Source organism: Gopherus evgoodei, chromosome 3 (assembly GCF_007399415.2).
Source record: "Gopherus evgoodei ecotype Sinaloan lineage chromosome 3, rGopEvg1_v1.p, whole genome shotgun sequence".
Classification (NCBI taxonomy): Eukaryota; Metazoa; Chordata; order Testudines; family Testudinidae; genus Gopherus; species Gopherus evgoodei.
The window spans coordinates 48396850-48458229 of record NC_044324.1 but is presented as its reverse complement, the minus strand read 5'-3'; the positions used below and the strand labels follow the sequence as shown (position 1 = coordinate 48458229).

Here is a 61380-nt window from a genome sequence, read left to right as displayed (position 1 = left end):
TGGGGCTGTGGTTCCTGGGTCTAATGTAAGCTATTCCCAGCAGGCTGCTAGATGGAAGACTGGAGTGTGGCTTTGCCCATGAAGCATGCCAACATGGGTTTGAAACCTGCCGACCATAACAGGTAAGTATATACCAGCTTACAAATTACTCCAAGACACAACGAGAAATACTAGAACAGAAACAAGATCTGGATGGTTGATCAATATCTTTAAGAATAAAAAGGACAAACGGAAATTTGGAGCCCAAAAAGTGCTTTTTGTAGGTGTTCTCTTTTCCTGGGCAACATATTAGATCCTGCCTCCCCCACACTACATAATTTTTACCTTTCTTCTCCCCCTTAAAGGCCCAATCTCAGAACATCCTGTCTTTCCACACAATGAGGGTTGGACATGGTTTCTTCCGCCGTTCCTGGTTTGACAGGAAGGGGTTGCTTGAAATGATATGAGGTACTCCTATGATCTGAACTTGCTGCTTTTGCCATGGTTCCAGCCTAAATTGACCTGGATAGTGGAGAATGAGCTAGAACCAGGTCTCTTTTGTGGCAGCCCAGAGGCATTTCTCACAACCTTAATATCATTTAAGTTTGTTTTATATGTTAATTATAGAATCATGGGACTGGAAGGAACCTCAAGAGGTCATCTAGTCCAGTCCCCTGCAGTCATGGCAGGACTAAGCATTATCTAGACCAGTGGTTTTCAAACCTTTTCTTTCATGGATCACTTGAAAATTGCTGAGGGTCTTGGCAGACCACTTAATGATCCTTCCAAATGTTGTTTGTACCATTAGCCAACTATTGTAAAGCATTTTGGATAAAAGCGCTATATAAAAAACTTAAACATTTTTGTTCTACAAATAAAAGCACACAACTCATATTTTAATATCAGTAGTCTTACCTTTCTAAGGTGATAGATGTGCCCTCTCTCACACTGCAGCAGCCCCTGAGCTGGAGCACAGAAGGAGAGGGGTGTCTCCCCTGCCACAGCAGACACAAAGCTGAGGATGGGAAGGAGGGCTGTCTCTCCCTGGCAGCCGCAGCCCTGGAGCTGGGGAAAGTCATCTCTTTCTCTGGCCACAGCAGCTCTGCACGCCTCAAATTCCCTTGACCCCCTCTTCTCACCCCACTGCACCCTCCCACCTACCCCCTATTTCCCCCAAGGCTACTACCTCACCTTACATGTAAATCTTCTCTAGGGTCCAGGCACCTAATTAGTGGAGCCATGCCTGCATGGCTCCACTAATTAGAGGGTGGCCTTCATTCTCTTGTGTGTGGCCACCTAGGTGTGTAACTTAGAGGGAACTATCCATGGACCACCTGAATGGAGCTCATGGACCACAGTTTGAGAAACTCTGATCTAGATCATTCCTGACTGATGTTTGTCCAACCTGTCTTTAAAATGTCCAATAATGGAGATTCCACAACCCTCCTAGGCAATTTATTCCAGTGCTTAACCTCCCTGACAGTTATGAAGTTATTCCTATTGTCCAACCTAAATGCCCTAGCTGCAATTTAAGCCCATTGCTTCTTGTCCTATCCATAAAGGTTAAGGAGAACAATTTTTCTTCCTCCTCCTTGTAACAACCTTTTATGTACTTGAAAACTGTTATGTCCCCTCTCAGTCTTCTCTTTTCCAGACTAAACAAACCAAATTTTTTTCAATTTTCCCTCATAGGTCATACATATGATTATGTGTTAATATAGCAATTGTGTTAAGTTATGCTAAACTGATGAACTGATATCTTTTCAGCAATTGAAGTTCCATCAGAAAAGCACTAGTCTCCAAAGGAGTTTTCATTCGAGCTTATGAGGCTCAAAACTTAATTTGCAAGCCTCCCTTAAATACTTTAAAATGTTATATTACAGATACGTGGTAACATTCCAGTGACTGTTTAAAATTGGCAATGCTAAGTATTAACTGCTTTAGAATTATGTACACTATTTTAAAATAAAGTAGCTGGTGTAATTCTCAAGAGAAATAACATTTATTTTATTACAGGGTCATCTTTTATAATATAATTTTCACCAAGCAAAAATTGACTAGTTGAAAAGCAACTGAAAAAGGATTTTTTTCTGCTTAGGTTTTTAGTTTTAATTACACTGTATGCATGCTGTAACTTCAGCTTCTTAGTTGGGAAATAAAGGAAAAGATACCTTGAAATGGTCCCTTGCACTATTATAAATTTCAACAAAGTAGCATTGTTGGTAAATTGTAACTTGAAAAATATCACCAAGAAAGCAGTTTCTTTCATAAATGCTCACCACTGTCTTACATTTGTATTATTAGATGGATGTTATTTGCAGGCTGTGAGTGACTGCAGTCTTGTTAGGTATTTTAGAATTCTAACTAGTTTTCTTTGCAAAAGTAAGGAACAGTCCTTCCCTTTTGCTGGGAAGTACATAATCTTGTCAAAACATACAACATGATATATACTTTGTATGATAAGGTTATGTGGCAAAGTACCTGCTTCTCCTCTGCTGGCTCAGTCCCTTGTTGCCTTGGAACCAGAGGCTTGGGCAAAGCAAAAGCCCTTCCCAGGCACAGGGTTCTGGCCAATCCCTTCTCAGTCAGTCCCTTGCTCTGTTTTTCTCCTTGTGGGGAGAGTGCAATCTGCCTTGCCGGAAGAGTTTCAGAATCCTACTACACCTATTCACTAGCAGCTGCTCCCCTCCCCTCCCTGCCAGGGAGGGTTTAAAAAGGTCCCCAGCAATTGGGGCCAGCTGAAGCTAATTAGTTCCCTGGTAACCCCTGTTCCAGCTGAACCTTGTTTCTCCATGGCTATCTCCCCTCCATGCTAGGGAGAGGCCTTTTAACCCCTCTGGGAGTAATTACTACCCCTCTCCTGGTAGCTAATTGTCCTGAGTTTGCCACAGTTACATAAATATTTATAAAGTATTAATAATTATTAATAGATATTTTAAGCATTTATAGCTGCCAATAATATGTTATAGATGATCTGTAACATTGGCAAGCACCCCTCGTGACCGAAGGTCATTCTATGGCTAGGGCCCTACCAAATTCACAATCCATTTTGGTCAATTTCACAGTCATAGGATTTTAAAAATTGTGCATTTCATGATTTCAGCTATTTAAATCTGAAATTTCATGGTGTTGTAATTGTATGAGTCCTGACCCAAAAAGGAGTTGTGTGGGAGTCTCAAGGTTATTGTAAAGGGGGTGTCCGGTACGGCTACTCTGACTTCTGCACAGCTGCTGGTGTTGGCGCTGCCTTCAGAGCTGGGCAGCTGTAGAGCGGCAGCTGCTGGCTGGGATCCCAGCTCTGAACGCTGAGCAGCCAGAAGCAGCACCTGAAGTAAGGGTGGCATGGTATGGTATTATCACTCTTACTTCTGCGCTGCTGGTGGGGCACTACCTTCACAGCAGGGCTCCTGGCTAACAGCCACCGCTCTCCAGCTGCCCAGCTCTGAAGGCAGCACAGAAGTAAGGGTGGCAATACCGCCTAAAATAACCACCTGATCCCCCTGAAACGTCAGGACTCCAAATTTGAGAAACACTGGTCTCCACCATGAAATCCATATAGTATAGGGTAAAAGCACACAAAAGACCATATTTCATGGGGGGAAACCAGATTTCATGATCCGTGACACATTTTTTCATGGCCATGAATTTGGTAGGGCCCTATCTATGGCACCTTGCCTCTGTAGTTCCTGTCTTCTTGGCCCTTTAAGAACTCACAGTCCACAGGTAATTCTAGCAATTCCCAGAAGTGGTTGCATTTATTTAGTCCTCTCAAACAAACTGGCCTACCAGGTCCTAACACTAGGTCAGTATATTGGTATAACTATAGCTGTATAATTACACAGCTATATACAATTATAGTTATGGAAGTAAATTTCCCCATGTAAACAATCCCTTATGTTAGAATATAGATATGCAGTGTATTTTTATCACTTATCTAGTTATAGAGGTATAAAACAAAGAATCAAAATCACAAATCTGCCTGTGTATGGACTTTTCTCACTAGGATCGCCTGAGGCTGGTCTTAGGCTAAGACTATATGGCTGCCTCTGCTGCTTAACCAAAACTAGGAAGCATATGGTCACATCCTGTTCCAAACCAGTCACGTTGAAATAAGATGGCATTGGGCTGTTAGGAATACAGTCCTGTCCTGATAGTGCCCATCACCACCAGATAAAGAAACTGATCTTAAGATGGTTAAAGAAAACTTAGTTTGATAGCATCCTGTCTGGCAAGAAATCATTGTCAATGGTTGTGGTTGTGAAACCCTCATTTCTGTATCATTGTATCTTTATGGCCCCCACTTTTCTATTGTTAATCTTTCTGGTTCTCTAACTGTTTTTGTCTGCAGTATAATTAATTTTGCTACGTGTAAGTTAATTAGGGTAGCGGGATATAATTGGTTAGAGAATTATGTTACAATATGTTAGGTTTGGTTAGTTACATTTCAGTAAAATGATTGGTTCAGTAAAATATAGCTGAGAATATTACTACACCTCTACCCCGCTATAACGCTGTCCTTGGGAGCCAAAAAATCTTATTGCGTTATAGGTGAAACCGTGTTATATTGAACTTGCTTTGATCCACCAAGCGCGCAGTCCCACCCCCCCAGAGTGCTGCTTTACTGTGTTATATCTGAATTCGTGCTATCGAGTAGAGGTGTACATAAACTGGGGTGAAACAGGAAGTGGGGGAAAGAAAAATTGGAATAATGTTTGCTAAGGGGGGCGGGAATGGGAATGGGAACAGGGACATAGACAAGGATCTGTGGTGTCAGAACTGGGAAGGGAACACGGGGTAAACTCTCTCTGGCTTCAGAGCTGGGAAGGGGGACAGGAGGTAAATGCTCTCTGGCATCAGAGCTGGGAAGGGGGACATGGGTAAACCTCTGCAGTGTCAGAGCTGGAAATGGAACACGGGGGAACAGACTCTATGGGCGTATAGAGATAAGACCGACTGGTGTGGACACTCATTAAAAAAATAACATGTTAATTAAATTTGTGACTGAACTTGGGGAGAATGAATGTCTCCTGTTCTGTTTTACACACATTCTACCATGTATTTCGTGATAGCAGTCTCAGATGATGACTCAGCACATGTTCGTTTTAAGAACACTTCCACAGCAGATTTGACAAAATGCAAAGAAGGTACCAATGTGAGATTTCTAAGGATAGATACAGCACTCATCCAAAGGTTTAAGAATCTGAAGTGCCTTCCAAAATCTGAGAGGGATGAGGTGTGGAGAATGCTTTCAGGCGTCTTAAAAGAGCAACAGTCCAATGCAGAAACTACAGAACCCGAATCACCAAAAAGAAAATCAACCTTCTGCTGGTGGCATCTGAAAATGAACATGCATCTGTCCGCTTTGCTTTGGATCGTTATTGAGTAGAACCTGTCATCAGCATTGACATGTCTTCTGGAATGGTGACTAAAGCATGAAGGGTCATATGAATCTTTAGCACATCTGGCACATAAATATCTTGTGATGCTGGCTACAACAGTGTCATGTGAAAGCCTGTTCTCACTTTCAGGTGACATTGTAAACAACATTTACAGCATTATCTTCTGAAAATTGTAACCAAACTTGTTTGTCTGAGCAATGGCTGAAGTAGGACTGAGTGGACTTGTAGGGTCTAAAGTTTACGTTGTTTTATTTTTGAATGCACTTATTTTTTGTACATAATTCTACATTTGTAAGTTCAACTTTCATGATAAAGAGATTGCACTACAGAACTTGTATTAGGTTGTAATAAAAAATAAATATAAAATGAGCACTGTACACTTTGTATTCCATGTTCTAATTGAAATCAATATATTTGAAAATGTAGAAAACATAAATGGTATTCTATTATTGCTTAACAGTGTGATTAATCGTGCAATTATTTTTTTTATCACAATTCATTTTTTAATTGCTTGACAGCCTTAAGACCTGCCAGGATGAGAAGCAAGTAACGAGCTCCATTGAGGAGCTGGAAATCTCCCCTAAGGAATAAAGTGCTTGTTGTAATGAGCTCAGGCAGTGAGATCTAAGATTTTAAGTCATAACATTTTTTATGTATAGAAAAAACTGCTTCTGCTTCAGGAGTAAATCTTGCTCAACCGGCCTTAAGCCAATGGAGTTTTTTAGGGGAAAAGCAAAAACATTGTCCTAATAAGCTGCTTTTTTAGAATTGGAGCTGTTTGAAGTGCAATTTTAATACCATGTTTGTGCAGGACTTCTACAGGCATAGCTATGTCAGTCAGGGGGTGAACAGGTGTGATCCCTGACTAACATAGCTACGCTGGCAGACATCCTTAGTGAAGACACAGATATACTGGCAAAGCTGCCTTTTTACCAGTATAGCATGTTTCACTTGTGGGAGGTGGTTTTATTATACTGGTACAAACCTGGATTTACAAGAAAAGAGTACAACTAAAAAATTGTAAAACTCTCTCAATCATTTATAAATTAGCTTCTTTGAAACAAATATGACAAACAGAACATGATGGTGTGATGTAATATAAGTTTTTTTAGTATGAGTTCAGAGTTTGGGAGACTTATATAACTTGTGTACTGTTGCCATCCAAAACCTGTTATTGTCCTGCTTATCATCCATGATCCTAGATTTTCCCAAGAGGTGGACGTCATGGGAAAATGTCCAGACCCCTGCAGGGGACTGGAGTAGATGACCTATCAAAGTCCCTTCCTGTCCTACATTTTGATTATTTCTTTGATTACTGCCATGAGATTGGGAAGAAATTTTCATTTATTATAGCAGTTTATTGTGCAGAAGCCTGTATTCTATGTTGCCCAAGGCAACAAAAGCCCAACTCAGCTCATTATACTAAATTGTATAGAAGGGTAAGAAGAAGTTGGAGACAGAAAGACTGGTACAAACTAGATTGTTTAAGTTAAAAGAATGATAAGGGGTCTTTAAAGCTCCTGACAGACTCATGAGTTGATATGACAAGTTGAAATATTCTAAAAATGGGAGGAAATGTTTATAGCTGAAATCACCAAAATATGTTTTGAGTGGTTAATTTTAAATTGGATGAAGTTGCCACCCCTTTTTGGACATTGTTTGTTTGGGGGTCCCTGAAGGAGAACAATGGGATGAGTGGCCTGGAAGGAAAGAGCTTTGCCATAATGGCTGCAACTCTCCCGCACCCTCCCAGAAATCTCTTGGCATCTTGGGATCTACCATAACACCATTGGATCTTTTCGTTCTGATTCAGACAGAGGTCCTGACCACACTAATCAGAGAGAAAAAAGGAGGACGTCACCACCTCTATCAGCTTCAGCTAAATCCTGAAAAACCCTGGGATGTGAGCCTTAGCTTCTGGCTGTCATCATCTTCCTAGTTTGGCATTTTCCTTCCTCTACCCTAATTGTCTTCTTTCTTATCCTTCTCATTTTGCTCTCTATCTAATAAGAATCTGGATTAATCAGCAAAATCAACTTCACTTTTGCAACACTGGGGAGAGCCTGTGTTGAAAAAGCCAAGGTCAAAATAAATGCCTTAAACAGCCTGATGCTGGTAAAAAGTATGCCGGCTCTCGTTGTGGTATCTACAACCCTGTACTCTGCCTTCACTTTCCCAGCAGCTAGTATGCAAGTAAAATAAGGACCAGAGACAGAAGCTTCATTTTCTGTTTGTTGTTCTTTTTTAATCCCATTTGGCATATGTTTTTCTTAAAGGAAACAGGATTGAATTTCAAAATAATAACAGCTCAAGACCATATAAATGAATGCTGTCTTTCTTCTTCCAAAAAGAACTTTTAATACAATCTATAATGCTAAGTTTTTCTGTATGGAGACTTTGCACATCTAAAGAGAATAAGGAAAATTGTTAAAATGAAAGCTTTCTTTAATTCTTAGTCTTGAAATGCTTTAAACATTTTGTTTATTTTTCTGTGAGTTTAATAATGGGTTAAAGAGATTTTAACTGGTGGTTGTTACAATGGACATAAGCCAGCAATAACTTGGCATGAAACCCTGAATCATACTTAACCATTCAATGCTGCAACAGAAATTTTTTTTAACATCTTATCCCTTGCTGGACCTGAGACAGAGCCTTTTCAATACAATAGGCTATTGACACTGATTTGTTAATTTTTTAAAAAGTTAAAGTTAAGAAGTATTTCCTTTTTATAATGGTTGCACGTACTACTTTATTTTCCACCTGTGACAAAAGCTTTGCCCTAGTTGGAGACATATTATTAATGTGGGTGGATCAGATCATTTGGTATTTATAGCAAGGCTTGACAAAATTTGATTTTTATTTTTTTATAATTTCAACTGATCCTGATATTTATCTTTAAACTTTTTTAGATTTTTATTGATTTATATTTTCACAGTTTTGCACAAATATCAATTTTAAGCATTTTGTTCTGAATTTTATTGATTTAAATTTTCAGTTGTGAGAAATTATGGGGCATCAGAAAATAATTATTTAATGACAATAGATGTTGGGATTCAAAAAGTTAAAACTTAATAAACATTAACGCACAAATTGTCAACATCAAATGTCAAAATATACAAAGTATATAGCCTTAAATCAAACTCTAAGAAATTTTCAAACAACAATTTTCTGACTTTGCTATCTGTAAATTTTGATTATTCGTAGATGAAAATATTTTTAATTAGTTTGTATGTATGGTGAAATAGTTTTATTAACATTTACTGATAAAAAATCTAATATTTCCAAGTCTATTTATAATCACTATTGCCACTTCTCTTCTCATCAGTTGTGGACATAGGTTTTTACTTCCAGGAAGACATCACTGATGTTGGGGAGAGGGATGATTCACTTTAATAATTAGATAAGAGCTTCTCCTTTTCTGAGGTATGGAAATGATTTGGGAAGTTGGGTTTTTATATATTATTGATAGGGGACACTCAGTATGGAAGGGGTAATTTTTTAATATTTTTTGAGTTAATATTTGAGGCATAGTTGGTTATGTCTTGGTGGGATTTCTCCAGACACAATCTTCCTACATTATAAAGCCAATGCATTCTAGGAAATAAGTCACGCTGCTAGGGTGACCAGATGTCCTGATATTATCAGGACCATCCTGATATTAGGGGCTTTGTCTTATATAGGCAACTTTCCCACCTGCCACCTGAAAAAAGTGTCCCAGTTTCTCACACTTTCTATCATGCTGGTGATAACCACCACTGAATCAGTTTTTAGACCATGCTGTAGCAGGATAAAAGAAAAACATTGGACTGAGTGCATCCCTTAGGAGTCTGGCCTCCCCTTCACACCAGGCAAGCCTAGTTTATGGGATGTACTTTCTAATCTGAAGGACAGAGGAAAATTTTTGATATTTTTATATAATTCGTTTTTAATAAAAGAGGAGGAAAAACCCAAGGTTTCTAAACTTCAGAAGTCTGTAAACAAACTGAACGGTTTAAAGAAACAGGATTATGAAATATTGATACTGCCCAAGAGTGTGCTAGGCATCTCAGAACAACAGAAAGGCAAGGGGTGAAATCCTGACTCCATTGAAGTCAATATGAGTCTTTCCATTAACTTCAATGAGACCAGGATTTAATCAAGGTCCCTCCCCTGAAGAGTTTGCACTCTAAGGCCCTAATCCTGAAAACATACACATGGGATTAATTTTAGTCATGTGACTAGTTCAGTGGGTCCACTCATGAGGGCAAAATTAAGCATGTGCAAAAGTATTTTCAGGGTTAGAACCTAATGTGAGACATGATGTTTCAAGTTAGGTAACAAACAACAGTGAGGGGGAAGGGGAAGGAAGACATAAGGTTGAAACTGTAGGCTCATGAATTCATAACTATTTATTTATAGCAACTAACATGATCAAATGAAAACTAAATTAAATAACTTAAGAATCATTATCTACTATTTTAATATGAGAAAATGTAATTAAATGTAAATTAGAAATGTTAGAGATTGTCTCTTTCACTTGATTAATCTTTGAGTTTTAGATATGAATGAGGAGTAAGAGGCTAAAAAAACAGTTACAAACCAGCCTGCTCTTTTAAAGGGAACTTTCATGCTAAATCTGATCTGTCTTTAATAATTGAAAACGTGCTTTGTCTTTCAGCCTCTCAAGTTTCAGTTAATATTAATGGAGGATGTGGAAAGGAATTTTACCATACACTGTTAATAGATTTTAGTTCTATGGGAGCTTGGGATAAAAAAGAAAATAAAGCAACTTAGATGGAAAACCTATTATAACATGTAAGGCCCCAGTTCCAGAAACACTTATGCATTTTAAACTTCACACATATGAATGCCATTGAACTCAATGGAATGCCTCAGGTGCATTTTCCAGGGTGGGGCCTAAAATGGTATTGCAGTAGATTCTATGACTGCAGGTTCAATGGAAGTGCATGCATGTGTGCGCGAGTTTAAATTATACATTATAATTAACTAGAAAAATCAGAAACCCTATCTTCATTCAGAACAGTCCAGTGCTTAGAATGATGATACATCTAAGGTTTCAGTTCATGTTATTCAGACATTGTTTTATGACACAAAATGTGATACTGCTATATTGACCCTGCAACCTTTGACTCAGTGTGGGATCAGAATCCACTAGCACTGAGGTAAATTAACTCCCCTTTTGTATGTGCAGCATGTTGATAAGAGGCCTTGAGGACTCAGCATTCCATCTTAAATATGCCCACTTTTCTTGACAGGCAGGTAGGAGTGCATTGCAGCCCCAAAGGGCCCTAAGCAAAACACTGCTAGAAGTACTTATAATTGGTTCAGAAGAGCCGAGCAAGTAGGCTACAGATATACTCACCTAGGCCTTGATGCAAGTCCTTGTATGGTGCACAATAGGGAGTGCAACATTGTCACTCTCCATTATGAGTAAATGTGCTGGATATGTGTGATTGCATGTAAGGCTAAGCAATTCATACAGTCTCAAATGCAGTCCTTCCAAGAGCACTGTGACAGATCTCTGGAGATCTATCCCTAATTCGTAATTCATGACAATGAAAAATGAGTGCCTGTGTGGGAATTTCTATTGAAGAAAATACCAATCTGTCTATCTGAAAAAGACAAAACAGAAACTGGCTGGGACAGACATGCAGATTAGTTTGTGATTTATGGTATCTAAGCTTGATTGTTCAATCTTTGAAAGGTGAATATTAATTTACTGAAGGACTCTGTATCCACAGGGATCATCTCTTGGAGAAAGCAACGGTTCCAAACCTTATTTCATGCAGAGTCCCTGGAGAAAAGAGAACCCGTAACTTCGAAGGAGAGGTACTGGAGGTTAAAGAGTTTCTAGAACTTACACCAGCCTCTCAGCCTTGCTGAACAGGTGTAGACAGGGATGTTCTTTCCTAGAGAGGTGTGCTGCAAAAGGCTATGGCTGGTAGTACACAGGGGATTTAATCTAAGTTTCCCTATGTGTAAAATAAGTATTAGAATAAATATAATAATGATTCCACCTTTCCAGAATTCAGGGAAGACTGATGAGTGACCTAGCTTCTCCTACATACCTGTGCCAAGGTTTAATTAACATTTGTAAATTGTATGATTACTCAGATCTTTAAAATTAATTTTGATTTGAAATGTTAACTAGATATTTTTGGTGAAATTTGAATGAATACCTAAAGAAAAACTTTTATTTACTGTTAAATGTTGTTATTACTGTTGAAGGAAAACTCACTGCTCTTTTGCTCAATGGCAGACTCCTGTTTCCGTCACTAACCAGCAATGATAAATACACCACTTCATTACAGTCCATTCATAGTATGCTCTTAAACTTTTCCATGAACTTTTTTCCCTGACAGCATGAGCAAAAGTTTAAAGATATTTGCCTGCTTATTTTTTACCTAGAAAATATTTAAAATATCAAATCTGGTATATCCAGGTTGAACATACAGAGAAATGCCATTGAGTTGAGTGTAAGATCTCACTTTGCTCAGCTAATTAGAAATTTCAGTCTTTTCTATCTTGGAAATCTTTATGGATGGTTGAAGAACTAGTGGATGAGTGGGAGGTAACTGCATGTGTGGGGACACTGGGTGGAGTGCAGTCTCTGCATGAGTGAGGAGGCTACTCTGTGTAGAAGGTGATGTTTGTGGGGTGAGTGCAGTGATGAGCTGTCAAAATCTTAACAACCAGTTCCCTATAAAAAGTTCTGATTTAAGGGATTGCCACAGTATGTATTTTTTGTACCAATAGGGTTACCATATGTCCGTATTTTCCTGGGAGGAATTTTTAAATTTTAAATTTTAAATTTAAATTCCTTCCAGATGGTGATTTAAGAACCAAAAAGCCTGACATGTCTGGAAAATACAGATATACGTTAACCCTTCCTAAATTTCTTTTTAAAAAGATGGGCCTGAACTAGAAATGAGCTCTGTTTCTCATGTGTGGGTCCCCGCCACTCCCTGGGGGTGTGCTAGGGTGACCAGATATCCCGATTTTATAGGCACAGTGCTGATATTTGGGGCTTTGACTTATATAGGCACCTATTAGCCCCCACCCCGTCCCGATTTTTCACACTTGCTGTCTGGTCTCCCTATGGTGTGCACATGTGTGGGTCCCAGCTGCTCCCTGCCCCCCTCATTGAAGCAGGTGTGCAGGGTTACTGCCCTGGGAACTGCAGGGCACCAGTGGATGTGGGGCTGGCTGCAGACAGGAGCGTGGGGCAGGGCTAGCTGGAGACAAGGAGTGCAGGTCTGGCTGTGGGCAGGGCAGGGGGTGCGGGGCTGACTGGAGACAGGCGGTGTGGGGTTGGCTGGAGGCAAGGGGGTGTGGGGTTGGCTGGAGATGGAGGGTGTAGGGCTGGCTGGAGGCAGGGCAGGGAGGTGCAGGGTTGGCTGGAGACAGTGGTGTGTGGGGCTGGCTGGTTTCGGCAGGGCCTCAGGGGGATGCAGCAGGGGTTGGCTGTGGGCAGGGGTGCGGAGCTGGCTGCAGACAGGGCAGAGGGTGCTGGGCTGGTGCGGGCAGGCCAGGGGTGCAGCAAGGGCTGGCTGTGGGCAGAATGTGCGGGGCTGGCTGGAGACAGGGGCTGGCTACGGGCAGGGTGGCGGGTACTCACAGGGAGAGCGGCTTATAGCAGCCCGAGCAACAGGACAGCCTAGGCCCAGCAGAGCAGCCAGGGACCCACCGGGCAGCAGTGGGAGCCCCAGGGCTAAGGGTCGGGGGAGCAGCAGCAGGGCCCATGTCCAGGCCAGGTGCGGCCCACATAGCTCCCATGCACAGTGCTCCTGGCGGCCGGATGAGGAATTACATCACTTCCCGGCTGGAGCCCATCAAAGCCAAAGTGCCCCTCGCAGGGAAGCAGGTTAACACTGGTTCTAAAACTGCTTCAACATTTAACAACTGGTTCACACAATCTGGTGCGAACTGGCTCTAGCTCACCACTTGATGAGTGGTGACTGGGTGCTGACTGTGTGGTGGTGACTATGTGGAGGTGAGAGGGCACTGTTAGGGATGCTGTGTGTGCAATGAGTGAGCAGTGATTGTGTGTAGAGTACTGTAGGAACTTGTTCTCGGGGTTGTCTGTGTGGGGGTTATTGTATGGGTGGTGGGTGATCAGTGGGAAGTGACAATGTACAGGTAATGTGGTAGAGTACTGTCCGTGTGGGAGTAGTGACTGTGTGGGTTGCTATATGTGTATGCATGGAATGCTGTGAGGGATACTGTCTATGTGAAAGTATTTGTGTGCAGTGGCATAGTAATATCATAATAATAAAATGATACTGATATTTCATATAGTACTTTTCATCAATAGATCTCAAAGAACTTTACAAAGGAGGCAAGGGGCACTGACTGTGTAGCATGCTATGTGTGGAGAACTGTACTGGGTGCTGTCTCTGAATGGTTTGTGAGGGGTGCCATTCTGTGTTTGGGGGGTAATGATGGGTGGGGTGCTATGTGTGTGGAGGCTGTTGAGAAATTCTCTCTGTGTAGGTTGCTTTGTGTGTGGAGTGCTATGAAAAGTTGGGGTGTGATGTAGGGTGCTGCGTGGGGGTGGTGAGGGGTGCTCTGGGCGTGGGGGGCCTTGGGAGTTGCTGTCTGGGAGGTGATGGGTGGGGTGCTCTCTGTGCCCAGAGGTCTTGTCTATGTGGCGAGTAATGTGCAGTTGTTCTTTGTATGGGGTGCTCTCTGTGTGGGTGTTGTTATGGGGTGGATTGGTGGGTGGGGTTGCTCTCTGTGTGGGTGGTGTGAGGGGTGCTGTGTAGACTGCTCACTATGTGCAGTGCTTTGTGTGGAGGTGCTGTGAAGAGGTGGCATGCTGCTGCCTATGTGTAAGCGGTCTGTGTGGGATGCTTTCTGTGTTTAAGGTGATGTGATGAGGTAGGGTGCTCTCTGTGCAGGGTGCTCTATGCATGGGGGTGCTGTAAAGGGATGAGATCATAGAATAATAGAAGATTAGGGTTGGAAGAGTCCTCAGGAGGTCATCTAGTCCAACCCCCTGCTCAAAGCAGGACCAACACCAACAAATCATCCCAGCCAGGGTTTTGTCAAGCTGGGCCTTAAAACCTCTAAGGATGAAGATTCCACCTCCCCCTAGGTAACCAATTCCAGTGCTTCACCACCCTCCTAGTGATATAATTTTCCCTAATATTATGCTGTCTGTCCCAGGTATTTTCTGTGTTGAGGCTAGTCTAAGGGTGCTTTGAGGGGGTGGGGTGCTCTTTGCAAGGGTGCTGTCAAGGGGTGAGGTGCTGGCAGTGTGGGGGTGGTCTGAGGGTGCTGTAAAAGGGTGTTGCCTGCGTGTGGGTGTTGTGATGGGGTGGGGTGCTCTGTGCAGCGTGCTCAGTCTGGGATGCTGTGAAGGGGAGGGATGCTGTGTGTGTGGGTGAGGGGGTGGTCTGAGAGTATGTGAAGGGGTGAGATACTGTCTATACAGGGCTCTATCTGTGGAGGTTGTGAACGAGTGACGTGCTTAAGGGCCAGGGCGCTCTCTGTGCAGGGGCAGGGTATTGTCTGTTTGGGTGGCCTGAGGGTGCTGTGAAGGAGTGGGATGTTGGAAAGGATGGGTGCTGCCTGTGTGCGGCACTGTCTGTATGGGATAGTGGAAAGGGACTGGGGTGTCTCTGTGCAGGGGCGGATGCTGTCTGTTTGGGGGTGGCCTGAAGGTGCTGTGAAGGAGTGGGATGTTGGAAAGGATGGGGTGCTGCCTGTGTGCGGCACTGTCTGTATGGGATAGTGGAAAGGGACCGGAGTGCTCTCTGTGCAGGGGTGGGTGCTGTCGGTTTGGGGGCTGAGGGTGCTGTGAAGGAGTAGGATGTTGTACAGGATGGGGTGCTGCCTGTGTGTGGCACTGTCTGTATGGGATAGTGGAAAGGGACCGGGGTGCTCTCTGTGCAGGGGTGGGATGCTGTCTGTTTGGTGGGGGGGGGGGGGGGGGGGGGGGGGGGGGGGGGTGGGGGGGGGGGGGGGGGGGGGGTGGGGGGGGGGGGGGGGGCTGAGGGTGCTGTGAAGGAGGGATGTTGGAAAGGATGGGTGCTGCCTGTGTGCAGCACTGTCTTTATGGGATAGAGGAAAGGATCAGGGGTGCTCTCTGTGCAGGGGTGGAGTGCTGTCTGTTTGGGTGTTGGCCTTAGGGTGCTCTGAAGGAGTAGGATGTTGGAAAGGATGGGGTGCTGCCAGTGTGGCACTGTCTGTATGGGATAGTGGAAAGGGACTGGAGTGCTCTCTGTGCGGGGTGGGATGCTGTCTGTTTTGGGGGGGGGGCTGAGGTGTTGTGGGAGTGGGATGTTTGAATGCATGGGGAGCTGCCTGTGTGCAGCACTGTCTGTATGGGATAGTGAAGGCCAGAGGCTCTTGTCAGGGGTAGGATGCTGTCTGTTTTGGGGGGGTGAGGGTGCTGTGAAGGAGTGGGATTTTGGAAGGATGTGCTGCCTGTGTTGCAGCACTGTCTTTATGGATAGAGGAAAGGGTCAGGGTGCTCTCTGTGCAGGGGTGAGTGCTGTCTGTTTGGATGTGGCCTGAGGGTGCTGTGAAGGATTAGGGATGTTGGAAAGGATGGGGTGCTGCCGTGTGGCACTGTCTGTATGTGGATAGTGGAAAGGGACCGGGGTGCTCTCTGTGCAGGGTGGGATGCTGTCTGTTTGGTGGGGGGGGGCTGAGGGTGTTTGAAGGAGTGGGATGTTGGAATGCATGGGAGCTGCCTGTGTGCAGCACTGTCTGTATGGGATAGCGGAAAGGACCAGAGTCTCTCTGTGCAGGGTAGGATGCTGTCTGTTTGGGGGGGCTGAGGTGCTGTGAAGGAGTGGGATTTGGAAAGGATGGGGTGCTGCCTGTGTCAGCACTGTCTGTATGGGATAGTGGAAAGGGACCAGAGGCTCTTTGTGCAGGGGCGATGCTGTCTGTTTGGGGGGGGGCGAGGGTGCTAGAAGGAGTGGGATCTTGTACAGGAGGGGTGCTGCCTGTGTGCGGCACTGTCCTCTATGGGATAGTGGAAAGGGACCGGAGGCTCTCTGTGTGGGCGCTGTCTGTGCAGGGGTGGGGTGCTGTCAGTTTTGGGTGGCCTGAGGTGCTGTGAAGGAGTGGGATGTTGGAAAGGATGGGTGCTGCCTGTGTTCAGCACTGTCTGTATGGTATAGTGGAAAGGGACCAGAGGCTCTCTGTGAAGGGGCAGGTTGCTGTCTGTTTTGGGGGGGCGATTAGTGCTGTGAAGGAGTGGGATGTTGGAAAGGATGGGGTGCTGCCTGTGTGCATCACTGTCTGTATGGAATAGTGGAAAGGGACCGGGGTGCTCTCTGTGCAGGGGTAGGATGCTGTCTATTTGGGGGGGCTGACGGTGCTGTGAAGGAGTGGGGATGTTGGAAAGGATGGGGTGCTGTGTGTGTGCGGCACTGTCTATATGGGATAGTGGAAAGGACCAGAGGCTCTCTGTGCAGGGGTAGGTTGCTGTCTGTTTGGGGGGGGGTGAGGGTGCTGTGAAGGAGTGGGATGTTGTACAGGATGGGGTGCTGTCTGTGTGCGGCACTGTCTGTATGGGATAGTGGAAAGGGACCGGGGTGCTTCTGTGCAGGGGTGGGGTGCTGTCAGTTTGGGTGGCCTGAGGGTGCTGTGAAGGAGTAGGATGTTGGAAAGGATGGGGTGCTGCCTGTGTGTGGCACTGTCTGTATGGGATAGTGGAAGGGACCAGAGGCTCTCTGTGCAGGGGCGCATGCTGTCTGTTTGAGGGGGGCTGAGGGTGCTGGTGAAGGAGTGGGTGTTGGAATGCATGGGGAGCTGCCTGTGCAGCACTGTCTGTAGGGATAGTGGAAAGGGACCGGGGTGCTCTCTGTGCAGGGGTGGGGTGGTCTCTGTTTGAGGGTGCTGTGAAGGAGTGGGATGTTGTACAGGATGGGGTGCTGTCTGTGTGCAGCACTGTCTGTAGGGATAGTGGAAAGGGACCGGGGTGCTCTCTGTGCAGGGTGGGGTGGTCTCTGTTCAGGGTGCTGTGAAGGAGTGGGATGTTGGAAAGGATGGGGTGCTGCCTGTGTGTGGCACTGTCTGTATGGGATAGTGGAAAGGGACCAGAGGCTCTCTGTGCAGGGGCGCATGCTGTCTGTTTGAGGGGGGGCTGAGGGTGCTGTGAAGGAGTGGGTGTTGGAATGCATGGGGAGCGCCTGTGTGCAGCACTGTCTGTAGGGATAGTGGAAAGGGACCGGGGTGCTCTCTGTGCAGGGGTGGGGTGGTCTCTGTTTGAGGGTGCTGTGAAGGAGTGGGATGTTGTACAGGATGGGGTGCTGTCTGTGTGCAGCACTGTCTGTAGGGATAGTGGAAAGGGACCGGGGTGCTCTCTGTGCAGGGGTGGGGTGGTCTCTGTTTCAGGGTGCTGAAGGAGTGGGATGTTGGAAAGGATGGGGTGCTGCCTGTGTGGCACTGTCTGTATGGGATAGCGGAAAGGGACCGGGGTGCTGTCTGTGCAGGGGTGGGATGCTGTCTGTTTGAGGGGGCTGAGGGGGCTGTGAAGGAGTGGGATGTTGGAAAGGATGGGGTGCTGCCTGTGCAGGACTGTCTGTATGGGATAGTGGAAAGGGACCGGGGTGCTCTCTGTGCAGGGGTGGGGTGGTCTCGTTTGAGGGTGCTGTGAAGGAGCGGGATGTTGGAAAGGACGGGGTGCTGCCTGTGTGTGGCACTGTCTGTATGGGATAGCGGAAAGGGACCGAGGCTCTCTGTGTGGATGCTTTGGGGCAGCGAGCGCTCGGCGGCGGGCACGTAGAAGGCCGTCCCCCCACCCCGGTAGGCCTCGGCGGGATGTCGGAGGCCGGACGGAGCCGCGCTGGTTGCCGTGGTGACCGGAAAGCCCGTGCTCCCCCCCCCTCTCCCCGCAGCCACTCGCAAACATGGCAGCGGCCGCTCGGCGGCTCCGGGCCGCGGCTCCGGTGGGGGAAGGTCACAGGTGAGAAGGGGACGGAGAGACGGCGGCATTTCCCTCCCCTGCCAGCGCCTTCCGGGCCCACCGCCCGGCGCCCGGACCGCTCCGCCGGCGGACCTTCCCCGCCGAGCTCCTCGCAGCCTGTGCGACGAGGGGAAGAGCGGCCGGCGGCGGGGGGGCCCGAGAAGGCGCAGCCCTCTGGTAGGGAGCCGGGCACTGGCGGGGGCAGGAGAGGGGAGGGGGCTGGTTTGGGCCGGAGGGAGGGGAGGCCCCCGCCCCGGCGGTGAGTGCCCCAGTGCGCTCGCAGACGCGCTCGGGGCCGCGGAGTCACTCCCTTTCCCCCTCAGTGCCAGCGCTGAGTGAGGCGGGACCCCCGCGCCCCATGTGGAAACTCAGCAAGAGCAGCAAAGTTCTCCTGGACGATTCTCCGGACGAGGAGGAGACCGGCTCCGAGACCCGCCGCCGTCACCTCAGCCAGCCGCCGCCTCCGCCGCGCAGGTAACCGGAGTGGGGACTCGGTTAATAACAAGTGTGCCCAGCATGTCGGCACTCCCGTGCGCCCTGTGGGACCCTCCCCCGGGTCACTTGTCTGTCCCCATTGGGTGGCGAGGCGTGGCGTGACTCGGGAACGACGAGGCATTTGTAGAGTGGGTATAAACTGCTGCTGTTTGCTGGGATTCTGTGATTCCCTCCTTAAAACCCGTCCTCTAGCAGTGCTGGGACCTGCCACGCTCATTCCCACGACTTCATACTACAGGACACTTTCTTTCTCCCACCCCCAGCCAGGCACTACAACTAGTCCATTAAACACGATAAACAAATGGGCTTAAACTGCAGCAAGGGAGATTTAGGTTGGACATTAGGAAAAAGTTCCTAACTGTCAGGGTAGTTAAACACTGGAATATTGCCTAGGGAAGTTGTGGAATCTCCATCTCTGGAGATATTTAAGAGTAGGTTAGATAAATGTCTATTAGGGATGGTCTAGACAGTATTGGTCCTGCCATGAGGGCAGGGGACTGGACTCGATGACCTCTCGAGGTCCCTTCCAGTCCTAGAGTCTATGAGTCTGTGAGTCCCCAAAGGTATAATCCCCGTTAAACATAAAAGTGTGTGTGTGTGAGGGGGGAAGGGGACTTTGGTTATCGCTGGAGTGTTTTTTATACTTAAAGAGAGGCAGCTGTTACTATTATTAATGAGACACAATGTTGTTCCAAGACTTTCGCTGTCAGATATCCCTCAGCACACAAAAGATGGTATAAATACTGAAGATACATTTACAGGCTGGAGTAAAGGCTGTCTTTGGGTAAGGGAGAGGTATTAGTCAAATGTCAAACAGAACAACTAAAATAGTTACTGATTACATTAGTAATTGTGAGTCTAATGGCTTAGCTCTATTACCAGTTCTGATAAATTCTTTTTTTTTTGCAAGTACCTTGTAATTGTAGCATTTGATTGAAGTTTAATTTACTGGATGGGTGTGCCAGCACAGGAGTATGCTGAGTTATTCATTCAATAACTCTTGATGTCTTACCATTGGTGTGTAGTCAGAAATTTTTTACGATCTATGTTATATATTAGTGCAGTAATTACAGAGATCTGTAAATCAAAATAAGCTATAGTTGCCTGTTTGTTGAAATCAAAACAACTTTGATGATTGTAGTAAAATATTAAATGTAGTGTAAACATTTGTTTAGTTAACAAGGTTTCCTTTATTTAAACCTTTTATTATGTGTGAGAGAGAGAGAAAAAAAATGAAAAGTCAGAGTATATGTTAATTTTTAAAAATATGGCTAAGGCTGTTTTGGATAAAAAGAGGAGTACCTGTGTCACCTTAGAGACTAACAAATTTATTTGGGCATAAGCTTTCACGGTCTACAACCCACTTCATCGGATGCATGCAGTGGAAAATACAGTAGGAATATATACATACACACAGAGAACATGAAAAAAATGGATAGCCCACCTTAATTGAGTAGTCTTGTTAGAGTTGGTATGGCAACACCAATTTTTTCATGTTCTCTGTGTATATATTATATATCTCTTCCTACTGTATTTTCCACTGCATGCATCCAACAAAGTGGGTTTTAGCCCACAAAGCTTATGCCCAAATAAATTTGTTGGTGCCACAAGTACTCCTCATTCTTTTTGCTGTTACAGACTAACATGACTACCACTCTGAAAGCTGTTTTGGATGAATCTATTTTAATTCTAATGAATTATCTGTCTAGAACATCACTCAAAACAAAGATTCTATATTTTTACAACTCAGTATTTAGGTAAGAGTCTTAAGGAGGATGTATAACATAATGTTGTACAACCAATTAGATTGCAGCTGATATGGTTTAGGGCCTGATCATGCACCATTGAGATAAATGCATTTTGCCACTAATTTCTTTAGGAACAGGATCATGCTTCTAACATACAGCTGTGGAGTTGGTTCTGCTTCTGCTATGAATTCTGCTTGAGAGTGATTCAATCCTCACCCCCTGATACTGTGTACCTCCTCACACATGGCTAATCATGCTGTAATAGCATAAATATTTGGCCTGATCAAAGAGTTAGCTCAACAAGAACTAGGAGCCAAGATCTCTTCAGTTATCTGAATATATGGTCCAGTGGCTGGACCACAAAACTAATATTTGTTTGCATGCTTGTAAGTAAATGAGAGAGCTCAGTATTGTTTTTTGGCATAAACTTACTTTTCATGGTGACAAAATAGATCCCCTTAATGTGATCATTATTCCTTTTTCCCGAGTTCTCTTTTGCTAATCTTCTAGTTTCTTAAGAGAGAATCAATATTTCAGGTTGTGTTACAAGACCATTTCAATCTCACTTTGAATTTGTGGTATATTGTCTTCCCCAAGCATTAAAATCAGATATCTATATTTTTAAGTCAAGTCTAATAGGATTTCAAAGACTTCTGGCACAGTTTACATAATTAGTGTTAAAACATTTATAGTTATTATAGTTTCTTACTTTTAAAAATAATTTGAAGTAACATCTATGTTGTCAGAGAGAGAGCTGGTCAGAACATTTTCAGACCGAATGAAATCTTGTAAAAATATGCTTTTGTTGAAGCCAAAACATTTTCAAATATGTATCTGTTTTGAAAAAGTATTTTAGAGAGAGCTCAAGCTTTCACTCTATAGCCTGGTGGTTAGGCTACTAGCTTGGGTTGTGGGAGATTGGGATTCAGAGTTCTCACTCTGTTTGCTTCAGAGTGATCTGAAACTGCTTTGAATCATCCAGAGCAGGGTCTTGAATCTGGGTCTCCTGCACCACTGGTTAGTGCCCTAACTGCCATAATATAGCAGCTAAGAGGTATGATTCCCTGTTTGCTTGTACATACGTGTATTTTCTTTGCTAACCTCCTAATTACATACATAGGGAGTCTGGTGGGTGTAGTTAAATGGCTGGCCTGAGCTGTCTTCCATGCTGCCACAGCCACACTGCAGTTTTATCCTGCTGTCTTGAGCAGAGCTAGCATGTGTCCCTAACTGGGAATCGTAGCTTCTAGCTGCTGTGTAGACATACCCTTCACAGACACCAGCTTAACCCTATCTTCACAACTCAAAAAACTCAGGTTTTGATCAGAAAATGGATATTTTGACACCATTTTTACAAAAATGATGAAAAGATTTTCATTCCAATGCAATTTCAAAGTTTCCTAAAACAGAATCATCATCTTTGAGCTACCTGAAGATGGAAGTATCTGCATAACACAAAGGTAGGTTGGGTTGTAGACACTGTTTAAAACTGTTTCCTGAGAGTGAAAAGACAAACTCTGAAAGATTAGTCAGACTATAAATTTGACTTCTTGTACTTTTTACTAGACAATTCTTTCTGAAATCACAAAAATGCCTTTTAATTATGTGTATAAACCCTTTTGCGCACAAAATGTACTTTGTTGGCTAAAGTAAGAATTAATACATGAGTAGATTTTAATAAAACTAAAGAGCACAAGTATTTAGTAAAATCTAATGTACTCTCCTTAACTTGCTCTTTCTACTGTGTTTTCAAAGAGCTTTTCAACTTTGCATGACGAACATAAATTTACTTTGTAAGATAGTCTTTGTGATTCAAGTTGTCAATTGTCTGTACTTGAAAATATGTTTTGTACTTTTGTAGCACTTAATGCGTTGGCATTCATTGAGTGAGTGCTCATTGACTAAAGTTCTTATGTATATTTAATATTTTTAAAAGTATATAGCAAATGAAACTTTAAGATGTCAGTGATGTGTCAATATGGTATGCGACTCTATACGTGAGATGTTAACTGTTTTAGTAAGATAGCTGATTACATGTTATCGGGAGGGAGAATTGAGCTAAATTTTCATTCTTAAATTGAAGAAAATAAAAACAATATAAACTGGAGTTCCTCTTCCTTGACCTGTTCTCATTTGATCTTAATTTCTATTATATTCAAATAGAAAGAAATGCAGAGACTTGTTTCATGTTAATTACCGTTTAGACCTGCTCAATGAACATTTCAAAGCTGGGCTCTACAGAAATGTAGTTATCTTTTTAATTAATGTGTTAGAAGCCTTTGGTACAGTTTTGACACAAGCTTTCATGTTAAATTAATAAAACTCAGGCCTGAAGGAGTGGATAAGAAATCAGTAAAGCTTTCAGATGTATATTAGTGAAATAAATCAAATAAGGGCAATGACATCAGTTTTTGATGTTAAGGATCAAGAAACAGTAAAGCTCCGTGAACAGCTTGGCTAAGTTGACTGAATTGGAGAATGACTCTTGGTCTTTTAGCTTCAGAGAAGAGATTCTGCTAACAGGCACATTCTGATTGGACTGTAAGCCAGACATATTTCTACTTTAATTTCATTCCTGGTTCTTCATTTAGAGATTTGGGATACTCTGCTAAGAGTCAGGAATGGACTTAAGCATTAGTATTTCAATTTTGTTCATAATTAAATCAAATTATTTTTGTTAAGTGAAAGCAGTAAATGTTAATCCAACTAGCTTCTCCCCTTCGCTTTCCATTTCCTCAAATTATGTCGCTTACAATGTTGCCTCATTCCTGTCTTTGCAATTGCATCCTGGGTCTCCACCATTCTAGCTTCAGTCTTCTCCACTTTAGCAAAACTTCTCTTGACAAGTTCTTCAATAACCTTTTTCTGGCCAAAATTGAAGTCTTCTATTTCATCCTTATCATTCTTGAACTCTACTGGTTTGACTTTGTCAGTTGTACATATTTTCTTGAAACATTGTTTTTCCTTGGGTTTCATGACTGTTCTTTCATGGCTCTCCTCCTACTTCTCTGATCCCTCCTTCAGCAACTCTTGAAGTCCTCTTTCTTTCTCCAACTGTCCATAAAGGTCCCACAGAGCTCTTTCTGTCCCTTTCTCTCCTCCTTTTACATCTTTTTTCTGGATGACCTTATTTGCTCATATTGTTTAATTACCATCTTTACATTGATAACTTGTAGGTCAGGAGAAGAGAGATAGATCAGTCTACTTCTGTCAATCCTGCTTATTATTTCTTCTCTTTGGAATCACTGCAAAAAAGCCCTCTTTCTCTTTGTCCCAAACCTCTACTTTCTGCATTCTCCCACAGTAGTCAGCACCACTGTCCTTACTGTCACTTGTATTTGACTTCTTCCTTTCTTTACACTACACAGTTCATCTGTATCCAAATCTTGTTGCTTCTTACTCCGTAACATCTCTAAACTCTGCCTTCTTCTTCTGTCCAGACAACTGAAACGCTTCCGCAGACCCTTATCTCCCACCCAGATTACTGTAACCACCTCATCTCTGGCCTCCCTAATCCCTACATTGCTTCCCCTCTAGTCCATAAAATCACAGTTATTGACAATGAGGCCATATCTACACTACAAAGTTTTGCTGTCACCACTTATGTTGGCATTCAGATGCCAAAGTTAGTATATTGCTTATGCACAGGCATACTTGACTCCTTTTGTTGGCATTGTGCATACTCACCAGGAGTGGTGTGTTGATGCAGAGTGTGGTGCACCATGGATAGGTATTCCAATGTGAAACCTGTCACCATTCAGTGCAATGTCTTTTGAGTAGTTTTGGCAATGCATGGTGGGACAAAACTGAGTCGCACAGAGGTGACTGGGAGCAAGAGGTTTCAAATTCTACGAATCTGCGCAAGACTTGTCGCTGCCTACCATCTCTGGTAGAAGCATGTAGCCTGCACAAATCTGCACTATTGTCATGAACATTGCAAGCACAGGATTTATGATCTCTGGTATTTGCAGAGCTTCAAGAAGAACCACAGGGAACGTGATGGCAATTGTTTTTGTTCCTGGCAGTTGTTTTGCTGTGGGACCTGGTAGAATTATTTCAAGGTTATTGGTGGTATTCACGAAGCAACTGCAAATGGTGGAGTGCTGCTTCTGGGCCCAAGAAACGAGAACTGACTGATGGAATCTCATCATAGTGTAGGTTTGGGATGATGAGTAGTGGCTGCAGAACTTTCAGATGCTCAAGGCCACATTCCTGGATCAGTGTGCTGAGCCTGCCCCAGCCATCCAGTGCAGGGACACTAAACCGGAGAGCTGCACTGACAGTGGAGAAGTGAGTAGCAATCACACTAGGGAAACTTGCAATGCTAGATTGCTACTGGTTCATGGAAAGTCATTTGGAGTGGGCAAATCCACCATCATGCAAGTGTGTAGAGCAGGGGTAGACGACCTATGGCACACGTGCCGAAGGCGGCACGCCAGCTGATTTTCAGTGGCACTCACGCTGCCCGAGTCCTGGCCATGGATCTGGGGGCTCTGCATTTTAATTTAATTTTAAATGAAGCTTCTTAAACATTTTAAAAAACCTTTTTATTTTACGTTCAACAATAATTTAGTTATGTATTATAGACTTAGAAAGAGACCTACTAAAAAACATTAAAATGTATACTGGCACGCAAAACCTTAAATTAGAGTGAATAAATTGAAGACTCGGCACACCACTTCCGAAAGGTTGCCGACCCCTGGTGTGGAGCCATTAATTGTCTCCTGCTATGAAGGACTGTGATTCTCAGCAAAGTGCAGGATGTAGGGGATGGCTTTGTATCTATGGGGTTTCTGAACTGTGGTGGAGCATTGATAGCATACACACCCCTTTTTTGGCCCCAGAGTACCTGGCCTCAGAGTACCTCAACAGAAAGGGATACTTTTTTCATAGTTATGCAACTGATAGGGGCTCACTGTATATGCTCATTGACAGTAGTGTTCACCTGGTCAGGAATGTGCATGATGCTCATGTCTTTAATAACACAGACCTTTCAGAAAGCTACAAACAGGGACTTTCCCCCCAACCTGTGGATTACCACTGACAGTGTTATATGATGCCGATAGCGATCCTGCGGGGTCCAGCCTACCCCTCACTCTTCTGGCTCATGAAGCTGTACACTGGCCATTCAGAAGGACTGAGGAAAGATTCAGCTACTGGTTCAGCAGATGCAGATGACAATTGAATGTGCTTTGGTAGATTGAAAGGGCACTGATGGTGTTTACTCACCAGACTGGATCTCAGTGTGAGAATATCCCAATGATTGTAGCTGCCTGTTGTGTCTTGCTTAATATCTACGAAGCGAAGGGGGAAAGGTTGCTGCAGAGGTGGAATGCTGTCGGTTGTGTTTGAACAGCCAGACACAAGGGCTATTAGAAGAACTTAGCACAGAGCTATGTGCTCAGGGAGACCTTGAAGGAGAGCTTTAACAGTAAGCCACATTAATGTGCTGCAGTGGTACTGTGCTCAACCTGGCGCTGCAGTTTGGGGGCCTGTTAGGAATTGTGTTGTGCTAGATGCCCATCTGTGCATCTATCACTGACAGTGGACCTGTTAATATTGGTATGCTTGCTGTGTGTTTATGATGATTGCACTGTTTGGCACTAATACTATGGATTGTGAGTGTACGAGACCACTACTTTCACTGCAAGCAGGATTATATACCATGTGTTGTAAACTAACAATGAGAATGACTTTCAAAACAAAAGTTTTAGTTACTTACAAAAAAACAGCTCCAAAAATACCTGCAAGGAAACACATTTCAATTAAAAAAAGTTGAATATTAATAATGAAAGAGGAGGAACACTGATGTCCACTGTAGCTACACATACATCAACTGTTGTTCTCACAGTTCAGTATAGTGAAGCTGTGGTTGTCCATGTTTCCCCAGGTTTAGAGTGGTAGGGATAGGCATGCGGGCGCTGAGGACATGTGGAATGCTGAGGTGCCATTTGGGAAGTACTGTGCAGCAGTTCTTCGCAGACTGCAATGGGAGTTGAGCCCAGGATTGTTGAACTTGAATGTCCACAAGGATCTGCAGCATCTGAGTTTGCTGAGGAGAAGCTCTACTATGTCCCAGTGCATCTTCTCTTCCTCCTGTGCCCCACATTCCCCTTATCTGGGTCAGTCATTCCACTGGTGTGGAGGGATGTGGTGTTTAGAATCATAGAAATCAGGGTTGGAAGGGACCTCGAGGTCAAATAGTCCAACCCCCTTCTCAAAGCAGAGCAATCCCCAGACAGATTTTTGTCCCAGATCCCTAAATGGCCCCCTTAAGATTGAACTCACAACCTGGGGTTTAGCAGACTAATGCTCAAACCGTTAGATGTTGCTTATAATTATTAGAATTAGGAGAACTGCTGTTGGGAGTATGAAAGGACAGGAAATAGGAAGGAGCGGGGAGGAGTTGAGGAGGCAGAGTGAGAGTTACAGAGGATCCAGCAGCAGCTTGGTAAAGAGGTTTTCACTTTAAAAATAAAGTCCCGTTGAAGTTTGTTAGTACCTTGCTTGGTTGTTACAACAAGGGGTATCCCTCCAGGCTGCACTGGCCACAGCTGGCTTCCCCTGCTTCATTACATTAAGTTCAAGGCCCCTCATACTCTGCTCCTCCCTACTTGTTAGCTCTTGTCATGTCATTTCATGTGCCACTTCTGCTCTGCTCCCAGGCATGCCAATGTCAGCTTTCACAGAAATACTTCCATGGCTTCTTCCCACGCTGGCCTTTATGCATGGAATGATCTCTATTAATTGATCCATAAAGCCACTATCTCTTCTCCTTCATTTCTCTCCTCAAGATCCCCTCCCCTAGCCTATCCATAAGAAATCAGCTAATTAATGTATTTCTATATGTTTGAACAGTGCGTATTGTTTGGGGCCTTTTGGTGCTATTATAATACATATAAAATAATGACTTAGAGGAAGTAATTAAAATACCCAGTTTATGAAAGAGAATTAAGCTTTTCCATCTGGGTTAAACTTTTAATCATTTGAGGATTCAGTTGAAGAAGATGGTTAAAATAAAAAATGAAGTTAGTAAAAGAGGTAAAACCTTTTTGCCAATAATTGCACACGTCAGTTACAGATTCCCTTATGGAGACTAATTAACAAAACTAGTGAATGATTCTGCAGCAAATAAATAGTGTCTGATCTTCTGGTCCTTATTAGCTAAAACTCCCTAAGAGTTCAATGGGAGCTTTGCCTGAGAAAGGACTACAGTATTAGGCCTAATATAGAAGTACAGTACAGATAGGCCTATGTTAACACCAAAATTGGTATTAAAAGCAACATACCAAACAAAACAGTGGATTTAATAATAAAGTAAATGCTAATCTCCAAAATAGTGTGTTCTGCTTTAACATTTGAAATCTTCTTTTCAGGTGCTAAACTGAGATATGTTGCCAGAACTGATGGGGGAGAGCTTTTGAGTTTTCAGATGTAGGTGTTTGTCATGTCAAAATGTCTCTGGGTGCTTATAAATATAGGCTTCAAATACTATGTTCTTTCAAAATGATGTGACTGCATTCTCAGCTTGGAGGGCTTATTTTCTGGATCAGGAGGCAGGTAACAAATATGTACTTTACTCTGTGTGTGAAATGTCACCTTTTAGGTAGAGTGTGGCTAAAAATTTTTGATGAAACAATGTTCCCTCAGAAAATGTTGTTTGGCAACTGTTTGGTAAATCAAAATGTTTCAGATTTCCATTCTGCAAAAGATTTTATATTATACTTTTTATCCTAATTTGAAATGTCAAAATTTCCAGCATCATGTACATTCCTTTTTCTGACCAGCGATACTTTAGGTTTGTATGGTTCAATGGTGTTCCTTTTTTAAAAACATTCTATAATGAGGAAAGTCTAAATAACATGATCTTTTGAACCCAACTCTACTTGAGAAGGTTGAGGTGGCTCAGTTTGGAGGTACACAAAATAATGGGAAGAATTAAAATATTTAATAAAAAGAAAACAGTGGTTAACCCCTAATTCATATCTTGAATCTGCTCTTCCTCTGAAATAATCTAGTTAATATTTTTCACCAGTGATAGTATTGGGAAGTCTAAGTTGAATAATCTGTCTAAATTGATTTTTAGCTACTGTCCTCTGAAAATAGGCAAATTAATCTCACAAAATGAAGCCTACAATCTTGGCAGTCTTATAATTAGATCACCTGTTTTAATTCCCATCCACTGTTGCTAGCAGAAGGATCTCTGATTTATGACTTTTCGAAAGGCTGGCACCTTACAATGCAGCACCTTTAGTAGTCAACATTTGATATACAGCCAAATCATTGCATGGTACTGGAACGTGTAGCCTTATGTCCTAGAGGTAAAAGAATTATTGCTGAGTAATATTGACACACAACCCTTCTTAATTTCTTCTTCTGAAATGTGCAGATTAGTTTTTATAACATCTGCATGCTCAGTCATGTGACAGTGCTCACCTCCAAGCCAAGTTTATTTTATTTCAGGTAGTTGTCGTAATATTAAATGAAATATGTCACTAAAGCTTTTACTATGTCCGTTTTTTCTGTGTTCATTTAAACACGATCACTCATCTTCAAATGTTGACATGATTGTAAATATGTACACCTTCCTGCAGAGTCCCTTTTCCAGATATATTCATGCACAATGAACAAAATGGAGCATAATGCTAACGTCACTCCACTACCTCTTGTTGCTTCCTTTGTACCTGAAGCTGTTGACATTTACCATTGTCTTTTGTCCTTGAAACCAATTCTTAATTCAGACAAGAAATTTTGCCTTTATAATATACTTAGTCCTGTGTATCTTTTTTGACAGTACCAAAGCCACCTTGAACTCCAGTAAACTATCCACTACTTCACAACAGCTCTCACTGTCACTTCTTCAAAGAAGTTAATCAGGTGGCATGACCACCTCTTCTAAATCTGTGCTGACTGTCTCTGATCACTCTATATAGTTGTTCTATTGTTTGATCTATAATCTGTGACTCAGGAATCTTTCCAACTATAGAGGCTAATTTGCAGGTTTGTAGTTTCCTGGGTGATTTTCAGATCTCTTTTTCAAAGCATATTTTCAGGCATGGAGGGAGGCTGGGAATATCCTTTGATATTTTTCTGAGAATTAAATATCTCAAGTTTTTAACCTAGCCTAAATTTGTAATCACCACAATATAGACATTTTAAAATCACAATGCCTAACTCCTTGATCAGTTGTGGGAGGGGGATGGGGAACTAAGAAAGGTGAGCAGGAGAGCAACAATTTGTATTTAAGGATTTACAGTAAAAGTGATCATTACCCAAATCTGTTTTATAGATGTTTTCTTATTGCTATCAATTGTTTACTTTTTTCATGCTTTTGATTTTCGGCATCCAGACTTGCTTAATATGAGGTTGATGCACTGATTGGAAATAATTAATAATTTGCCGTTTATATAGTAGGGCAGCTTTTGTCCTGTATGCCCCCTTTTGATACTTTCTTTAATAATAAAGTGAATGATCAAAAGAGACTAGTTTATTACTTAACAACAAGAGAAACTGAGGAAAAGTAGATCAACAGTATAATCTTTGCATAAAAAAGTTTGTTGCTTATTGAATTAATCCCTTGAGTACTTTATGGTTTACAGTATGTCCAACAAAAGGACACTTGTGTTTCCTTGTGGAAACATTGTATGTACTGACATTTTATTGCCAAACCAAGAAAGTTGTTTTTGATCAGAGTTTCCCAAATGCATGTAATATTAGCATTTAGCAGCAACAGAAGACTGTAGGCCTAAGAGTTCAACATGGAAGCGAAAAGAAATAGTCTAATATTGTACATTATCTAAACCTAAATTACAGTGAATAATTCTGAAATCAGAACATCAAAAATTGTTATGTAGGAAAAATTGGCAAGGTAAAGGAAACTAAGCATGAAATATGCAAGTAGAGAAATTATAGAATAAAACCTTTTTTTAAAAAGAATCCTGTAATCTCTCCCCCCCCATAATAATAGGAGAAATAAATATATACTATTATTTATCAATCACAAAAGCATTTAGTAGTGTGTGGTGCTGAAAGAAAAAAAGCAGGGAATACAGTTTCATTAATAGTAATAATTGTCATCTTGAAATCACTGTGTTCAAAATGTATATTTATAAAGATATAATAAGTGTGGATGGAAACGTTTAACTGGCTTTTTTCTAATCCATTTCTTTCCTGGGGGGTTCACTGAGCTAATTTGAATTTGTTTAACTTTGTGGTGTTCCCCTAGCCTGCTCACATCTCCATTACATGAGCATATTTGTATGTGTGAAGCAAACAAAGAATCTTACTTCTCAGACTGCAACAAAAGATCAGCAGAGTTTGGGACTAATGTTGGTATTAATTGTGCACCAAACCCTTAGTTAAAATACTAGTAGGCCACACATTGTTGCTTGTGTCGGCCAAGCTCATTGCAAGCAACAAGAGTACCTTGCATTCTTTTACTCTCCTGTGTCAATCTCCACTGCTTATTTATTTAATAGACTCCATGCAGATCCCCACCCCATGCCAGGAGCTTCCTCCCTTCCCCTTTCCCATTCTTTTTCTGTCTAAATTGTAGTGGGAGGATGGGCTGAGCTGAAATGAGGAGTATTGGTATGATGGACTGTGTTTACTGGCTGCTATCAACTGGTTCTTTGCTCTATAGATAATGAAAGAGGTGGTTGAACCTGGTAGCTCTGCAAACCAGGTGCTCTGTGTGTCCCCCATTTCCTCCTTTATTTTGTAACTTTTCACCAAACATGAGTAGGTTTCTCCCCATTGATGCCTAGAATATGCTCAGAAATTTTGAATTGATTGGATGAAGCATTCAGAAATGTATTTGTATTTCTCTTTTGGGAGAAGGGATAGCTCAGTGGTTTGAGCATTGGCCTGCTAAACCCAGGGTTGTGAATTCAATTCTTGTGGGGGCCACTTAGGGATCTGGGGAAAAATCAGTACTTGTTTCTGCTAGTGAAGGCAGGGGGGCTGGACTCAGTGACCTTTCAGGGTCCCTTCCAGTTCTATAAGATAGGTATATCTCCATATATTATTTCTATTATATAACACATTACATCTAAACATAAAAAAAAAAAGTGCCATCAAGTAGAACATAAGGTTTTGTAAACTGGACCAACTCTGTTAGAGCTGACACAGGAGTGAGGTGAAAATGGGGGGCGAGGGAAGACTTTATTTTTAATATAGCTTCTTTTCAAAGCCTCAACATTTTTTACAAGAAAAGTATTAACCATTTAATAATATTTAGAATTTGTATAACACTTTTTCATTGTTAAAGTACTGTATAAGCCATAACTCTTTAATCCTTTCAACTCCGATCTGTAGTAGTATTCTCCTATTTTAAAGATAGCTAACCAAAATGCAGAGGTTAACTGACTTGCCAAACGCCCCAGCAAGTAATTTTTTTAGTTTTTTCTGATCCCAGGAGGTCCTGATGTTGTCCTGTACTCTAACAGGTAGGCCTGCTACTGCTAATGTATATACTTATCTCTCCACTATACTTATCTCCAAAATGCAGCTTTCTCTAGGATATAACAGCCAGTGTAATGGTTCCAGAAACACTACACCACAGTTAGGGACAGGAACTGAAGTAGGAGACTATAGCCCATGGTGGGAAATTTGTGTAAGCAGAATAGAATTTGGGCAAGATGTTAAGGAAGACTTGCATGAAGTCTCTTATTATCACAGGTGATTAGGATCTTACTTTGTCTCATTTTGAAGACTGAACCTGTGGCAGCATGGTATGCTAGTGCCCCAGTAGGATAATACTTTTAGCTCCGAGTTGGAGAGAAATGTGCTACAACTTCCCGCAGTACTTTGGTTTTCCTTGGAAGTCTCCAGTCTATATAATGAGCAGGCTTCATCTTGCTTAACTTGTGAGAACTAGTAAGATAACATCCAAGGGAAAAAAATAGCTCTATACATGAGATGATAGTAAAACGTGGTCATTGAAATGAGACTTCAAATGAAGTTCAAAATGACATCAATAGAATGTTGAGGTAAAGTTAATCCCTGGTGGAAGTTTATTTCTTTACTTTAATATAGTGTGATGGTTTGTCTATAACTTTTGAAACACAACTTGGCATTGATCTGAATGAGGTTTTGTTTACGTCTTTCATTTTTCATTAGGTTTTATTAACATTTGAGTTGAATATTATATTTTCATAATAATTTACCACTGAGATGAGATGAGTAAAATAGAGACATCATGAATATTCTGAAACAAGTATTACTTACTGTTCAACTATAACTGACTGTAGTATTTCCTTCCACCCCCGCCCCAAGAATAAGGACCAGTTTCTTCATGATGAAGTTACATCTTCTGTGTCACAACTTGCAACAAAGGTAAATATTTGTTCCTTCGGTAATGAAACTTGTTTCATGTTATGCATTTTTCTGTTAATGCATGTTAGGAAAATCCTTATTTCTTTTCTGCACTCTGACTTGAGTTTTTATTAGCTGTGGCTTTGTACTAATTCTTTTTTTTTTTTTTTTTTTTTTTGGAAGAAAAACATTTTTAATATCTGTTCAAGTCTTTTACTAATTTTTTTCTCAAAAGTTGGAGTACTATTAAAATAAAAAAGGAACCAGAGGAATAACTGAAGTAGAGGGCTAAGAAAATTTTCAGAGGGTATGTATAACAAGCTATAAAAGATACATCCATTTGACTTTTTATCTTAACTATAGTATAGGTACAGTTTTCCATTTTTGACTTGCCCTCTGTCCACAAGTGGTTTGGGACACTGTTTTACGTCTTAAGCAAAAGCAAATTAAAACAATTTCTGCAGCCAGTAAAATTTATGTCTTTAAACCTCCCCAGAACATACACTCTTAAAAATGCATGAGTTGAAGGTTAAAGGATCAGAAGTTGAGCTTAATTATTGCAAGTAAGAACTTGTTTTGAATTTCCAAATGAATTGAGCAAAGTGATTTAACTATAGTTTAATTAGTGTAAAAGGATACTTTCTATTAATAATGTATGAAAGTTACTTCTTTGCCTCATCTTTGTTAGATCAGTGGTTTTCAGACCCTGGGTTGCGACCCAGAACTGGGTCGTGGAATGGAAGGGACTGGGTTGTAGTGGCTCTGGTCAGCACTGCCGACCGGGCCGTTAAAAGTCCCGTCGGTGGTGCTGCCCGGCTAAGACAGGCTAGTCCCTACCTGTTCTGACACTGCGCTGAGCCCTAGAAGTTGTCAGCAGCAGGTCTGGCTCCTAGGCGAGGGTTACCTCCACCCCGAGCTCCGCACTCCCATTGGCTGATTCCTGGCAGGAGAGGGAAGGCACAGCACGGTCCACGGTGCCAGAACAGGCAAGAAGCCTGCCTCTGCACCCCCGCTAGGCTGCTGACCAAGAGCTGCCTGAGGTAAGCCTGCACCCCAGGCCCCAGCCCTGAGCCCCCCCAAACCTCTCATCCCTGGCCCCACCCCAGAGCCCTGACCCCCTCCCGCACCCCAGCCCAGAGCCACTTCCCACACCCTGAACCCCTCATTCCTAGCCCCACTCTGGAGCCCTCACCTCTGCACCCCAACCTTTGACACCAACCCTGAGCCTCTCCCACACCTCAAACCCCTGATCCCCGGCTCCATTGGGTCATGGGCATCAACAATTTTCTTCAACTGGGTCACCAGAAAAAAAGTTTGAAAACCACTGTGTTAGATGATGATTTTTACTGAAATTATAAGTTCAAAGTGCACTATTATTTTCCTGAGATTTTTGTGTGGTTTTTTTTATTTTATTTTTTTGCTTCATGTAAAATATGGTACTGGAAAAAATTGACTGCTTGTATCAAAGATAAATTTTAATGGATTTCAGGCCAGATGTTGGAAATTCAAAACAATGAAAAATAATTCTTTAAAATTGTTTCTATTTTGGTACTTTTTATAGGCTTTCTTAATTATTTTGTTAAGACTTGTAACCTTTGTTTTGGTTTCATGGAAACATTTCACCAGCTAAATTAGTGAGCTGTCATTATCATACAAACTTCTGTTAAACAGATATATTAGAGAAATTTTTTGGCAGCCCTGCCTTTTTTCCCTTTACTGTCTTTTTTCTCCAACTGTTAGTGTCTGTGGAATCATTTCAGTTCTTTATTTGGGTAATCTAAACTTTTAAAAACTGTGATGCAGAGAGGTTCTTTGGAGCATTTAATCTTTGATAAAGAGTTAAAGAATTACACATGTTGGGAGGCCATTCATGTACTTCATGGCTATAGCAGAATCCCTGTACTGAATCAATATAACTAAGGACAATAAAGCACAGCTGGAAGTTTTGTGTGGTTGGAGAGGGAATTTGGTGACTCTCACAGTGACTAACAGGCCAGTTTTGGAAAAGATGGAATGGAGCTGGTTTGTGAGCAAGTAAGTAATTCACTTTTTGCCATGTGTATTGGAAATCATAGGTGGATATGAAGTCAGCCTAGGTGCTGGAGCTCCAGCCTATTCAAACCACAGAGCAGAGCAGCCTTTTGTCAGCAATTGAGTCCAGAAACAATTTTTCTTGTCTTTTGGTATTTGGGGGCAAGTTCCAGATTGGATAAGAGATTTATTTGGTATTATATTTAAATACATATATGAAGCAAAGCCTAATGTATTTGTTATAGACAGTGGAGTTAGCAACACTTGTAGTTAAGGTTGTCTAACACTTTCCATTATAAGACCCTGTTTTCAGTTGCTTATAACTTTGCCAAACTTCAACCATTTGGAGCAAAAATTTCCATGTCAGATATCTGTATCAGGCTGAACTATTTTGGAGACATTTCTATGCAAACAGTTCACTCATTTCTCAGATCATAGTTAGTAGAAAATACATTATTTTGCCCAGGTGAAAAAAATTCTTACAAATCTTTGCTGAAAAGCTCTAGTTGCAGGGGTCGGTAACCTCTGGCACATGGCTCCCTGGCAGACTGGGCCAGTTTGTTTACCTGCCGCATTGGCAGGTTCGGCCGATCACAGCTCCAACTGGCCTCAGTTCACCGTCCCAGGACAATGGGGACGTCAGAAAGCGGCATGGTTGAGGGATGTGCTGGCCGCGGCTTCCTGCCACCCCCATTGGCCTGGGATGGCGAACAGCGGCCAGTGGGAGCCGTGATCGGCCAAACCTGCTGACGTGGCAGGTAAACAAACTGACCCGTCCTGTCAGGGTGCTTACCCTGGTGAGCCGCGTGCCAGAGGTTGCCGACCCCTGCTCTAGTGCATCCATGCGTTGGGGAACGGGCCTGAAATTTTGACCTAGTATCAGAAATGTGCGTTAAGCTATCCTGGTGAAAATATAGCCAAACTGGGTCAAGTTATGAACCTCTGAAAAACTCAGTTCACAAATGCTGAGTAGAGACTTGTTAAGAGTTTTGCAGCTAAATTCTCTGAAGATTCTGTCTGCACAGAATATTCTCCATCATATGGCTGTGAGAGCTGAGCAAGACTTTTCTCCAGTTGCTACTCTTGGAAGCCAGGGACTGTTGTGGCACCAGAACTGAGAGCAGGGAGACCCTCTCTTGTTTTCTCAAAGCTCCCCAACTTTGAGTCCATGTAATCAAGAGGAAGAAGAAAATGTCTGGGTGGAATGCAGTCAAATTTATAACCAGTGTTTACTTTTAAAAAGGAATTAATTTTTTGTAGTTAACCCAACAGCCCAAACATATTTTACTCTTCTGTTTTGACATCTTATTTGTTTCCATCTGTCACACACCTGTACAATTGTATCTCCAAATGTCTATCTTCATTATCTCTTACTGAGTTTTGTGATTTCTCAAGGTAAGATATTCTGTATGTTTTAGTGACTGCCATCCTACCTTCAGTTACAGTTATAAATAGTCTCATTTTTATTTTTGTTTAATTTAATTTAAAATTTTTAGTGGAGGTTCATCATGTACTCGGTGTGTGAGACTTCTACGTAGTGTTTTGAAATTTCCTTTTTAATACTTAACCACTGTCAGAATTCCTGCTCTGTTTCCTTTTAACTGTGACTCTCATTCTTATAGCTTCCAGTTCTTCATGCCCATTCTAGCCCTCTGGCACAGTATTAATGATGATTTTACTGCCAAAGGTACATAATTCAACTTAAAAGGGACTCTTCAGTGATGATTTACTTCTTCTCAGAAGGATGTTATGTTGTGTCATTTCTTGTGGAAGTGACTATGCAAGATCCCACTTTCAGCTGTGCCAGTTAAAGGCAGCTTTTTCATGGTACAGAAAGTAGAGTACTGCGGGAGCTGGGGTTTTGGCCAGCTGAAGTGGAGGAATTTGCTCTGAGGGCATCAGATCCTTAGAAACCTGTAAAGAGAAGATGGTTTCCCTGATGCTAGTTGACTGACCTTTAATCATTAGTCCTCTTGACCTTGATTGGTACTGAAGTAGGACTGTGTGGGAGACTGCATTACCGCAGGCCAGTCCTTTAATTACCTAAAATGTCAGATAGGGTAAGAAATGGGAGTCTTGCAGTGGCTGGCTTTTCTCTGAAGAGAACACTCCTTGCTTTTATGAGTCCAGCCAACATAGATCAGACCTTCGTATACCTCCAGTTCTATTGATGAGTATTGGACTTTCAAGGGATGCTCCTTCATTAGTTTCTTCTTTGTTTCTCAGAGACACTATGAGAACAGTTGACTGCAATATGTAAGATGGGTCCACTTTAAAGTTACCTTTCTAAAAGGCTAATATCACAGGCAAATATAGTCTTTAATAATATTCTATTTTCTTGTCAGACAAGAGATTTTAGTTGAATTATAGCTTTGTTAAATTACATCTCTTTAATTTTAAAGGTCAATGTTTGAATATATAACTGAGTTTGGGCTAATGATACCAGTAAGCTGTGGAAATTAGGTTGTTTCCTGTTCATCAGAGATGTGAAACAACACTCAAAAAGACTGGGGATCTACTAATCATCCAATTACCCTTACAATGGATTTTTCTCTCTAAATACTTTATGGAAAAGAGACTTCTAGAGGTGAGAGTACCCACTCCTGACCTTTTCATTGACAGTGGAGACTTGCAAACTAACTATGAAATCATTGGTCATAACTTCCTAGGTAAGGCTGAGTGAGAATTTTTCAGTTTAACTGGAGCTTGAAACCTTTATTTTGTAATAATGTCATTACGATGACAAAAAATTAACAAAGTAAATTTTTACTACTATGACTTTTTGATTGTGGTTTGAAAATTGGGTTTCTACAGAGAAAATTATAAGGTTTGCAAAGTGATCTTTTTAAAATTTTCATTGGATGTTTTACTTCTTTCCAGACACCCTTCGGAAATCTAAATACTCTGGAATATGTGCTGCTCTTCATGTTCTGGTTATACAATATCAGTTATATGTTAGGTAATCTGGGTCATGATTTTTCACTTTCTTTCCATAAGTGAAAAGAAATGAACCAAGTCAAACCTATCAGATTTATCAGTAGGCTTGGAAGGATTAGTTTTTTATTGGTAAATGTCAGTAAACATCGATTTCACAGTATACACACAAACCTACTAAAAAAATATTTCTAATGATGATCATTGAAATTTACAGATAGGCAAAGAAAGAAAAATGCTGCTTTAGAAATTAGAGTTTGATTTAAGAGTATTTAATTTGTGTTTTTTGACATGTGATATCGACAGTTTGTATTTTAAATCTTTATAAAACTGTTAACTTTTTGAATCTCCTGTATGGTCATTACATCATTACTGTCTGATCCCTCCCATAATTTCTCTGACTGTGAAATTTTCAATTGATTAAAAATAGTAAAAAACAAACAAAAAAAGCTTAAAAATAAACATTAACATTATCCATCAAAATTGCAACAACAAAAACAATCAAATTCTACCAAGCCTTTTTATCAGTAACAACATAACATGACACACCTACGGAGGTGGAGGAGACAGTGACACTCCTCTACTAAATACCCCAGTAGCTTAGGGGAAAGTTTGAAAGAGGAGTTCATGAGTTTAAATCTCATGTGTACTACTGGGGTTTATATTAGGACTGATGGGAAAACAGCATTTCTGTTTCACAAAAAATGTTGATGTTTTGACATTTGTTTTCCTCCCTCATTGGAGGAATGAGATCTTTGGAGTGTTGGGTGTGTGTGTGTGTGTGTGTGTGTGTGTGTGTGTGTGTGTGTGTGTGTGTGTGTGTGTGTGTGTGTGTGTGTGTGTGTGTGTGTGTGTGTGTGTGTGTGTGTGTGTGTGTGTGTGTGTGTGTGTAAAATCATAAGAGCAACCCACTGCAGAATAGTCAATTGCCCAATAGTTGGGACATTCACCTGGGATGTGGGAGATACAGATTAAAGTCCCTGCTCTGAATCAGACAGGTGAGGTGAGTGTCTTGGCTATTCTGGAGGGATCTCTTTGTCTCAGACCAGACATTCTGTCCTCAACCTGAGAAACCTTTCCAACAAAATTTTAGTTGAAACCAGTATGCTTCCACAAAATATTTTGGTTTTGATTGGCAAAATTTTTCATACTTTTTTTTTTTTTTTTTTTTTTTTTTTTTTTTTTTTTTTTTTACCAGCTCTAGCTTTTATTCCCATGCACTTAATGGCTCAAGAAAGCTGTCATGTATGAGCTGCCTACCTCTTCAACAAATAAATTATAGTGGTTACATCAGGTCACTGCAGATAAACAACCCAGGACTTTAATGTGATAGACTCAAATCCTAGCTATCCAGCTGCAGTTGAATACATTTTGTTGATTTGACTCTAACCGTTAAACCACACTCTTCTCCTGGTACTGAACTAATAATTTCTGACTTTCAGTATACTACTGTTGTCTAGAAAATAGATGTATATACTGGGAAAGTGCGCATAAAATTATGCGCTAGTGGCTGAACTAAGTAGAGACTAGCAATTACTTTCGTGGGTCAAATGGTAGATTTCTGGTTTGATGGTTCAAATCCTGCTGTTGACCTATGTGACAAATGTTTATAACGTTCTAAAAAAACTGACTTATTTAATTCACACAATGAGAAAACACCCTGTAACACACATTGGTAGTTTTAAGAACTATTATGTGTAAATTGTGTCTTTGACACATTAAAATGCAGGTGTTTTCACATTAGTCATTTGTCAACTCCTCCTCTCACCTCCCTGACGCTGGAACTGTCTGTTAAGGTTCTTCAAGCCTGTGCACGTGTATGAATGAATGTGTGTCTTATATATAAAACACCTAAGAAATAAACATACACTGTCTTCATTTAGTGACAGTTCAGGTTGCATTAGGACACAACCCATGAACTCAGAACCTGAAAACCATGGAAATAATGTGACAGATTAAAAGCCTGGTAGATTCCTTGTATTTCTACTTCCAAGAGATATGAAAAGCAGTATGTGTTCCAATTTAGTCATACTCTGATGGTCATGCACCACTCTAGTGATGATCTCAACAAAGTTAAGGTAGAATAACTTCCCAGATGAATGGAATGTGTGATAGTGAATGTGTTGATACAATTATGAATCATGTTTATTACAGTAGTGTCCAGGATCCAGTTGAGAACAGGCTCCCAGAATAATAGGCACTGTACAGACACAGAACAAGAGACAGTCCTGTCCCAAAGAACTTATAACGTAAATAGAAAAGTCATACATAGGGTAGGAGAAAGGGATAGAACTTTCAAGCAGAATACACAATGAATTGGTTGCAATTGTCATGTTAATTCCACAACTTTTTGGTTTGTTATTTCAATGCTTCAAGTGAGGTTATGTTAGAAAGAAATTAGCTAAACAGAGAAACAATGGAAAGGAGAGGGAGGAAGAGCATGAAAGAAGGATGGAAAGGGCTTGGAGAAAATAGTCAGTCAGCACATGGGGGAGAGAGCATCAGTGCAACAGCATTTGAGGTCACTGTTAAGGTGCTGTGCTAAAGTGTGAGTTTGAGGAAGTTGAAGTATGCATTGTTTTTTGGTTTTTGTTGGAGTTGAAAGTGAAGGTCTTCTGGAGGGTTGGGGAATTTTACTGAGCGAGAGGTAGACTGTGAAAATGTTAAGGAACACAGGAGACTTTACCGTTAACTTATTTCCATGCTTTTCAGGTTTTGAATTGGTGAGATGTGTCCTGATTTCAAATTTAACTGTCATTAAATGAAGTGTGTGTGTGAAACTTTTTAATCCTAATAGCTTTTAGGGATTCCACTTTTACTCACACTATTATTATTATTTATTATTATTTATTTGTACTATCGTAGCACCTAAGAACCCTAGTGATGGAGCAGGACCCCATTTTGCTAGGATCTGTTCAGACACACAAGAAAAAGACTCTCCCTGCTCCAAGAAGCTTACAAAGCCAAGACAAGAAAGAAACAGATGGATACATCTTGGAGGGGGACGGGGAGGGGTACGAGGAAACTATAAGACACTGTTGTTCAGCATGATAGGCTGTGGTCTCAGTGCACCAGCATCCTAACTGTTGTCAAGTCTTTTGTAGGCATCATGGCAAAGGAGAGTTTTGAGGAGAGTTTTTAAGGAGAATCATGAGTTAGTATTACATGCATCCGACGAAGTGGGTATTCACCCACAAAGCTCATGCTGCAATACGACTGTTAGTCTGTAAGGTGCCACAGGACTCTTTGCGGCTTTTACAGATCCAGACTAACACGGCTACTCCTCTGATACTTGAGTATTGCAGATGTTTACTGGGAATAGGGTTGCTACCCAGACAGTGCAGTTTTTGGCTTCTGTGTCCAGGTGCCATTTAGAGTTGCCAGGTGCCTGGTTTTTGACTGGGAAGTCCGGTCAAAAAGGGAACCTGGAAACCTTAAATGGAATTTGAACCAAAAGTTCGGTTACCATGGAGTAGGGGGGAGGCGCTGGGTCATTAAGCTGTGCCAGCCCCAGCTCAGCTGTGGCTGCCTCCTGCCTGCAGGCAGGCTCCTTGAGACAATCCATTGGGGAGGGGAGAGAGGAGTGAGCAATGGGGATGCGGTCTTGAGGGGAGAGGCAGAGCAGAGGCAGGGCTTTGGGGGAATAGAGTGAGAAGGGTGCAATCTGGGGAAGAGGCGGGGTGGGGGCAGAGGGCTCAGGGGTCTGGTTACCAGCAATTAGAAAGGTGGTAACTCTAACTGGGAGCTCCTCCCAAATGTTAGGGTCAGTAAGGGAGAAAGTATGAAGGTGCTTCTAGAAAATTTAACAAGTGGGCAATAGAGGCTGAGCTCATGGCCCAATTGTAGGTCAGAGTTGACTTCTATATAACAAATGAGAGATGATAGGTAGGGTGGGATAGGCTGGGAAGAGTCTTGCAAATGAAAACAAACATCTTATGCTTGATGTCATAGTGGGTGGTGGAGGGGCAGTGAGCTCTGGCAAAGAGAGAGGTGACATGGTGAAAGTAATGGGGTAAGGAAATGATCTTTGCAGAAGTATTCTGAATGGATATGAGCTGGGCAAGGTTGTATTTGTGAAGGATGAGAGAAGGATGTTGCAGTAATTGAGATGTAAATGCAGCAAAGAATCCTGTGGCACCTTATAGACTAACAGACGTTTTGGAGCATGAGCTTTCGTGGGTGAATACCCACTTCCTCAGATGCATGTGAAATGTAAATGGTGAGATGTAAATGGTGAGAGCTTGTATGAGAGTTTTAGTTGTGTGCATAGGAAAGGATATATCTTAGAGATGATTAGCACATAAGAACATCCTTACTGGGTCAGACCAATGGTCCATCTAGCCTAGTAGCCTGTCTTCCAACAGTGATCAATGCCTAGTGCTTCAGAGGGAATGAACAGAACAGGCAATCATTGAGTGGTCCATCCCAGCTTCTGGTCTGGATGGCAGATGGATGACTCTGTCCCACTTAGGAGCAAGTCCCCGATCACCTGTCTCTTCTTCTTGGAAGTGGTGGTGGTGGAACCCCCATCCCTAGGACAATGCATCCCATGCCTTCTGGTCGATGGGGTCTCCTTCTGATCCTTTCCCTCAGATGACTCTCCCAACCATTCTTTGCCATAGTACCTGTGCAGAGAGCCAGAAAATGGTTTCTTACCTCTATCTTCATTGGGTGGTAAATCTCGTTGTTTACTCCTTTTTCCAGATCATTTATGAAAATATTGAACAGTACTGGTCCTAGTACAGACCCCTGGGGGACACCCTCTTTACCTCTCTCAATTCTGAAAACTGACTGTTTATTTTTACCCTTTGTTTCCTATCATTTATACAGTTACTGATCCATGAGAGGACTTCCCTCTTATCCCAGGACTGCTTAGTTTGCTTAAGAGCCTTTAGTGAGGGACCTTGTTAAAGGCTTTCTGAAAGTTCAAGTACATTATAATCACTGGATCACCCTTGTCCGCATGTTTGACCCCCTCAAAGAATTCTAGTAGATTGGTGAGGCATGATTTCCATGTTGACTCTTCCCCCTTCTCCCCCCGAACAAATGGGAATTAATCTATGTGTTTCATAATTTTATAGTTTACTATAGTTTCTACCAATTTGCCCATGACTGAAGTTAGACTTACTGGCCTGTAATTGCGAGGATTGCCTTTGAAGCTTTTTTAAAATATTGGTGTCACATTAGCTATCCTCCAGTCATCTAGTAGAGAAATTGATTTAAATGAAAAGTAACGTACCCACCTAGTAGTTCTGCAATTGCATGGTGGAGTTCCTTCAGAACTCTTGGGTGAATCCCATCTGGTCCTGAGATAATACTGTTTAATGTATCAGTTTGTTCCAAAACCTTCTCTATTGACACTTCAATCTGGGACAGTTCCTTAGATTTGTCACCTAAAAGAAATGGCTCAGATGTAGGATTTTCCCTCCTCTGCAGTGTATACTGATGCAAAGAATTCATTTAGGTTCTCTGCAATGGCCTTTTCTTCCTTGAGAGCTGCTTTAACACCTCAAATGTGCAGTGGCCCCACTGATTATTTGGTAGGTCTCCTGCTTCTGATGTACTCTTTTATATATATTTTATATATATAATTGCTATTAGTTTTTTAACCTTTGGCTAGTTGCTCTTCAAATTCTTTTTTGGCCTTCCTAATTATACTTGTACACTTGTCAGAGTTTGTGATTCTTTCTTTTTTCCTCAGTAGCATTTTAATTCCAATTTTTAAAGGATGCCTTTTTGCCTCTAATCACTTCTTTTACTTTGTTGTTTAGCTATGGTCCTCTTATTATTGTTTTTTAATTTGGGGATATATATTTTGTGTGAGTCTCTCTAATGATGTTTTTAAAAATTTTCCATACAGCTTGCAGGCATTTCACTTTTGTGACTGTACCTTTTAATTTCTGTTTAACTTGCTTCCTCATTTTTGTCTAGTTCCCCTTTCTGAAGTTAAATGCTACTGTGGTTGACTTCTTTGGCATCCCCTCCCACAAAGATGTTAAATTTAATTATATTTTGGTCGCTATTACAAAATGGTTCAGATATATTCACTTCTTGAACCAGATCCTGTGCCCCACTTAGGAATAAATCAAGAATTGCCTCTCCTTTTGTGAGTTCCAGGACCAGTTTCTCCAAGAAGTAGTCATTAATGGTGTCTAGAAATATTATTCCTGCATCCTGCCCAGAGGTGACTTGTATCCAGTCAATATGAGGATAGTTGAAATCTCCCATTGTTACTGAGTTTTCAATTTTTATAGCCTCTCTAATCTCCTGGAGCATTTCACAGTCACCATCACCATTCTGATGTGGTGGTTGGTAGTATATTCTTACTGCTATATTCTTATTATTTAAATATGGAATTTCTATCCATTCTATCTGCCAGATTTAGACATAGCCTGGGTGCGAGGACCCAGAGAGAGGTCCTAGTCAAAGATGATGTACAGTGTGTTTAACTTTCAGTAAAAGTTGTATTCATGCTGCTTTGGATATTAGGACCCTCCTATAAATTGAACTGGAAGTTTTAAATTTGGAAATTCTGAATAAGTTTTAGAAGTTTCCATTAAGGGGTAGGAAGTATAGTAAATAATTTTGGAAGGACTTCTCTACAGAACTATTACCATAGCTATATATCTGCCAAGAGCACAGACTTGTGTTGAAGGCACCCCCTTTTTTTTTTGTAAATATGTAAATTGCTATGTATTGAAGGAATAGCTCTCTGAAAAGGATATTATATTCTTATTGAATAACACCATGACAGATTGGCTGTTCATTCTTTCTCTAAAGTGCATCTGCAGAGCTATACATTTTATCGGTTTGGTGTACTAGACCTGTTAATTATTCCAAATGTAGATCTTTAAATTGGTATCAAGTTCAGTGAAATTAATTTAGATATTTTAAATTGAATATAAAACACAGACAAGATTACCAGGCTTTCACTGGGAAAATTACAACTTCGGAACATTTTGTTCTTTGGTATGGGTTATCATGCTAGAGGCATTACTGGAGGAGTTCTCAAAACAGTGCAAGGCAGGTTAGGGATGCAGAAATTGCAGCTGCACATCTCAATTCTGAATTAAGGAATAGTGCTGATAAAAGGTGAGTTTGAAGCTAAGTCTGCAAAATTCTTGTTTTAATCCCTACACTTCCTCTTTAAGACACTTGTAATTTAGGCTGGATTGCATGATTTCATATGGGTTAGACTTCCATTTGGCTATAATTAGATCATATTATCAAAGATAAAGGCTATTGTAATAATTTTCTTTCTCCCTTCTCTGACATTTTGTTTTCTAACTTGTGTGACTTGGGGTGTCTAGGGCAGCCCTCGCTGGAAATGCCAAGGTCAGGGCAGGTCGCAAAAGGGAAGCAGATACTCCCAAGAGTGGTGGGTAACACTGACGTTATTCTCTTCAACCAGTCACCAACTCTGCTTCTGATTCCCCACACTGGCTACCAAGAAGCAAAAAAAGAAACCACACAGACCCCTTTATTGAATTCCAGTTCTCTGGCTCCCAGTCGCTACATAGGTCCAATAAAGTGAGAAGTTGTTTTAAAAACACTGCTCACATATACAAAATGTTCTTCTGACCTCAAAGGGTCAGCCACATTACCAGGTCAGTATAGGTTTGGATCTTACCCAAAATACCAGGCTGCCAGCCGATCCTTTAGTGTCTAAAACTAAAGGTTTATTATAAAGAAAAAAGAGAGAACAAAAAAAGAGATGTTAAATGGTAAAACAGTCACATACATACAAAGACTTCAAAGTCCATATATCAGGTTCCTAGCAGTGTTGGTGAGTTTGCTGGCTTGAAAGTCCCTCTGGAATACATTCACAGCTTGGATGAGTCATGCAGTCCTTTGTTCAGAGCTTCAGTTTGTAGCAAAGTTCCTCCAGAGGTAAGAAGCAGAACTGAAGACAAATGGAGAAGATGCAGCTGCCTTTTATAGTCTTTTGCCATGTGGCCTGTGATTCCTTTGTTTCATGCACAAGCTGCCCAGCATGTGGCTTGAAAGCCTTATACAGTTCTGTCCATAGGCTTGCCCTTGCATGTTTTGCTGAGGCATAAGGTGTATCTTACTTCTCTCAATGGGTCAATTAGAGTCATAGACTTTAAGGTGAGAAGGGACCATTATGATAGTCTAATCTGACCTCCTGCACAACTCAGGCCACAGAATCTCACCCACTCACTCCTGTAATAAACCCCTAACCTATGTCTGAGCTATTGAAGTCCTCAAATCATGGTTTAAAGACTTCAAGGTGCAGAGTATCGTCCAGCAAGTGACTTGTGCCTCCCGTGCTGCAGAGGAAGGCGAAAAAAACCCAGGGCCTCTGCCAATCTGCCCTAGAGGAAAATTCCTTCCTGACCCCAAACATGGCGATCAGCTAAACCCTGAGCATGTGGGTAAGACTCATCAGCCAGATACCCAGGAAAGAATTTTCTGTAGTAACTCAGATCCCATCCCATCTAACATCCCATCACAGGCCATTGGGGATATTTACCGCTAATAGTCAAAGATCAATTAATTGCCAGAATTAGGCTATACCATCATACCATCCCCTCCATAAACTTATCAAGATTAGTCTTGAAGCCAGATATGTCTTTTGCCCTCACTGCTCCCCTTAGAAGGCTGTTCCAGAACTTCACTCCTCTGATGGTTAAAAACCTTCATCTAATTTCAAGTCTTCTGATTGCCAATTTATATCCATTTGTTCTTGTGTCCACATTGGTACTGAGCTTAAATACCTCCTCTACCTCCCTGGTATTTATCTCTCTGGTTGATTTATAGAGAGCAATCATATCTCCCCTTAGCCTTCTTTTGGTTAGGCTAAACAAGTCAAGCTCTTTGAGTCTCCTTTCATAAGACAGGTTTTCCATTCCTCGGATCATTCTAGTAACCCTTTCCTGTACCTGTTCCAGTTTGAATTCATCCTTCTTAAACATGGGACACCAGAACTGCACACACTATTCCAGATGAGGTCTCACCAGTGCCATGTATAACGGTACTAACACCTCCTTATCTCTACTGGAAATACCTCACCTGAGGCATCCCAAGACCATATTAACTTTTTTCACGTTTATATCACATTGGCAGCGCATAGTCATCCTGTGATCAACCAATACTCCGAAGTCCTTCTCCTTCTCTGTTACTTCCAACTGATGAGTCAACAGCTTATAACAAAAATTCTTGTTATTAATCTCTAAATGCATGACCTTGCACTTCTCACTATTAAATTTCATCTTATTACTATTACTCCAGTTTACAAGGTCATCCAGATCTTCCTGTATGATATCCCAGTCCTTCTCTGTATTGGCAATACCTCCCAGCTTTGTATCATCCGCAAACTTTATTAGCACACTTCCACTTTTTGTGCCAAGGTCAGTAATACAAAGATTAAATAAGATTGGTCCCAAAACCGATCCCTGAGGAACTCTACTAGAAACCTCCCTCCAGCCTGAGAGTTCACATTTCAGTATGACCTGTCGTAGTCTCCTGTTTAACCTGTTCCTTATCCACCTTTCAATTTTCATATTCATCCCCATCTTTTCCAATTTAACTAATAATTCCCCATGTGGAACCGTATCAAATGCCTTACTGAAATCGAGGTAAATTAGATCTACTGCATTTCCTTTGTCTTAAAAAGTCTGTTACCTTGTCAAAGAAGGAGATCAGGTTGGTTTGGCATGATTTACTTTTGGGAAAACCATGTTGTATTTTGTCTCAGTTACCTCAATGTCCTTAACTACTTTCTCCTTCAGATTTTTTTCCAAGGCCTTGATACTACAGATGTCAAACTAACAGGCCTGTAGTTACCCGGATCACTTTTTTTTCCTTTCTTAAAAATAAGAACTATGTTAGCAATTCTCCAGTCACATGGTACAGTCCCTGAGTTTACAGATTGATTAAAAATTCTTGCTAATGGGCTTGCCATTTCATATGCCAGTTCCTTTACTATTCCTGGATGAAGATTATCTAGGCCCCTTGATTTAATCCCATTAAGATGTTTGAGTTTGGCTTCTACCTCGGATGTGGTAATATCTACCTCCATATCCTCATTTCATTTGTCATCCTTCCATTATCCCTAAGCTCCTCATTAGCCTCATTAAAGACAGAGGCAAAGTATTTATTTAGATATTGGGCTATGCCTAGATTATCCGTAACCTCCACTCCATCCTCTAGTGTTTAGTGGTCCCGCTTCTTCTTTCTTTGTTTCCTTCTTATTTATATGGCTATAGAACCTTTTACTATTGGTTTTAATTATCTTTGCAAGGTCCCTGCTACATGGCTTTTCACCTTTCTCACTTTAGCCCTATATGTTCTGACCTCAATAAGGTAGCTTTCCTTGCTGATCCCTCCCATCTTCCACTCCTTGTAGGCTTTCTGCTTTTTCTTAATCACTTCTCTGGGAAGCTTGCTCATCCAGCTTGGTCTACAACTCCTGCCTATGAATTTTTCCCCCTTTCTTGGGATGCAGGCTTCTGATAGTTTCTGCAACTTTGACTTGAAGTAATTCCAGGCCTCCTCCGTGTTTAGATCCACAGGTTCTTCAGTCCAGTTTTATAGCTGATGGGCCTTAATGAGCCATTAAGCAGGCTAGGCAGTGCTGATGCCAAACGGTCTGCAGGGTGTTACCCAGAAGCATAGTACAAGTTTGAAATACAGACATTTCTTAACTCATAATACAAAGGTGATACGAACACGTAAATGAGATTATAGTATTTGGCAAATTATAACATTTTTGCAGATACCTTACATGGCCTATCTGGAACAACTCATTACAGTTTTACAGTATTGATATTCATAATGTCCTCAAGTGTCCCACAGATTCCATACAGCATCACACCTTGTTTCCTGTATTTTTTCCCCTTCACCCACACTTATTCCAGTCTTTCTTATCCACCTCTTCACATTCATCTGTGTACCCTTGTGCACTCCCACATAGAACTGGAAGATGTGCCAGGTTTCTTGTAGCCAAAGGACTAAGTCTACTCCCAAAGACCAGTATGGAAAAATGGGAATGATGATATCTGGGAGAGATCCCTTCCATCCTTCTGAGAAAAGGAGTATGCTGGGACTCCTGCTAGAGTAGTGTTCTTGAATTCTATTTAGAGTCTGTTTTGTAGCTATGTCTGACTAGTTAGATGTGGACTAAATTTGAAGCTACCTCCAAATCCCCTCTGGCTACTGCAAGGGAAGATGATTCTCTCTCTCTCTTTTCCCATAAACCTATAACTACAGAGTCTCCTGGCTTCTGCGCACAGGCTGTCTCTGCTCCTCTACCTGACTGTTTATATGACCTCTGTTTTTTGTGCCCTTCTCAGTGAATAACTCCAGCGTCTTCCTCCATTGATGTTTAAGGGCTTTCCCAAGCAGCCACAGCAGAGTGAAAATAACTCGATTCATGTCCATTTCATTGCTGGCCACAGGATTTTAAAATGTAGCAGTGAAAACTAGGAGGACTGGTCAGTTTTTACTATATTCCAGCTCAGGAAAGCTCTGAATAGCGGCAGAAGTCCTGGAGCTGTCTGTCTGCAGACTTGGGAAGACACAGTGGTCATGTTTGGAAGAGTATCTTCACAACCAAAGGGCTAAGAGCCATTCTTTGTTGTATCTGTGCAGGACCACAGCACAGATGGAGAAAGGTTAACAGAGGTGACTTTTAAATGTCGTTGCATTCCCCAGATCCTAAGGCCATGAGATGGCTGGGCTATGTCTCTGGCATAAAAGAGCCTCAGGCCCCAAAAAAGGGGTCTGGTAGCTGTGAATGCCCGGATATAGAGAGACTCTAGGTGCTCTCATTGTGCCAGAAAAAGAGAAGCAGGATGGAGGCTGTGACGTTGCACTCCATATATTTTATGGAAATAAATGCTTATGAATATGACATAACTGGAATATGGTTTATGCTAAAACCCCTTGTATGGTGTCATTAGAAAACTTGTAATCTACAAAGTGTGTTCATCCTATTTGTTTGCATGTATTATTTCTATATCTGGAGTTAGGAGAATAAGATATAAACTTGTATCACTGATGTAAACATATTAAGTGGAGGCCATTAAGGGTGCTTCAGAAACAATCACTTGTAAATGGCTGTAGTTATTTGAAAGCCTTCCTGTGTATGTGTGGGCCAACCCAGGAAGAATGGAGACAAGGGGTCTTATAATGACATATGACATGTGACCATGTCACCTGATAATGAAATCCATCTTAAATCTAGTATTTTTCCATTTAGAAGGTGGGGTGGGGACCCAGAGAGCCAAAAGATTCCTACCTTGTGCCAAAGCTATAAAAGGGGGTGGAGCAGGACAAAAGGGGCTGCCAGTCATGAGAAAACCCCTGCTTGCTATCTGAAATACCACCTGCTGGAACTAACAAGGACTGTACTGGGGAAAGGATTGGGCCCAGACTAGGATGGAGTCTAGTCTGTGAAAGACGCTTGTTGGAACATCTTTGAGGGTGAGATATTACCTGTAATCAGTTTCTTAATGTATTAGGCTTAGACTTGCGTGTTTTGTTTCATTTTGCTTGGTGACTTGCTTTGTTCTGTCTGTTATTACTTGAAACCTCTTAAAATCTACTTTTTATACTTAATAGAATCACTTTTGTTTATTAATAAACCCAGAGTAAGTGATTAATACCTGGGGGAGCAAACGACTGTGCAAATCTCTCTATCAGTGATCTAAAGGGCACACAGTTTATGAATTTACTCTGTATAAGCTTTATACAGAGTAAAATGGATTTATTTGGGGGTTTGGATCCCATTGGGAGCAGGGTGTCTGGGTGCTGTAGAAAGGTAACCTGCTGAGCTGTTTTTAGTTAAAGTCTGCAGCTTTGTGGGTGTGGCCCAGACCCTGGGTCTGTGTTGCTGCAGGCTAGCGTGCCTGGCTCAACAAGGCAGGGTTCTGGAGTCCCAAGCTGGCAGGGGAAACGGGCTCAGAGGTAATTTCAGCACATCAGGTAGCAGTCCCAAGGGGATCTCTCTGACTGAGTCTGTCACAGAGGTTATAGGAGCCACTACTTTTGTCCTCATTGGCCAGCTCAGCTGGTTTTAAGGTGCAAAGTAGCTTTAATGGATCAGTGAATCTGGCCAGGATATGTCTTTAAGAAATGTCTTTCTCTCAGAAGGATGATTGGGAGGTGGGAGGAAGGAGGTAAAAGACATTCTGTGTAAGCTGAAGGTAACTGCCTGGAAAAGATTAATTTATACTTGCCATAGGGTGTGAGCTTTTCAAGCCCTGGGAGTAAGTTTGTAATGCATTTTCACTGGTATTTTTACTACCTTGTGTAGGTTCAGAGTGCAAGTTTTCGGGGTTGGAAAGAAGTGACCTCTATGTTCAATAAAGATGATGAACAACAATTGCTAGCAGGATGCAAGGCTCCAAAATCAAAAGGGTAAGTAAAATGTAGTGGCAAATGAATTAGAAAATCAGCAAGCTGAGGATAATGGCTGCAGGATCACTGGAGTTAGTAAAAGTAGGACCTAAAGAACCAATTTAGAAAAAAAATTACTAATCTATTGAAAGTTTCTGAAAGCTAAATGGTTATATTTTTGAAACTATTAAATTTGCATTCTTCAGATTTAATCTCTTATTTAAGCTTTGAACTTAAAATGTGTAGAGCCTGCTCTACTACGCTGGGCAATCTCCTGTACGTACCGGGGGACAGCCAAAATAAATGTAGTTGGAATAACAGCTTTTTACTGTAGAAAGTAATTAGAAGTTTTTGAATTTTTTTCCCTCTTAGGTATAATTTGGCACTTTAAACTGTGATCAGTATTATATGCGTAATATCTATTGCACTGTAATTCCTCCTCTGATTCAACTACATTTCATTTTGTAGAGAAAAAATCAGTCAAAGCTTCTTTTAATACTTATGACTGATTTTTCTGTATAAATCAAAATTAAGTAACTGATTGGAGTGCAAGTGAAGTGCTGGATAACCAATAGCAGCACTCTGAAATTTTAAGCCAGTATTACTTGTTTTTTAAAAACCACAAAAACAAAACAAAAACTCTCTCAAATAAGTCCTTAAAGTGTGGTTGGATATTGAAAAGGGATTGTGTAAAGTGGTACTTTCTAATCTGTCATATCTGTTCCTTGCATATAATGATGCAGTTTAGCAACAAAAAAAAGTTTTGATTACTTTTATTCTTAATAACACTCCAGAACAAGCACATCTTAGAAAGAATCCAACTTTCTCTCGCTCTTCTGCTTCGTTTAGTATAGTTGTTTTCTAAGCTCCAGTGATGCGGCCAATCAAGTTACACCTGAAGACAATAGTTACAGAGTCACTTTGAGTTCAGGTTACTTACAGAATGCTAATGTGAAAAGAAAAGAACCCAGTTTAAGTCCAGATTCTCAGGCTGAGTTTGTAGAATTGCCAGTTGCATAATATCTTCTGACTTGTAAAGCAAGCACACGTGATATGGAAATTGAGACTCTGTAAACATGGGAAAGCATTGTCATTTTTAATCAGTTTTCAGAGTACAAATGCACCTTAAGGTTAATTTTGTTGTAAACAGCTCTTGATTTTTTTTATTATTATTTTATAAAGAATGAAACTAAGTGATCTAGCCATGAAAAATGAGGAAATCACTGGGAAATCTAAAGCTGGGTCTAATTAGATTTGGGATTGGAAAGGAATTTTCCATTGGATCAGATTGGCAGAGACCCTGAGGGTGTTTTGCCTTCATCTGCAACATGGGGCACCAGTCACTTGCAGGTTTAAAGTACTGTAAATGGTGGATTATCTATAGTTTGAAATCTCTTTAAATAATGATTTGAGAACTTCAGTAACTCAGCCAGAGATGTTAGGGGTCTGTTACAGAAGTGAGTGGGTAAGGTTCTGTGGTCTGCAAGGTCCAGGAGGTCAGACTATATTATCATGCAGGTCCCTTCTGACCTTAAAATCTATGAGGCTATGAGATTAAAATAGCTCATGATGGTCCCTTCTGACCTTAAAAGAGTCTATGAGATTAAAATAGCAAAAACAGATTTTTGGTTTTAATAACAGAGGAAAGATTTCTTAAAGTGCTGATATTCAGTCACTTCTAGTTAATTGGGATATTAACAGTTTTCCTATTTCAGAAGTTGCAAGCTGAAATTAAAACAGCATTTTCATCTTTAACCCCCTCTTCCCCAACTATATTCAATGGGTACTTTAACTGCAATAAGGACATTTGACTGTGCATTATTAGTGGGTAATGGAAACTTTGAATCTGCTTCACTTCATAACTCATTGCACATCGAAGGTTATGTATGTATCAGCACTAGTACCTGATCTTCTGTGTCTTACTGTTTAATTATATACAAACTTGCTTGTATAAACACTTGACATTTTGCATTTTAAATGCTGCACTCTGCAAATATTAAGTTTATTAACCTATATATAGCTTAAAATCTAAATTAGTATTTCAAGTACCCTGTATAAAGTCCCTCTTTTTCAAAAAAGAGATGATTAGCAGAGATTTCATAAGGTGATTTTTATGGCAATGCATTGTGGCCAATATAGTACAAATCTTTTCAGGAAAGCTGGTAGCTATAAAAGCATTGCAATGCACATTAAATATTTTTGGACATAACCTGACAATTGATATATGAAACTTAGGATTACAGTGACTGAATACTAAAGCTGGTTGGCAAATGATAAACATTTTCATAATTCATTTCCTTTTACCACTGGGGTAAATTTGCCTAATTGTCTTAATGTATGTTATAATGTTATTAAGCATCGTTCAAAAATAATGTAATAAGATCTGGTTGAATTGTATCTTTTTATGGTTTATAATACCTAATTTGTCTTGTGTTCACCCACATAGCTTGTTCTAGATTATCATATTACTGTACCTTGCTTGGGACCAAAAGTCTGGCAAGCGGCTCTTTCTGAAGCTGACAGTAATGAAGCCTGGATATGTTAGCATGGCCTGGTCACCATCATGGGCTGACACCTTAACTTTAGTGAATGTGTCTTCATGCTCAGTTTTGGATAAACTGCACACAGAATTTTAAACATATAAGAATTACTGCATGACCTTGTTGCTATTTCTGGAGGACAAATCTATCACTTGGAATTGTAACAATTACATTAGTATTATGAATGACCATTGTACATTTTGCTTAATTAGAGAAATGAAATTACATAACTTCGTATGCATGTGTTAAGTTGAACAAAGTAGTTTAGATAATTGAACGTTTCTCTATGAACTGCTCAAAGAAAACTGGAACAAATTATTTTTAGGATGCGATATATTCTTCAAACATTGATGGTTATAAACACACTTTAAAAAGTCTTTAGAACTTGGTTGCAAACAAAATTTAGCTCTCAAAACTTGGCTCCGTTTAAAAAAACATACAAACTCTGGTTTAGTGCAAGGGTGTGTTAGGGCAGTAAGTACAAAGGGGTACAGAGTGTCAGGTTGAGTAGCACCTTACTTAACAAGTGATTCCACTAACTGCAATGTGATCATTCATAGAGTAATGAATACTATTCCTTATGAATACAGATAATGAAATGTAGCACAAAATATTTCAAATGCTCATATTGAGGGCTTTGGATTTTTTTGTCAGAGTCTTTCTTTGGAAACTAGGAAAAAATCTCTTGTCTCTTTCCTCCTTTTCTCATATCTAATTTATTGTATTCCTCAGTCAGCTTGAAAAGTTTTTGTGGTTGTGTGTGTTTGCTTCTTTATTTTTACAATTTTGTTCATGATCTCCCAGGGGACAGATCCTGCAAGTTGTTCATACTGGGAGACTTGTGCACGTCCGTTGACTTCTTGGAAGTTTAACACAGACAGAGGGGCCAACGTGTGCTGAACAATTTGCATGGCTAATCTCTTCTTCAGTGTGTGAAACTCATCCCCAGACTTCTTTCTACTGAAAAAATATAGAGATTTGATTTATTTGTTTGTTTAAAAATATTCTCCTTTTGTTCAAAAGAAAAAAATTGCAAGGATAGCTTTGAATTTTCCGCACTCTCAATCAAGGGTATTGCAAACATATCCTTTTTGGTAACTGGAGATATGAAAATATAGTAGAGGAATGAAGTCCCATATAACAATTATACATAATTTAATGATACAAAGATTTGTTACATATTTCGATATTTATTTTGTGGGAGCTTTGTATGAAATAGAGAGGATTTTTTAAAAAGCTATTTGGTTTTTAAAAAAACATCTTACACTTAGGCAAATCTTCTGTTTTTATGAGTTGCTTTGGCATAACCAGTTTAGGAAAGTTTATCTTTTGCTATCTTGAATAAGTATGTCCTCTAAAGAGAGTTTGATGTTTTTAATGGGGAGAAACATCAATGTTTAAATAACACATTTTTGTTATTCTCTAGAACTAATTTAAAATTAAAAGAAGATGTGAAGTCAGAAAAGAAATCTGGATTTTGGGACAGTTTGGCAATAAAACAGAACACCCAAAGCAGGAAACCAGATCAGATTGAAGGGTGGGAACCACCACATATTACTGCTGGAGACCCCGTCAGTGATGCAGGAAATACTTTAAGTGACTATCCATCCTGGGCAGGCTGGGAAGATGAGACCAAAGGCTCCACAAAATACACAAACCTGGCCAGCTCAGGAAACAGTTCCAGGTGGAGTATCAAATCAGCAGGAAAGCTGGTTAGTATTAGAAGACAGAGCAAAGGTAACCTTACTGATAACTGGGAAGAACTAGAATGACATTGATAATGTGAAATACTTTACAAATAAGAATAGAAAAGTTCCATGATTTACATGTGTATTTAAACCAAAATTAAATCTGCTCAATATTGCACCTTTATACAGTACTTTGTTTTATTCGAATTGTTAGAGATTTTTTCTCACATTTTCTTATTACATTATTAGTCAGGTTTTCCACACTAAAAAGATGGAGAACCTATTTGTGTACCTATATTTCATATTCAGACTCTGCAGTATGTTTGGCTGTTGGTTTTACCAAAAAGAAGAAAACAAGTAATTCCTTAGTGAATGTAAAATACAGGTTGTACATTTTGACTGCCTTATGTAGGAACTTCCATGAGCCTGGGGTCCTGGGGTTTCTGATTCTTATGGATCACTCAAGATTTTATTTTTAATTCTGTCTTTTTAAGTAACAGTGCCGATCTGCAGCTTGCCACAATAATGCTTCCATTTGGTACACCGTTTTTCAGATCTTCAGCATGAGCACATGCTTCTCTGGTTTGTCCATACAAGATGCTAAATTTTCACAATGTGCTATGTATAGTACGTGAAATGTGAGAACACCAAATGAGTCTTCCGAAGTTTATACTGAATGGTCCTTATTGTTGTGAAAAGTTGGCAGTTTTTAAAAACAAATTTGTCATGCTAAAAATAAAATGTAAAAAATGTATTAAACATCAGGAAAGCAGACATTACAGTTGGATTTAAGGGGAATTCAATATTCAAAACCCTTACCCTTCTATCTAGGGATATATTGCTTCTCATGGAGGTGGTGGCAGGTTCTTGTTTTTACAAAAGCTGGTCCTTGTTCTCCTTCAAATTGTTTAATTTTGGTCCTACGTTTATTTTTTGGTAAGAAAGGCTCTGATGATGCCCTTTGGCATGTTCAGTATAGCTAAACAATTGCAAGTAGATTCGCACACACAAGTTTTAATGGTTTTTTGTTATAAGGCTCCATCTTATTAGCTACTGATACTTTTATTTTTAGTGAAAAGAGGCGAAACATGAAACTTTACACTAGAGATGTGAGATGTATATAAAACACTAAAAGTGCCTCTTTAAAACATGCCATTATTTTAATGACATAATTAGGAGTATGTCCAACATCCGATCTAAAACCAGTTTCCATTTTGTTTTATATATACTATATAAATGCTATTTTAACATTTAGGGGGAAAAACCCCTAATGTTTCATCAAATACAGATGTTAGGATTTTTCTCTCCTGAATGTTAAACTGGTATTATAGTTACAAATTAGATAGAGTATAACATATGTCATTTGTAACTCTTTCTATATTATATATTCTATAGCAATATGACCACCATAAGTAGGAAGCTCAAATACCCATTTCAGACAAAATCAAAACATTTATAAGAAATTAAAATGTACTGTTAATATGCCAAGCATGTCGTGTTGTATAAATATTTCTCACATGACGTCTCTGCTAACCAAAAAGAATAGCTGCAATTTTCTTAAAACATTTCTGCTGTTGCCTCTCTTTCCACTGCTGCATTTGTTGCCCAACACATAAACATATGTATGTCCTCCTGGTTTGCAGTATCCAAATGGATATTCATTTGAAATCAGTGAAATCTCTGCTATATAGATCTGCCTGTAGAGAAACAGTGTGTCAAAGCATGTCTTTTTAAAAAATAGAACGTTATGAGACACTATTTTAAAATTATATAAAGGAACAGCAATGGTTGGCTGCTGCAAAACTGGGTTTCTTGGTTTTGCAAATTTATTAATACAAAAATTAATAGAGGAGAAAGGGTTGGAGTTACGTTATGCTGTATACAAGTTAGGTATTATTATTTGGCCCCATTAGGAAAAATACAAATTTACCTTAGGCAAAAAACAGGTTTATACAAACTTCTGTCCTGGGCATGAGTACAGAAAATCCTTGCTAAAAGGATGCTCTGTTCTACAGTTTACGGAAAGCATTTTTAGAGCTGGAGCAAAAGTGTTGCATGTTGGTAGTTAGTGCTAACAAAAAGGGATTGAAGCAAATCTATTTGGAACCCTCAGTGTTTGACTGGGGGAGGAGAGTCACGGATGCCATTTTTTCCTCCAGTGGAAGCTCCGTTTATACTGTTACCAGTAAAAGTTATGCCTTGCACATTATACTGTTAAGTGCCTGTATTTCACCATGATGATATATTTGTGATGCACAGCTTAACTGAGAAGTTAATTTTCATTTTTTGTTTTTAAATTTCCAATAAAGGATATAGTCTCAAGGCAGAAACTTATTATAAAAGAAATCTGTATCTGAATGGGAACTTGAGATATGTAAATGTAAGGTCTGACTTTCTGAGATATATAAATATTTTTTAAAAAGTGGCGTCCTCAGACATAATTCTTTAATTATAAAGACAAATATTACATTTTAATATAATGGTAACATATATATTAAATATTAAATTTAATATAATGGTAACATTTCTGTTTTGAGCACACAGTGGTGTGACATTTTCTTTTGTAATGTTCATAGACTTTTTGTTAAATATCCAGAGATTATGATTTTTTTTCTTTTTAAATGTTTAACTACACTATACATTCATGGACTTATGCTATACATAACTCCATGTGTGGAACAGGAGTAGAATATGCCCCTTAAAGTTTGTTTTGAAATTGCATTTCAGTCTATGTGAACTGATTTAGAAGAAGATAGCATCGAAATTGTATACTAAGATTGCACAAAATGAATAAAACATTGTTTATGTTGCTTTTTCATTGCCAATCTGCATGATTGTTGTCTTGAACTTAATTGGAGTAAGATGCTCCATAGCTGTAACTAGTCACTTAACATTAAATAAAAGTTCTTTACTGAGTATTTTTATTTATTAGTATCACTTGCAAAATATAGTATTTTCACATCTTAATAAAGAATCAATTTGAACTGAAATGCCTCATTCCATAATTTTTGTTCCATATTCATGACTGTATATCTGATCTTATTTGCCATAAAGCTATGTGATTAGTGTTTGTATGTAACTCTGAGGTTCTTGAGTCATCTTAGAATTCATCCAAGGAAGTAATCGATATGTCTAAACAAATGCATGTATATAATGATGCATGTTTGAATTCTCCTAGAAGTAGCGAATATCATAGCTATGAAACATTGCCCATGGTTCTTGTAGCGAGAGAATTTGATTGTCTTGACTGGTATTCACTTTTTATTAATAATTCCATAATTGTTGTGAAAGCAAGAGCAGAATGGTACCCTACTGAATTCTGAAGATTTCAAAGTTAGTAATATGCTATCTTTATGTAGGAAGGACATCTCAATATGCTGATTCCTCCTTGCTTGTTTACTGATTTTGTTGGGATTGTGATATATAACGAAGACCTGAGAGATGTTTGGTGGGTTTTATTGTATGTTTTGTTTTGTTTTGTGTTTTTTGCCTGGTTGTTCTTGCTGACTGTTTTTCCTGGCCACAACTAGTAGGATTGTAAGAGTGGTATCCTTTATCATTCCATGCTGGATAATCAACAAATGGATAAAGAGCACAAAGTTGAGAAACAAAGGATATTGAACCTAGTGTACATTTTACTTCAGATTTCTCTGTAGGAATAGGGCAATGAAGCGTGTGGTGAAAAATCAGGCAAAAGGGGCTAAAATACTTTACACTACTACCCTGCTATAATGTGGTTGTGGGGAGCCAAAAATCCCTACCGCGTTATAGCTGAAACCCCATTATATCGGGGTAGGGGCAGCAGGGCTCTGGCTGTGATTTAAAGAGCTCCGGGCTCCAGCCGCTGCGGGGAGCCCTAGGCTTTTTAAATCGCTGTTGGAGCTCCGTTGCCACAGCCCTGGAGTAGGGGCGGCAGGGCTCCAGCGAGATTTAAAGGGCCTGGGGCTCTCTGCAGCAGCCAGAGCCCTGGATCCTTTAAAGCGCCACCCAAGCCCTGCTGCTGCAGCCCTGGGGTAGCAGCAGCGGGGCTCCAGCAGTGATTTAAAGAGCTCCGGGCTCTGGCCACTGCGGGGAGTCCAGGCCTTTTAAATCGCCGGCGAGTCCCGTTGCTGCAGCCCCAGGATAGCGGCGGAAGGGCTCCAGCGGTGATTTAAAGGGCCAGGGCATCCCCGCAGCAGCCAGAGCCTTGGACCCTTTAAAGTGCCAGTCGTGTTATATCAGGTTGCGTTATAGAGGGTAGAGGTCTATATTCTTTAATATCATGTAAACTCTGAGCTAGATTAAGAGGGAAGGAGAAGAACTGCTTGTAAAATAAATTACAAAGACTTGTCCTCTATCTCAATTGGAAGAGAATATTTCCTTTGGAATTTGGGAAGTCAGATATATCAATATTTTAGCATTCACTGAAAAACACAAGAAAACAATTAAATTGTCTTCCCTTTACCAGTTTATTAAACGGTTCAAGAATTGTCTGTTGTTTAAACTTTTATGCTGCTGAGAGCATGGTGGATAAAAATGGATGATTTATAAAAATCAGATTTTTAATACACATATATTTTCTTTAAAAAATCTATTTTAAACTATTTTTTGAAATCGATAACCTGTGTTACAGCCTAAATTTAATCTATTACATTAATGTAAATATTTCAAAAAATTAAGCAGTACTTGTGTAACCCTTCTGCCAGGTGGCGCCGGCAGCAACCAAGGCCAGGTTCAATATCTAGGGTGTGGAAGTAGAGAAAGAACTGATAGGGATTTGTAGGGGATTTTAAAGTAAGATAGTTTTTGTTAGTAAGATTTAGGCTAGCTATGATTTTAATAATGCGAGATTTGTAAAAGCGAGGATTGTGTGAGGTGAGTGGAAAAGAATTGTGCAAGAAGTTGTTGTGATTTTGTATTAATAAAGAATGTAGATTGGTGTTTAAATAGACGTGAGAACATTTATAGTGCTTTTTTTAAGCATTTGGATTGGTTAATAAAGTATGGGCTTTTATAAAATTTTGTTAAATTTTTATTAAAAATGCATGTAAATTAAATTATTTATTGTAGTAATTAAAAAAATTAAACCACCTGGTATGCCAACTAATTTATAGTTAGTGTTTTTGTATTAATATCTAACATTTAAATAAAAATAAAAAATTAATAAACATTTTACCTATTAAAAACCCCATAGCTTTAGTGTATTTATAAACTGAAGCCAAAAAAAAATCATTACTGTTTATAATTGTGTTTTGCTAAAAAAATAAAAAACAAAAAACTTTCCATTGATACAACACATAACCAGCTCAAGTGCACACCCAGTAATCTAGGAAAATTACACAGCACCCCTGGGCACCTCTGAGAGACAGTACTTCCCCACTCACAAGCATAGAATCTGAGAGTAGAAAAGAAACTTTTAATGAAAGGAGAGAAGTCACCAGACATTAATTAGGGAAAATGCTATAAGCAGGATTCATAATCATAAAGTGTGATAGGACACCCACCCCAGAGTGCATGGGGCAGTGCGTTCTGCCTCATATTCTTGAGTTCTGCAACCAAAAGTTCCTTTTCTGTGCTCCTCTACTCCCTCACCATACCCCGTTCGCAGTGGTTATCCTTGATCAGCGAGGACCCAGGGTTCAGAGGCACATCTGTGTGAGTTCACCTCCCACCCAGGGAAGAAAGCACCTTGCTTGCTCTGAGCACTTATTCTGGCTGGCGACCCTGCCAGCTACTCGTTCTGCTCTGCTGGCTCCCTGTCAGCAGCTCCCTCTGCTTGCTGCCTCCCTATTCCACTCACTGATCACCTTCTGTCACTGGCCTCTCTGCTGTGACCTCTGCTAGTCATCTCTTAAGCTGGGCAGAAACACTGTCCCACCACAAGTGATAGTCAGATCTTTGGAGTACCTAAAATAACAAAAGGCTCCTAATGGAGCTTATTTAGCTCTATCTTTGAAAAGTGGGAAGGAATAGGTTAAACCAAAC

The 61380-nt window shown here is 40.7% G+C and overlaps 1 protein-coding gene and 1 long non-coding RNA gene across 2 annotated transcripts; one reads left to right on the top strand and one right to left on the bottom strand.

Annotated features, from left to right (window-relative positions):
* Nucleotides 1-4073: 4073 nt before the first annotated feature.
* LOC115649449 lies at nucleotides 4074-10159 on the bottom strand. Its single transcript, XR_003999821.1, has 3 exons — nucleotides 10148-10159; nucleotides 8026-8030; nucleotides 4074-4158 (listed from the first exon to the last, which is right to left on the bottom strand). It is a non-coding gene; the product is annotated as an uncharacterized LOC115649449 (long non-coding RNA).
* Nucleotides 10160-18158: 7999 nt separating this feature from the next.
* Nucleotides 18159-58406, top strand: TDRP (testis development related protein). The gene is given in 5 exon segments (XM_030555542.1): nucleotides 18159-18224; nucleotides 18226-18303; nucleotides 32823-32882; nucleotides 51106-51209; nucleotides 55155-58406. Coding segments are annotated over 5 exon segments (654 nt in total). The 3' UTR covers nucleotides 55501-58406.
* Nucleotides 58407-61380: the final 2974 nt, after the last annotated feature.